The following is a 71,812-nucleotide window of genomic DNA, read 5'->3' as shown; positions in this document are numbered from 1 at the left end:
TAGAGATGGTTAAATACACTCCTAGCTGCTGAGACTACCTGAGCCTCCAGCTACAAAGACAGATCCGGAAGCACCAGAAACCTTCCCTGTTGTTCAAAGGGGGCTCCTCACTCTGTTGAAATTAGGCTTGTAAGAAATATTGTTACATGCCACCCCCAATCTCTGCTGAGCAGTGACAAGATAATAATAATAATAATAATAATAATAATAATAATAATAATAATAATATAATATATCTGGCTGGGTTTCCCCAAGCACTCTGGGCTTACCTTGTGTTTCCTTTTGGACAACTAGACATAGCAGTGTCTTTGTGAAATATGATTTATTTACGCATATAGCCTGCACTTAGATGGAGACAGTTCCTGGCATCCACATCATAAAAGAGCCCTTTGGTGTTCTAAGAGCAGCAAGTCTGAATCTACAAGCAGAGGAATGAACCATGCTCCCCACATCTCATTGCTATGGCTTGTTCTCCTCAGTTCCCCACCCCCATGGTGTTCTCTCCACTTCCTCCTCCTCTTCCTCCTTCTTCCCAGAACCACTTGCAGAAACCACTCCTTCTCCTTCCACTGCATTGTCCACTGCGCCTTACCCTCGGCGCTGGGCAGAGACTTATGTTTTGTGGCTACATTACCATTATCAAACAAACCAAGCCATTACCAGCCTTCTGTATCTTCAACGACTCACCTGCAGTGAGCCATCACTAGCTAGCTGGTGTTATTCCTAGACCTTGCTAAATTCATAAATTTGCTCAAATTTGAACCATTTTCTGAATCTAGAGGTCTTGCCCCCCCCCCTAAACTTATAACAATACTTAGCTGCCTTGTATTGAGCCATACTTTTGACTCAACTTGCACACTATTGTTTACTCCAAGGGTAACCGGTGAGATGGTCTCTAGATATTGTGAGACTAGAATTCCCATCTTCTCCTGCTAGCATGAAGAATGGATAGAATCATAGAATCATAGAGTTGGAAGAGACCACGAGGGCCATCCAGTCCAACCCCCGGGGGTTATGGGACACACCATCTTGATCATTTTTGGTCTTTATTATTTGGCAGTGGCTTGCAAGGGTTGCCAAATTTCAAAAAGTGAAAATATGGACACATGAGGGTTTTGTTTTGTTTTTTTCTGGCAAAATTTGAGCTATTTTAAGGGAATTTGCTTTCATCTACACTACCAACATGGCTTGACATACATCCAGATTTGCCCATATGTTCCAGCAATTCCCGACAGCAGAAACCTAGCTATGTCTCGGAAATTCTGGATGTATGGAAACCCTAGCAGTAGCTCACCAGTGTTTCAACTAGGAGTCTTTTCTCAGTCCTACCTGGAGATGCCTGTGGTTGAAAAGGGGACCTTTTGCATGTAAAACATGCTCTACCACTGACCTGAAGCCCTTCCCTGTGCCTAAAAAGTTGGGTAAGCTCACCATGGCAAAATAATATATATGCTGGCAATTCGATACATGATTTGCCAAGGCAGAATGGGCCTAGCTGAGAAAGGTCAAAGCCCCAGACAGACATGCCACAAAGAGGTAAGATTGGTTTGACGCTAATTAGCACACAACCTATTATTTGGATGCCTGATGTGTGTGACCTGAGGCTAGCCAAGGCTGTCAGAGCAAGAGCACCTGCTGTTTTTCATTTAACTTCAGCTCTAATGAGTGATGTGTCCATAAATCTGATAACTTTTTCTCCTTCATTCCTTTTTCAAAATTGCATGTGGCTACCGTCTCATATGAAGGAGATCAAAGCAACTGTTCACACGACGAAGCAGCTCAGACAGCTTATGCATACACATTTGAATTTAATTCTATGCCTCCATCAAATCAAAGGGAGGTGAGGTGAGGTGCTAAATAAGGTCCAGTCATACACCAGGCAGTGATCCTTGATCATAGCTGGCTTTGAGAATGAGCTTAAAGGTGGGGGAGATCACACTTCCCCTGTTGCATTTAATTATGTTAATTTATTTTTCCATGGCATTTTGTTTTAAAACTTGTTTCAAGCTCCCATCATGATCTGTCTGCATCTACCATGTTTCCACTTTTTAAAGACACCGTCTTATTACCCTTTTCCCCTCAAAAAACCACAGGGTGGCTTATTTTCGGTGGGATGTCTTATTTTTTTATTGCGGTTTTTACGCTACCTTATGGTCTCTTTGGTTGGGCCAGGCCGCTGGCTCGGGGCACTGCTGGGTGCTGCCGTGGTGCTGCTGGACACTTTGAGGTGCTGGGCACTCTGCACGCTTCAGCACCTGTTTCCAGCACCTGCTTCCGAGGCCGCTGGCTCTGGCACTCAGCCCGGCACTGCTGGGTGCTCCAAGCTGCTGGGTGCTCCGCGCTCCAGCACGACAGCAGGTTAAAAATCCTGCCATGGCTTACTTTATGACTACGCCTTAAAAAGGGGAAAACATTTCTACTTATTACATAAATAGATCTAGAGCATCATCATAGTACAGCGGTACCTCAGTTTTCGAACGTCTCCGTTGACGAACATTTTGGTTTCCAAATGCCGTAAACCCGGAAGCAAATGCTTTGGTTTTTTGAACATGCTTCAGAAGTCAAACATGCCATGCTGCTTTGGATGAGTGCAAGATCCAGAGGCCTAGCTGTTGGCTGTTGAGTCCCCGTTTTTGAACGTTTTGAACTCGGATGGTCTTCCGGAATGGATTACGTTCGAAAACCGAGGTACCACTGAACCAAGAGATTGTGTGATGCACTTGTTAGTGTGCTGGGCTAGGGCCCAGGAGATGAAACTTCAAACCCACACTCTGCCATGAAACTTGCTGGGGAACCATCCAAAACCAGCACGACCAAGTATTCCAGAAAGACTGGAGTAAATTCATATGATATCTGAAAGATCACTGTAAGCAATTAACATCACTAGCAGGGTTGTCTGAAGACTTGTAATGAGGAATTTTCTACCTTTCTATCTTTATTTAAATTTTGAGGTATTTTGCAATGAGGGTAATTAGAATTGGAAAATGTATAAATTGCAATGACATAAAGGTTAATTTTGAAAGCCATGAGGTGGGAGGGAAGGAAGTTGACAGGATCTAAGAGCCAAGGCAGTGTAATGGAGAAAGATGATGGGGATGTATGATATTAAATGGAAAATAAATAAAAATTATATTAATAAAATAAAATCAATGAAGACCAAGAAAGAAAGAAAGAAAGAAAGAAAGAAAGAAAGAAAGAAAGAAAGAAAGAAAGAAAGAAAGAAAGAAAGAAAGAAAGAAAGAAAGAAAGAAACTTGCTGGGGGACCTGGGCTAATCAACATCCCACACTCCAATCAAGTTGCAGGGGTGTTGTGATGATGAAATAAATGAGGTGTGGAAAAAAGTATACCCCACCTTCTGCTCATTGGGAGGGCAAAATACAGGTAAAAATATTCAAAGAAGTATCAAGTACTGGATAACGCAAGAAGATACAAAGTATGGGGAAAGACTTGGAGAAATGTATAGACCTGCCTGTTTTCAATCTAGCATGTGCTCCTTTCATCCTGGCTTCCCATTAATCTGTGATCAGTTGATTTTATTTTATTTTTTAAAAAATTAGAGTCCAAAATAACACATTTCTTAAAAGCATTTTATCACAAAATAACACATTAGAAGCAGTTCTGAACATATTGAGCCCAGACCGCCGACCGGGTAGCTGACACAAGATGGGACACACATGAGGATGCAGCAGGGCTGAGAGGATGATACGTACCCACTGGAAATCTGGGAGGGATGGAGCCAGGTCTGAAAACTTTTATAAACTCATTTATAAAGACGTTGGACATCAGCAGGCCCAGGATAGAACCCAGCAGCACCCCTCTTGCCCCTTGAGTTGAATTTGGTAGACTTGGTTTAAAGCAAACATCTGTAGGAATTTTAAGGGAAGTTTAAAAGGACTTCTGTAAAACAAAGGAAACTGTCCCAGAATGGGACACCTCTAGGATACAATTCACAGCCTTGGCATCTGTATGAAAAGGAGGAAAATAACAATTTTTTAAAGTGCACTAAATCACAGGTATTAACAGCTAGATGATGAAAGAAGATTGGCAGTGTACAATATGAAAATAATAAACCCAGGTCAGGTAAGGAAAGGCTGGATAAAAGCAGGTTAGATTAATTAGTAGGCACCTTGGAAGGCAGAACACCTGTGGACATTTTAGGTTTCAAGGGAGGGACTTGTACTCCTTAAACCGTATAAAAGGACCTTTGACTCATGATTCCTCCAACAGCTCCTCTCATCTCCACCTGAATATTTCACTGAGAACTTGGTAAGTGAGAGAATTTCACATATTTTATTGCCTCTTCCATATGACCTGCATGCTCTCCATCTCTTTCCTTGAACCTAGACCTGCTTCTGCTTTCAGATAATGGTTGACATCTTGCAGTCAACTTTAGAGAGTTAGAGTCTGAGGAAGATTCCTTTTCCATTGGGTCAAGTTCACAATTGTCTACTCCATGGCTGGGGGACATCTTTGGTTCTTCAGGAGTTGCTGGTCCACAACTCCCATCATCCTAGGCCCTTGGCCATGCCGTCCAGAGATGATGGGAGTTCATCAGCATCTGGAAGGTCTCGGATGTTCCTTCATTCCTGGTTGTCACAGTCCGGGTTACCGACAGTCGGAATCCTGGCTTGATACATCGGGATAGAGGTCAGGAAGCAGGAATCAGCAGTCCAGGGTCAGCAGTCCAGGGGTCAGGAAGCCAAGAGTCCGAGAGTCTGGAAACCAGGAGTCAGGAAGCTAAGGGTCCAAGAGTCAGGAAGCCAAAGCACAGCTAGGTGGGTAGCGTGCTGCCATGGCGAAGAGCCAGAGGGAAATGCTGGCCTTATTTACGCCTCCTGGCCCTTGCCCCCGGGTGCTATGAGTCTTCTGTCAAGCCTCACCTTGACACCCCAGTCCTACGAGGCCCTACAAGTCACAGGGCCCAGCTCCTGCACACACTCCTGACACTGGTCTACACAGACTGGTTGTAGCTCTCCAGGGTTTTGAGAGGCCAAGGAAGGAACCAAGGGTCTTTAAGTAGAAAGGCATGTGATCTACTCATTCTTTCTATGTTTCTCAGAGTTGTGTGCTTGCAACAACCATGTAAGTTAGGTGAGTGTCATCATCTCAATATTGTACATTGGCAGCAGTAGTTGTGAGGGAGGGCTAATGCTGAAGAGAGAGAAGACCCAGAAATGTAGATAAAGTCTAAAAAACAATCACATGCAGCCAAGTAATACTTTCTGGGCTGTCTGGAACAGATTTCTCAGACACCAAATGCCTGGGTAGACAGGAATGGTTTTAGTTCCTTCCTCAACGTTAATAATAAGGGAGGCAGACCCAGCTCTGTGGGGCTGGCATTCCAGAAATGGAAGCAGCCCCTCAAAGTCACGTCATTTGTCACCCCAGTGACACCACTACTAAGGAGGGCGCCCCTATTGCTGGTTTGGTTTCATAGTCAATAGAGTGTTTTTTCATTGAATGGCTTATTATGTTTTAATATTTTCTGTTCTCCACTGTATATCACCCAGACCAGGCACCCACAAACTTCGTCCCTCCAGGTATTTTGGATTACAATTCCCATCATCCCTGACCACTGGTCCTGTTAGCTAGGGATCATGGGAGTTGTAGGCCAAAACGTCTGGAGGGCCGCAGTTTGGGGATGCCTGACCCAGACACTGCTGGTGTTGGTGATAATTATTTACTTGTTATTCTTAAAATAAATGATAAACTGCAGATTGCAAGCGGGTTGGGGGGACGACTGAAAGAGTTTTACAAAGCAGATGTTGCAGTTGCTGATACTATTTCTCATAACTGAATGAATGAATCATGAATGAAGAGGGTGGATGTTTTGCTCATCCTCAAAACCGCAACCTGTCTTTTCAGAGCCAGCTCCATCCCTCCAAGATGTCTTGTGGCTACCTCTCATCCTGCCAGCCCTGCTGTGCCCCATCCTGCGTCAGCTACCCAGTCGGGGGTCTGGGCTCCCTGTGTTCCCCTTGCGGTGGTGGCATCTCGGGGGGCTTGGCCTCCTATGGTGGCGGAGTGTCCTCTAGTAGCCTCGGCCTGACCTCTGGGGGCAGCGTTGGCTGCGTCAATCAGCTGCCACCAAGTGAAATAGTTGTCCAGCCAGCTCCCTGTACGGTGATAATCCCAGGACCAATCCTTGCCGCCAGCTGTGAGCCAGTTCGAGTGGGAGGATACACTGCCTGTGGGGGAGGATCCTCTCTTGGGGGAGGGCTAGGAAGTGGCCGCTCTAAATACTCTTGTTGCTATTAAGAGGAGAGCCCAGACCGGGCGCTGCTTCCTTTCATTAAAGCTTAGCTTCAGCATGGAACCTGTTCTCTGTGAGTTTCTTTTGTGCTCCCCCCCCCCACTTCAACACCACCACCCACATTTCAGTTTGTAGCAGGAATCAAGACCCCTGAAACGTTTAACACCTTTATTTGCAGGGGGGATGAGATCAACCTGTGGCCTTAAAAATGTGCCCATTCACCACATGCTCCCTTGGGTATCCAGCCTCTCAAACTAGACCCATCCCAAAAGCAGTTCTGAAGGGCTGGGCTGACTGAGATTAAAATAGACCTTTAAAGGTTAAAATACAGTTAAATATATTAGGTGTTAGAAAAGATCAGGAGTGGATGCATGAGCCCCATTCAAGGGGAGCAAAAGAGAGAGCAGGTTGCACAAAACCGATGGCCATGGCATGGGAGTTAGCAAACAGGGACAATTACAGGGGGGAAATGGATGCTTAAAATAAGAACAGAACTTATGGAGATGGAGGGGCAGAGGGAAATGGTGGCTTTAGAGAACATCAGGGTTCAGACCCTATTTTCCATGGATATCCCTGGTTTAGAGGAGCTGTTCTGGTTTCTGATTTGATCCCAGAATGTCCCATTTTTCTTCAGGACATCCCTGTTTTCATTGGAGAAATGTTGGAGACTATGAAGTTATCTGACACTCGAGCCGTCTGAAGGCAATCCTATATAGGGAAGGGCTTTTTTTAGTGTTCTATTATGTTATTATCTATGTTGGAAGCTGCCCAGAGAGGATGGGGCAACCCATCAAGATGTGTGGGGTATAAATAATAAAATTATCATTATGGAATGAGACATCCCTATTTTCATTGGAGAAATGTTGGAGTTTTGGATAAAGCATGGATGGAGGGTCATAGAGTAGTCGCACATGATATGAAGGGTATTAACATGGGGGAAGGGTTTAGCAACTGGAGTGAGCAGAAGCACAACCCCTATTCATGGCATAAATTTTGTTGACTACCCCCCCCCCCCAAAAAAAACACCCTTCTGAGCAGATGACATTTCACAACTCTCAGTGGTCTGCAAACATTGTGTGTGTGTGTCAAACTTTGTAAAAGAAAATCAAATACTTTGAGCCTGTGCATTTAGCATATTAGAAGACCCTGTCTTTTATCATTTTGACTGTGTCCAAGGCAGCCGTCTACAAGCTCCATCTGGTACGCAGGCTGAGACCCTACCTGCCCGCAGACTGTCTTGCCAGAGTGGTGCATGATCTGGTTATCTCCCGCTTGGACTAATGCAATGTGCTCTACTTTTGAATGTGATGTGGAAACTGCAACTAATCCAGAATGCAGCAGCTAGACTGGTGACTGGGAGCAGCCCCCAGGAACATATAACACCAATCCTTAAGGATCTTTAATGGCTCCCAGTACATTTCTGAACACAGTCCAAAGTGTTGGTGCTGACGTTTAAAGCCCTAAACGGACTCTGCCCAGTATACCTGAAGGAGCATCTCCACCCCCATCATTCAGCCCAGACACTGAAGTCCAGCGCCGAGGGCCTTCTAGCAGTTCCCTCACTGTGAGAAGTGAGGTTACAGGGAACCAGGCAGAGGGCCTTCTCAGCAGTGGCACTCTCCCTGTGGAATACCCTCCCATCAGATGTCAAGGAAATAAACAACTCTCTGTCGTTTACAAGACATTTGAAGGCAGCCCTGTATCAAGAGACTTTTAGTGTTTGAAAACAAAATTAAATGGTGCCCATTGCAACTGGTGGGGTGGAAGTCAGGGCAGCCAAACAGTAGATGGCACAGGAGTCAATGACAAGCAGAACCATTTAATTCTAGTTTTGTCCCCATCCTCCTGCTGCCCGTTGAGTTCTATGAAGGCAACTTTGATACAAAGGAAGAGGAAACTTACAGCCAGTTCCAACCCCTACACTTGTTGTAAGTAAAGAGGTAGGCAGGTGTGGGGTGGCTGAGGGCAGGCAGAGGTTGGTGTAGCAATGACGCACTTCCCCTAATTGACCATCCTCCATTAGAACCCTTTTGCCAGATGTTTCAGAATGCGAACTTCTATCAGCACCAGCCAGAAATGTCAGTAGTCAGGGATGATGGAAGCTCTAATTCATAACATGTAGGGGGCACCACTCTGATGGAAACTGCTCTTACGGCACAGAGAAGGAGGCATGGTAATTGATGGGCTTAGAAATGTAATAGTGGAGTAAATTTGTCTTATTGACAAATAAACTGTGTTCTATGCCAGCAAAACAGAATTAATTCATAGGCTATTAATCCATCTAATGACTACATTTACTTTTTCCTCCTTTCTTCAAGCTTCTAGTTGCTAGGTTCTCCTGTCTTGCACTTATATTGAACTCCCCATGATAGTGACCTGGAATTGTTGCTGCCTGATTTTGCCACTAGATTTGTTTGGACTGAGAGTGATCCTCCATGCTTGACCTTGGCTTGTTTGTACTGGGCTGCATCTGTAACCCTGTCTTCATTGTGAAAGACTTGTGTGTTCTTTACCTGGGACCCTAACCCTTCAGGGCATCCCCTGGAGTACATCCAGTGGGGCCAAAGACCACCACAAATTGTGTGGCAGACTTGGCAGAGGGAAGCTTTATGCTCTTTCGACATGGCAGTGATCCCTGCAAGTAGAATGGCAGACCTGCCAACTGTCCCATTTTTAGTGGGACACCCTTGATCACAGAAGCCAATCCCAGAATGTCCCATATTTTTTGGGGGGGTCCGGTGCTCTGGTGAGAGTATTGGAGCAAAAGATGCTCATTCTGGCAATCAGCAGCAGCATCACACCAAAGAGCCTTCCCATCCAGAACGCTGACACAACTCTTCTGGTCACCAGAGTGATGGGAGAGTGAAGAGCGATGGGAGAGTGAAGAGGAGTGGCACAAACTGGCAGTGAGGGTGGGGAGGGTGAGTGGTCAGAGCGGTGAGGAGGGAAAGCAGAAAGAGCGGGGGGGGGTGGCATGGGGGGAGACATGGGGGGGATGTTGTCCCAGATTTTGTTTAGAAAAAGTTGGAGCGTATGGAATGGGTTTCACTGTGCAAGCATACTGTACTGCAGGCAATCAAGAGGTCCACTTTTTGGCCAGGCCAAAGCAGTCAAGGAGGACCAAATATAGAGATCTGGAAGGTCACATTTGGCCCCAGGGCCTAAAAATCTCCATGTCACAGTCTGGTCGGCGTGAGGTAGTAGGCCCGCCTGAGGACGTCAGGACCGGGGGCAAGATGGTGGTGTGGAAGCAGGAATGGGGTCCGGATGGTGCAGGGCTGAGGGTCCAGCAGCAGGCAGTCACAGGGTCAAGGAACCGAAGGTTGGGAAGCAGGGCGTCACGGAGGCGAGGGCCCGAGGGTCAAGGAGCAAGGCGGAGGTGAAGGTCTGGGAGTCGAGGAGCAAGGCATCAGCAAGGTGAAGGTCCAAGGAACAGGAGGCCAAATGCAACAAGGCAGGGATCGCGTTGCTGTGGCAAAGAGCTGAAGGGAAATGCTGAGCTTTTATCCCTCCCAGCTCTTGCCACCAGCTGCAGTGAGTTATCAAGTGGCCTCACCTGAGTGGCCACTCCTTGCTTCTCCAGCACAAGCTGAGGCAGGCCCCAATCCTGTAAAGCACTACAGGCCCCAGAGCCTGACTCCTGCCCATACTCCTGACACTCCATCCCCATGCTTAAGCAGGAGGAGGTGGACAGAGGGTGGAAAAGACCTGTGAGTGGAGGAGGCTCCTTTGCCATACTTTGGACCCCCTGGGGAGCTCAACAAACTTGCTGTAACCTGCCCAGAATGGCTGGGTAAACCCAGATGGGCGGGGTACATAGCTGCCAAGTTTTCCCTTTTCTCGCGAGGAAGCCTATTCAGCATAAGAGAAAATCCCTTTAAAAAAGGGATAACTTGGCAGCTATGGCGGGGTATAAATATTATTAATTATTATTATTATTATTTAGGTGTAGGGCAGGGGTGCCAACTTGAATAAAACATTGTGGGGCCCCAGGTAAGCATAATCAATTACATGGCGCAGTGCACACACACCACTTGAATGGGAATGCCTATCAACTTTGTTGGGGTCCAGACCCCTCAAATGTTTTATTGTAGGGGCCGGAGCCCCCATGGCCCCTAGGAGTTGGCTTCTATGGTGTGGAGAGTGCAGCTGAATGGGACACAGCCGCCAGGAAGGCGGGCAAGTACCACCCACCTTGGGTCTGCCCATAAAAGCAAGTCTGGAACTCTTCTCATGGTGTGACTTTTGTGGATGAGCTGAGAGTTTGTTTGAGCCCTGGGTGAGAACCTGGAAGCTGTGAGGGAGGATGTTTCAGAAGGAAAATGAATTGATTTATACATATCAGTAACATTGTATTAGTGTGTTATTTTTCTATGTAACTGTGTGTTGTTGTAATCTTTTGTTTAAAGTAGTCTGTTGTTTCTTCAGTTTTCTGTACACCACTCAGAGATATTTTTAATAGCGCGGAACAGGAATTAAATAATCAGTCAGTCTGCAACTGCTTTCGATCCTTCGCCACCTGCCACCTCAGGTAAGCTTTATTCCTCTTGTATCACAATCAAGAAGATTTCCAGATAGAGGTTTAGCAATATGAAAACACAGCTGCCTTTAATGGTTGAATGAAGCAATTAACTGACTAGAAGCTAAAGGATTAAGTAAAGCACCTCTGATCCTTGGCTGATTCATAACCATAATATCATCTGCCCTTGAGCTGTGGAAAAAGTGTGGGAGAGAGATTTCTTCATAAGTGCCTTGTCCCAATTCAATTGTGCTTAGAATAAGCACAACCTAGTGAACAACAAGAACTCTGCAATGGTTACCATTGTGAAAAAGTATATTTGTGAATGGTTCAAGCGTATCAGAGACCATCAAAAATTCACATGCCATTAATGCCCCAAGATAGAAGGCTTCTGGGAAATGATTTATAATGAAATGAAAAAGATATATAAAAAAACGTTTCTGAAAAAACCAGAGGCCTTTTTACTTGGAATAGTGGGGGAAGAAATTCCCAAAAAAGATGTCAACTTGTTTATGTATGCCACCACAGCTGCGAGGATTTTAATTGCAAAATATTGGAAAAAAGAGGAATTGCCCTCTTTACAGGAATGGCAAATGAAAATGCTGGACTTTATGGAACTGGCAGAGCTGACAGGAAGACTTCGAGATCAAGCAGGGGAAAGAGTGGAGGAAGATTGGAGAAAGTTTAAAATATATATAGGGAACTACTTTTGAAAGTTGAAAGTCTGAACATCTAGGGAAATACAGAAGTTAAGGCAATAGGGAGATAAGAGGAGTCTATAAGGTTGAAAAATTGATATGCAAATATAAAGATGAGATTAAGAGGAATTAAGGAGATTATAGTATGAAGGAAGTAAAAGAGATGAAATAGAAACTGCTACAGTGATATTCAAAATGAAAATCAGATAGTGGGGAGTTGGGGAAGCCAAAAAGACAATGATTCAAAAAGTTGATTAAAGATGATCTGTTTATGTTTTTGTTTGTATTGATGTTTTTTGTATTTTTGTATTGATGTTTTTTGTATTTTTGGTATTTTTTGTATTTTTTTTGTATGTTTTTATGTTATAAAATGCTTAATAAAAAAAATATTATAAAAGAAAAGAAAAAGAAATTCACATGCCATTAAATTTCTGAAGTTGTCCAAATAGGGTAACGTTTCAGGAGTGAATTCAGTTTGGCTTGCATATAAAGATGATTCTATCAAATCAATCTGCACTTTGCTGTCAGATGCTAAAAGAAGACTCAGGAAGCAAACCTTAGAGGAAGATTATATTCATTGAAATATCACAACTTTGAGGATTTGCAAGAACGAGTAAGCTGCCGAGACCATATAACACCGGTCTTGAAAGACCTACATTGGCTCCTGGTACGTTTCCGATCACAATTCAAAGTGTTGGTGCTGACTTTTAAAGCCCTAAACAGAGCGTCTCCACCCCCATCGTTCAGCCCAGACATTGAGGTCCAGCTCCGAGGGCCTCCTGGCGGTTCCCTCCCTGCGAGAAGTGAGGTTACAGATAACCAGGCAGAGGGCCTTCTCGGTAGTGGCTCCCACCCTGTGGAATGCCCTCCCATCAGATGTCAAGGAAATAAACAACTACCAGACTTTTAGAAGACATCAGAAGGCAGCCCTGTTTAGGGAAGTTTTTAATGACTGATGTTTTAATGTGTTTTTAATCTTTTGTTGGAAGCCGCCCAGAGTGGCTGGGGAAACTCAGCCAGATGGGTGGGGTATGAATAAATAAATAAATAAATAAATAAATAAGACTAATTTACCAATTCTGTCTACCAAAATATAATCTGGGCATGGAAGCTCCCGAAGGTGGAGGGTTCAATTCCCTGCCTACTCATGGACATTGGCTGTGGCCTCAGAGAAAGGGATTGGAAGGAACCCTTTCTCTTTTTTAAAAATATATATATATTTATTGAGGTTTTTTACAATAAAGAATAAAGCGCAAAAATACGAAAACCTAAAAATAGAAAAGAGAAAAAAAGAAAAAAGAAGAAAAAAGAGGAATCTCTAACAATATCTTGTCCCCGACTTCCCCATCCCTCCCCTCCTGGGTCAATTCCAAATCAAACTTCACAACTTTCTTTTTTATACCCCACACAATAATTTCTATTAAATTTTAAACTATATTATTTTTAACTATTTCTAATAATTTCCCTTAGCCTATAATTTCCCCCTAAAAATCTGAATCTTTTCCTGATCCAGATTCTATCCATGGAAGGAACCCTTTCTCCTTGGCTGCTCTGAGCACCTTCAGTTTATCAACTCAGCAGCGGCGGAGCTTCATGCTCCGCCACCGGGGACGGAGAGCAGGCGCGCTGCCCCCAGTGATGTGGTGCATGTTCTAGGGGCAGGGCACGGCATGCGTTTTGGGGGCAGGGCGCGGTGTGTGCAGTGACAAGGCACATGCTTTGGGGGCGGGGCGGCAGGGTGTGTGTTTTGGGGTGGGGGGCGCGTGTGCAGTGACATGGTGCGCCGTGCGCAGGGGCAGGGCATGCGTTTTGGGGGTGGGGCGGGTAGTGGCGATGGCGCCCCTGGGATTGCGTCGCTCAGGGAGCACCACCCCTATCTTCCTACGCCCCTGCAACTCAGTCAGTCCCCTGTGGCTCTGCTGGCTCAGCATTCAACCCAATGTGCATGCCAAATGAAAGGGCAGCCCCAATAACCAAGCAGGGTGACAAAGAGCACCCTTAAAACAATACTGCCTCCTTTGATTAACCCACCACTCTTAACCTGTCCCTTCCTTCCCAGACGAGCTGCCAATTAAACCAAGCAAAACCAAACCCTTCCAAACCCAGTCCTTCCAGCAGCACGAAGCAGACTCTAGTTGGCCCTACCTATTGCTGCCCCGCCCCCCCCCGAATGTGACAGCAATTCCATGTTGCCTCTAAAGCAAGAAATAAGTAATAAAGATGCAGGCCACCATAGGTTGTGGTTCCATCTAGCGATCAACCTGATGTTTCACATGGTACAGCGACAGAATGTTCACACATTCTGAAATCTGAAAGATCTAGGGATTCCTATCTCTCTGTGTTAAGAGGGAAGATCTGCTCATGACTTTTGTCGCTGGTGGTCTTCTTGGAATTTGGAAAAAAAATACATACAAGTCCCCTGCTTTTTAAAAACAAAAACCAGTCTAAGCAAGCAGACTTAACTGTCCTCCTGACACTTTCGTTGTTTAGCATTTAGCTTAGCATAGCAAAATTGCTCCCATGCCCCGTGCAAAAAAAAAAAGAGGTGTTATGCATTTTAAGGGCCTCGATTAGTGCTAGAAACTGAAATGTGGGTGGTGGTGTTGAAGTGGGGGGGGGGAGCACAAAAGAAACTCACAGAGAACAGGTTCCATGCTGAAGCTAAGCTTTAATGAAAGGAAGCGGCGCCCGGTCTGGGCTCTCCTCTTAATAGCAACAAGAGTATTTAGAGCGGCCACTTCCTAGCCCTCCCCCAAGAGAGGATCCTCCCCCACAGGCAGTGTATCCTCCCACTCGAACTGGCTCACAGCTGGCGGCAAGGATTGGTCCTGGGATTATCACCGTACAGGGAGCTGGCTGGACAACTATTTCACTTGGTGGCAGCTGATTGACGCAGCCAACGCTGCCCCCAGAGGTCAGGCCGAGGCTACTAGAGGACACTCCGCCACCATAGGAGGCCAAGCCCCCCGAGATGCCACCACCGCAAGGGGAACACAGGGAGCCCAGACCCCCGACTGGGTAGCTGACGCAGGATGGGGCACAGCAGGGCTGGCAGGATGAGAGGTAGCCACAAGACATCTTGGAGGGATGGAGCTGGCTCTGAAAAGACAGGTTGCGGTTTTGAGGATGAGCAAAACATCCACCCTCTTCATTCATGATTCATTCCTTCAGCTATGAGAAATAGTATCAGCAATTGCAACATCTGCTTTGTAAAACTCTTTCAGTCGTCCCCCCAACCTGCTTGCAATCTGCAGTTTATCTTTTATTTTAAGAATAACAAGTAAATAATTATCACCAACACCAGCAGTGTCTGGGTCAGGCATCCCCCAAACTGCGGCCCTCCAGATGTTTTGGCCTACAACTCCCATGATCCCTAGCTAACATGACCAGAGATCTGGGATGATGGGAATTGTAGTCCAAAATATCTGGAGGGCCGAAGTTTGGGGGTGCCTGGTCTGGGTGATATACAGTGTAAAACAGAAAATATTAAAATATAATAAGCCATTCAATGAAAAAAAAACCTCTATTGACTATGAAACCAAACCAGCAATAGGGGTGCCCTCCTTAGTAGTGGTGTCACTGTGGTGACAAATGACGTGACTTTGAGGGGCTGCTTCCATTTCTGGAATGCCAGCCCCACAGAGCTGGGTCTGCCTCCCTTATTATTAACGTTGAGGAAGGAACTAAAACCATTCCTGTCTACCCAGGCATTTGGTGTCTGAGAAATCTGTTCCAGACAGCCCTGAAAGTATTACTTGGCTGCATGTGATTGTTTTTTAGACTTTATCTACATTTCTGGGTCTTCTCTCTCTTCAGCATTAGCCCTCCCTCACAACTACTGCTGCCAATGTACAATATTGAGATGATGACACTCACCTAACTTACATGGTTGTTGCAAGCACACAACTCTGAGAAACATAGAAAGAATGAGTAGATCACATGCCTTTCTACTTAAAGGCCCCTGGTTCCTTCCTTGGCCTCTCAAAACCCTGCAGAGCTACAACCAGTCTGTGTAGACCAGTGTCAGGAGTGTGTACAGGAGCCGGCACTGTGACTTGTAGGGCCTCGCAGGACTGGGGCCTTCCTGAGTTTGGTGTCAAGGTGAGGCTTGACAGAAGACTCATAGCACCCGGTGGCAAGGGCCGGGAGGCGTAAATAAGGCCAGCAATTTCCCTCTGGCTCTTCGCCATGGCAACACGCTACCCACCTAGCTGTGCTTTGGCTTCCTGACCTCTGGTATCCTGACTCTTGGACCCTTAGTTTTCTGACTCTCGGACTCTTGGCTTCCTGACCCCTGGACTGCTGACCCTGGACTGCTGATTCCTGCTTCCTGACCTCTACCCCGATGTACCAAGCCGGGACTCCGACTGTCGGTAACCTGGACTGTGACAACCAGGAATGAAGGAACATCCGAGACCTTCCAGATGCTGATGAACTCCCACAGCCATCATCTCTGGACGGCATGGCCAAGGGCCTAGGATGATGGGAGTTGTGGACCAGCAACTCCTGAAGAACCAAAGATGTCCCCCAGCCATGGAGTAGACAATTGTGAACTTGACCCAATGGAAAAGGAATCTTCCTCAGACTCTAACTCTCTAAAGTTGACTGCAAGATGTCAACCATTATCTGAAAGCAGAAGCAGGTCTAGGTTCAAGGAAAGAGATGGAGAGCATGCAGGTCATATGGAAGAGGCAATAAAAGATGTGAAATTCTTTCACTTACCTAGTTCTCAGTGAAATATTCAGGTGGAGATGAGAGGAGCTGTTGGAGGAATCATGAGTCAAAGGTCCTTTTATACGGTTTAAGGAGTACAAGTCCCTCCCTTGAAACCTAAAATGTCCACAGGTGTTCTGCCTTCCAAGGTGCCTACTAATTAATCTAACCTGCTTTTATCCAGCCTTTCCTTACCTGACCTGGGTTTATTATTTTCATATTGTACACTGCCAATCCTCTTTCATCATCTAGCTGTTAATACCTGTGATTATTTAGTGCACTTTAAAAAATTGTTATTTTCCTCCTTTTCATAGACACGGGTTTTTTTTCCATCTGGAATCTGCCAGAACTCATTGCCAATATAAGAAAACCCGGGAGGCATTTGTGATGAGTTCCAGCACCACTTTTTCCTAGAAAAATACCACCTGTCAAGGTTGCAAGCCCCCTTCAACTGCATCCTTGAGATATTTGTACACTCAATTTTCTTATTCTGGGACAGTTTCCTTTGTTTTACAGAATTCCATTTAAACTTTCTTTAAAGTTGCTACAGATGTTCACTTTAAACAATGCCTTCCAAATTCAATTCAAGGGACAAGTGTGGTGGTGCAGGGTTCTATCCTGGGCCCATTGTTGTTCAACTTCTTTATAAATGACTTGGATGATGGAATTTGCAGGTGACACCAAACTGGGAGGGAAACTAATGCTTCAGAAGACAGAATTGAGATTCAAGATGACTTCAACAGATTAAAGAACTTGGTGGATCACAAGCTTAACACAATGGGTCGGCAAACTAAGGCCTGGGGGCGGGATCCGGCCCAATCGCCTTCTAAATCTGGCCCGCAGTTCAGAAATCAGCGTGTTTTTACATGAGCAGAATGTGTCCATTTATTTCAAATGCATATCTGGATTATTTGTGGGGCATAGTAATTCATTCATTTCCCTCCAAAATATAGTCCAGCCTCCCACAAGGTCTGAGGGAGAGTGGACTGGCCCCCTGCTAGAAAAAAGTTTGCTGACCTCTGCACACGAATCGACGGTGTTATACATCAACAAAAACAGCTAATGCTATCAACAGAAGTATAGTGTGCAGATCAAGGGAAATAATAGTACACTTCTGTACTGCCTTGGTTAGACCCGACCTGGAATACTGTGTCCAGTTCTGGGTGCCATGATTTAAGAAGGATATTGACAAGCTGGAAGGTGTGCAGAGGAGGGTGACCAAGATGGTCAAGGTCTGGAAACTAAGCCTTATGAGGAATGGTTGAGGGAGTTGGGTATGTTTAGCCTGGAAAATAGACAAAGAATATATATGGTAAAGGTACCCCTGACCATTAGGTCCAGTCGCAGATGACTCTAGGGTTGCAGCGCTCATCTCGCTTTACTGGCTGAGGGAGCCAGTGTTTGTCCACAGATAGCTTCCGGGTCATGTGGCCGGCATGACTAAGCCACTTCTGGCGAACCAGAGCAGCGCATGGAAATGCTGTTTACGTTCCCGCCAGAGTGGTACCTATTTATCTACTTGCACTTTGACATGCTCTTGAACTGCTAGGTTGGCAGGAGCTGGGACCAAGCAACGGAAGCTCACCCTGTCGCAGGGATTCGAACCGCCGACCTTCCAATTGGCAAGCCCAAGGCTCAGTGGTTTAGACCACAGCGCCACCAGGTGATATGGTCGCCATCTTCAGATATCTCGAGGGCTGTCACATGGAAGGTGGAGCAAGCTTGTCTTCTCCTGTTCCAGATGGTAGGGCTTGAATTAATGGCTTCAAGTTACAAGTAAGGAGATTCAGACTGAACATCAGGAAGATCTTTCTGATGGAAAGTGCTGTTCAACTGTGGAACGGTCTCCCTTGGGAGGTTGTAGGCTGCCCTTTCTTGGAGGTTTTTAAGCAGAGCTTGGATGTCCATCTGTCCTGGGTGCTTCAGCTGAGATTCCTGCATCACAAGGGATTGGACCACATGACCTTTAGGGGTCCCTTCCAATTCTAGGATTCTTCGATTCTAGGATTTATGGTCCTGGAAGCTTGCAGCAACTTTTAAATCAAAATGTCACAGAAAAAGAAAATAACAGGGGAAGAGTGATTCTGCCAAACTTTAGATTCATTCTCTAAATCAATGGTGATGAAGGCCTGGAGCGTGAATGAAGATTCTTTAGCACCTCCCCTCTCTTTGAAGCCGTAGAATTAAATCTAAAAGCTCAGACATGAGCCATGTGAGTTGCTAAAATGTCCAGGCACTAGTATTTTGCTTTCTTTAATATTAAAGGGTTGGAGTATCCTATTCTGGGATAAGATGCTCAGATCTTTATAGCTTCTATTAGATCCGGGCTCCCATGGGAGTCATTAAAGCTGAAGTTATTAAATGAAAAACAGCAGGTGTTCTTATTCGGACAGCCTCAGGCAGCACCTTTTGGTTTTAACACCACAACACACTTGCAAATAATAGTCAGGTTGGGTGCTAATTTGTGTCAAACCAACACTACCACTTTGTGATTTAAGAATATGTTTGTGTAGGGTTTTGATGAGGACTGGGTGGTCTTTCACAAGCCATTTACAGATCTCCTAGCATATGCATTACAGTGGTACCTTGGTTCTCAAACTTAATCCGTTCCGGAAGTCCGTTCCAAAACCAAAGCATTCCAAAACCAAGGCACGCTTTCCCATAGAATGTAATGCAAAATAGATTAATCCCTTCCAGACTTTTATAAACAACCCCTAAAAGAGGAACACAACAAGAAATTTGCTATCTAACAAGACTACTGATCCATAAAATGAAAGCAATAATCAATGTACTGTACTATAAAATAAGACAGTATTTTATGATAAAAATTAAAATTACTTCCCCCCCCTACCTGCACTGAAGATAGTCATTGTTTGGATAGGGGTCGGTGGCTTTTATCCATTTCCGCAGTCACACAATCAATCAGTAGCGGAACTGGGTTCCACACAGTCACAAAAACAAATTAACTGAAAAAGCCTCAAAAACGAAAAATAAATAGCAAAAGCAAAAGTGCCAAACTTAATCCATTCCAGAAGTCCGTTTGACTTCTGACATGTTCAAAAACCAAGGCACAGCTTCTGATTGGTGCAGGTACTCCAGAAACAATAGCCAACAACCACATCAGACGTTTGGCTTCTGAAAACCGTTAAAAAACTGGAACACTTTATTCCGGGTTTTCGGCGTTTGAGAACCAAGGTACCACTGTATTTTGCCCTTGTGAGGTTTACCAACTTTTTAGACTGGGGGAAAATTCACAAACTGGGGAAACCATCATGGGTATCACAAATGCTGCAACCACATTTGCATCACAACTTACTCTATTGCTTAAAGTTGTGGGTCTGTCACCACTTTCATTTATCCAGTGCTTTCTTGCGATTTACATCAGATCAGCAATACTTGTCCAAAATCTTCATATTCATTCATATCCTGGCACAGAAATGTGAAAAATAGCTTTTTACCGCTGTATGGGAACAAACAAAAAACTCCTTAAAACCGTAATAGAAATTTGTTCTTGTCAGGGGACCACCAGGGGTCAGTGGAGAGTCCAGGAAGTAGGGACAAGGGCTCTCCAATGGCAGTGCGGCGGTGCTGACCCTCAGGAAGCAGTGCAGAGCCTTGAGGATGCTGAGGAGGGAAGGTCCTCAGAGGGAAGCGTTGGAGGGTTGGACCAGAGCGCTCAGGAAGGGGAGGTGCCAGAGGAGACAGCACCAGCCCCCCAGCTGGGCAGTTCCAGTGGGGAGGGTTCTCCAGCAAGCCCCATCACCCCAACAGGGAGGGGTGAAAAGAGGCGCACAGAGAGGAGGAGATTCCGAACGCCCAGCGTGTTCTGTTGGCGGAAGTCCCGAAGGGCGGTGCTTCCGGATTCTGATTCAAGATAGAACAGTCATGCTTTTTGTTGCTCTGTCTTGTACATATGTATATAATAAAACTCTAAAAACCAGCCACAGAGTTTGGAGCGGATTACTCATGAGGAAGCAACCAGCACCATTACAGTTCTGCTTTGGAGTTGATCCTTTTTCCAGCTCTTGAATAGAAAAAAACCCCACACTTTCTCTTGTGGTACTTTTTGTTCCTCTTTCACCTCTTCACATCCAGCCCTTCTGTCTCTGCCCATACCTTGAGTAGAATTTGCCAGTTGCCTCTGGAGCCAGTTGCTGGGCACTTTTGGTTCTCTACCCCACACTAATATTTTTTAAAATGCTCTCTCTTTTTGCACTCATAAAGGCATTGTGATCAAGTGCATATATTGAACAAAGGCAGTTTCCCTTTCCAGTGCCAATGTGTGTTGGGTGTGCGACCCCAGTGTAAAAGTTGGTAATGACTGGGGAATGTACACCATTCAAATTGCCCCCACTTCCTTGGCTGTTAGGGAGGTTAGGGCCTTGTGCCACCGCCAACACAAATGCTCTACATTATGGGCTTTGTGGGTGACATTCCCTCAATGTCAGTTAAAGTAAGGCCAATTTTTCAACTTGTGCTTGTTGGACTCTCTGTTGAGGATTCTGGAGAAGCAACAAAAGATATTGTGTGCTTGTGCGAAGAAACACAGATCCTCCAAGTGTCCAGCGATGTCCCTGAGTTAGAGAAACTGTACCAGCTTCTGATTTGATCCCGGAATGTCCCACTTTTCCTTAGCCTGTCCCTATTTTCATAGGAGAAATGTTGGAGGGTATGAAGTTATTTGACCCTCAAGCCATCTGAAGGCAATCACTCTTTAGCGGGAGAACTGCATCACAAAATTCAGATAAGCATACATTTAAAAGAATGGCTAAGTTTCAATTTTTGTATTGTTTTGGAAAGTGTAATGTTGGAAATGTAAGAATGTGGAAGGAACCTTTTACCATATGTGGTGGACATGTCCCCAAGTAAAGAGCTTCTGGGATAAGATCTATAATGAATTGAAGAAAGTGTTGAAAAACACATTTGTTAAGAAACCGGAAGCTTTTTTACTTGGGATAATTAGAGAGGAATTACCCAAGAAAGATATTACTTTTTTTTTTTGTATGTCACAACAGCAGCTAGAATTGTATTAGCAAGGAAATGGAAAACTGAAGACATACCTACAGTGGACAATTGGCAGATGAAACTGATAGAATTCATGGAACTGTCCGAGCTGAATGGGAGACTCCAGGACCAGGGGGAAGAATCAGTGGAAGAAGATTGGAAGAAATTTAAAGTTTATTTAGAGAAGAATTGTAAGATTATCAGTATTTAGCTACAGATGTGGAAGTAAAAGGAGGTTGTAGATGAGTGTTAGTTAGGTGTATTGTGTATTAAGATTTAGTTAAGTGTTATTATGGTATTGAATTTTTAAGATTTAATTAGAATAGATTTATAGTTTAAGATAAGTATAAGAGATTTATTGTATTGATAAGGTATTAAGAGTATTAACAGGTTTAAATAATTATTTAAAAGATTGGAATCAAGATCTGGAAAGTATTAAGGAAGTGATATATAGAAACGTAGTTGGGAGGGAATGGAGGAAGTTGACAAAGATATGTGATATAAGATTGATTGGAAATATTTTTATTTTTGTTGTAATGTTGATATTTTGTTATGTTGTGTATGTATTGTGTTTTTCTTGTTCTGTTTTTTATGTTGTATTGTTGAAAAAAATCAATAAATATATATATTTATTTTAAAAAGTGTAGATTTGATAGATTCAGCTTTAAATGCATACCAAATCAATTTTCTCCTGCATCCTTAGTAAGAAACTAAGCCCCAGAAATCTGAAAGACAAGACACAGAAGCCATACTGTTGACCTTGTTGCCCAAAATGGTCCTGAAGAAAATAGCTATTGTGACCTACCTTTAAAATTAATGGTCTGCTTCAAGGTAACTAACTGCTATGTGGTGCTTAGACTTGTAATATTCTTCAATGAAAGGAGAAATTAGGGTGGAATAAGCACACCCAAACTTCCAGGATTAAGAAGGGGCAAGTGATCACAAACCAAAGCAGGCCTGTGATTGGAGCACCTTGACTTATGAGGAATACAGTAAATGATAGTCCTTGTGAACAAATATGCCTCCTGGCTTCTATGAAACCTGTATAAAAGCTCTCCGCATTGCTTGACACATCCAACAGCTTCTATCGCCTCCTCTTGACTTCTCCTCTTCATCAGCTGTCACCGGTAGGTTGGATTTAACTCAACTTTCTTTACAGCTTGTAGGATGTGAGGTGCTTCTTTGAGGTGGTGTTTGTAAAACAAATTTACTTGCTCTTACACTTCTCAAAATGACTGTCAATTTATGAGGTCCCTCAAAAATGATCAACACCTGTAGCTTAATGGGCTAATGAAGCACCAGCTCTTGGGCCCAATTTGTGCTAGGACAATATCACAGCTTATTCTGTAGATGTTCTTGCCTGTCTTCCAAGTTGGAGATCTGGGACTGCAACCAACTAAGTCCTGCTCAACATGGACCTATTGAAATGAATGGACTTAAGTTCAATATGGCCCTTGGTTCCAAGGGCTCAACTCTGAGTAAATCTCGCATGCATAGGCGTATTCATTTTTGTTCTGCACATCTTGTTCCAGGCTAACCTTCAACTTCTCCAACATGGTGTCCTGTTGTCTCCCATCTTGTGCCGTCTCATGTGGACCCATCTACCCAGTGAGCTCCTGCCAGCCTTGCTGTTCCCCATCCTGCGCCATTCCTTGTGGACCCATCTACCCAGTTAGCAGCTGCCAGCCTTGCTGTTCTCCATCCTGCGCCATTCCTTGTGGACCCATCTACCCAGTTAGCAGCTGCCATCAATCCTGCTTCCCATCTTGTTCCATTCCATGTGGACCCATCGCTCCACTGTGTGTCCAGCCTTCCTGTTCTCCATCCTGTGCCATTCCTTGTGGTCCCATTTATCCAGTTAGCAGCTGCCAGCCTTCCTGCATCTCATCGTGTCTGCCATCCTGTGTCGTTCCAAGTGGGCCCATCTATCCAGCTAGTGGCTGCCATTCCTCCTGCATCCCAATCAGTATCTGCAATCCCTGCTGCTCTCCTTGCTAAACACCAAGGGGCAACCCTCTCCCTGGTACACAATCATGTTGGGAATTGAAAAAATATATGGTACGGATTCATGGCTAAGCTTATGGGTATAGGGTACAGGTGCCCAAAATGCTGAGCTTTCACAGTTCTAGCTGAGGTTGGTTCTGTGTCTGCCCAGCATCTTTGAGACTCAGTCCCTGCAATGATGTTCTTTCACCCTTTATTTTCTGGGGGGAAAACCCCTTTGCTAGCTTTAAAGTTGGCTCTCTTTAACCAGGGAAGTGTGACACATTGTGGTCGGTTTTCCCTGCCAAAGGAGTTATGCCTGCATTCCCATTGCAAATAGTAGATTCAGTTCACCCACTGCCCCCGTCTCTTCATTGTTTTCTATGTGGTATCTTCTTGAAAACTGCAAATGGTCTTGATCTGTTCACTTCATGCTTGTTTCTCAATAAAGTCTACTCTATGCAAGGAAATATTTGTCTCCTGGTGTCTTTTAATTCCTTTGTTATAAAACTCAGCACCAACAGAGTCCACCAAGTCTGAGGAATAGATTAATGCAGAGGTTTTTCTGTACCACAGTTGCCATCACCTCTGACTATTGACCATGCTGCCAGGGGCTGATGGGAGATGGAGCCCAGCAATATGAGAATAGAGATAATGTGTGTGCACCATGTCATGTCATCAATTAAACAAATCTATGATGTTGGATCTTACGATATATGTGGAAATGGTTCAATTTGGTTGTGTGCTTCTTGACACCTTGTTTATTGCTTGTGACTACTTTTGTTACAAAGACCCTTGGAAAAGGCCTTGATGTTGGGAAAGATGGAGGGCACTAGGAGAAGGGGACGACAGAGGACGAGATGGTTGGACAGTGTTCTCGAAGCTACGAACATGAGTTTGACCAAACTGCGGGAGGCAGTGCAAGACAGGAGTGCCTGGCGTGCTATGGTCCATGGGGTCACGAAGAGGCGGACATGACTAAACGACTAAACAACACAACTTTTGTTATGTTTGTAGCTATGTGATTTTATATATATATAAGCCACCATAGTTTTAGCTTTGGAAAGGCGGCATGCAAATAAAATGATTGATTGATTGAGTCTGCCTCCTAGACCACACCTTGGGTGGCTCTAAACACAATATAAAAGCGCTATGAATAAGTTAGAAATTTAGATCGTTTTAACAAAAGAAAAAAATAGAACGAGAAATCGTGTTTTAATTCCAGCTTTAATTCCAGCTCTCTGTCGCCATCTGATGTTGCATGTTTAAAACGCATTCCATGCACAGTTTCTTTCCTAATGTAGTGGAGTCCCTGGAGCCATGCGTCCGGTTCTGGCCACCACAGTATAAGGAGGATATTGTCAAGCTGGAAGCTGTGACAAAGAGGGTGACCAAGATGATGAAATGCCTGGAAACCAAGCTTTATGAGGAATGGTTGAGGGAGTTGGGTATGTTTAGCCTGGACAGAGATGGGATGTTATAAGAATTGCACCCACATAAATCATCTTCTTCTTTGGAGATCCCTCATAGCCAAGTAAGATTGTCTTCCATAAACATGGTTTTAACAGTGAGTCCGTAAGTGACTGTGGAGGCCAATGCTGGATCCACATGTCCTTCTCCAGGGGGGCACAATGGTTTCTGGCTGGGAGTTGATCACAGTGTGGATTTGCCAAGCGTGCCTTCCTCTTAGCACGTTTCTCCCTTGCGTCCTGAGTTCGAGTGTCTTTCAAAGCCCATGACACCTTTGGTGAAGGCTGTTCTCCAACTGGAGCGCTCACAGGCTAGTGTTTCCCAGTTGTCAGTGTTTATACTACATTTTTTTTTAGATTTGCCTTTAAACCTCTTGTTATAAATTCATATTGGGGGGGGGGTTGCAGGACACCATTATTAATGAACAGAGAGGGGTGACAGAATTTGACAGCTGCAATACCCAGAATCCTGTTCAATGCCATCTTCCCTGTCTCCCCACCCCTCCCGCTACGACGTGACCCTGCCTGAAGGAAGGCTTAAGGATCTGCATATGCACAACAGTTAGCATAAACTCACACATTTCCCCTCTCCACCTCCCCTCCGCCCAGAACAAAACAATGTTTCCAGAAGAGGGGGGGGGGGAACCGCCCAAATCCAAAGTGACACTTTTCTACTCAAGTTAATAATACAGCCTATTATATGTTCTCTTACCATGAAATCTCTATCCGCTGCCTCTGTATTAGAATTGCTGTTTTATATCTTAGAACTGTATATGTCAGGACTGCTACCTTTTAATTAGAAATCCCTGTATTAGGTATGTTTTCCAGGTATATTTTCTGTATGAACCCTGTATGATCCCAACCCACCTGAACCTTGCCCTACTACCACCCTATACCCATTCAAGGACACACGGACAATAGAGGGATTAGCTGGAACAACTTTATTCAAATAAATTGCCATCCTCAACGTAGCCCACCCTTCCATGGCCTGGAGGAAAACACCTGCCGGGCGGACTTCCACCCCACGGAAATCGCCAGGAACTGCCCCACCTCTGCACCCATCTCGACTGATTGCCCTTCCTGCCAAACAACAGGGAGCACCATCAGCGACAGGAGAAGAGCAATTGACATCTCTCCATCTGAAAGGAAAAGTCATCTCCGCACCCAGCTAATCCGATCCCCCACCCGTCGCCCTTGTCTCCCCCTCCCTCCCAGTCCAGAGATTTCCACGCAGGGACAGGAGGGCATAAAAAGGGACTTTACCATTTCCCGGGGTTCCTTCCTTCTTTCCAGAGGCAGGGACCCTACAGCTGTAGCTTTGCATTCTGCAATAAAGGGATCAGTTTGTTTTTCCTGACAGCATCGTGTGGTCTCTGTCATTTTCCCGGCGGAGCTGAACTTAGTGCAAATTTTGGAGCTTCCGACCCGCGTCTGTCCTTCTTAAAAGGCAACGCATTTTGGGGTACATTTTTCATAACACTCTTTTGTTGACCACCAGCATTACGCTTTCCATTTTTTAAGTTTGGAATAGAGTACGAAGTTGATGTTGAAGAATCATTACTTCAACACTGGAGATCTTTGCTCCTGTCTTACCCTGTCTTACATTTCAACAAATAATCTGCTTCTCTTGTTGCAGGTTGCTTCATAAAGCTGTGGAACACCTGTTAAGGAAGGAAGCTTTCTATATACTGTACACAGTTTCTAAAGGACAAACACACACTCACTTGCTCAAAAGCCGTTCAAAAAAGATTTTATTTTCACTTGCCCAGACAGGAAAGACCACAGCTTCTGAATACACCCCTGGGAGATACTGGGAACATTCCTCCTTGCACGTAATCCAGGGAACTCTCTCAATAAACTGGAAATGTCTAATGTAATTCTTCCTTTCCACTCTGAAAGAAAATAAATATATGTATGTATCTGTGCAAATGTGGAATTATATCAATGAATAAATCTTGCTCAACATGCCAAAAGGGTTGTTCTGAATTCAATTAACTTGTCTTGTCTTGTCACTAGAAAGTGTTTGACACCAGGAATGTACCGATAAGAACCATGCCTTGTAAATGACCCTACCTGGTTGTTTCACCCTGTGATGACACATATCGGACATTTTTGGGAGGACACCCTAACCAGGGAACTGCTGCAAATCTGAAGGTATATAAAAACACTACGCAGGCCCCACAAATAACCCAGAGATGCATTTTAAATAAAAGGACGCATTCTACTAATGTAAAAACACACTGATTGCATGGATAGGCGGAGTCCCCCAACCCCCCCCCCCCCGGCGACCCGCTGAGCGGAATAAAGACGCATAACAATGTGCTATGGGCTTCAAATTGGCCACAACTTTATTAAAATTCAGATGTAGGGAGACCTTGGCTCAGGCATTGGGCGTTATCCTTCCCAGTACCTAGCCGGGGTTCTGGGAGGCTTCGGGGTCATCCACATGTATGGGGGTTGGGGCTGGCTCTGGAGAACATATGTTCAAGCAGAGAGAGCCCGCCCCCTGTTCGCCACCGCTGGTAGGGGGAAGCGATGACACCTGTTGGCATGGTCAAGGCTGTTATGTTTTCTCTAATGAGTAATTAGTTAGCTCATTAGAGGCTTTGCCAAACAACACAGCAGTCCAGATTGCGCTTCCTTATCTGCGCACTCTCGGCAAAGAATCGCAGAGTGTAAATCCTCTTCTGTCTCTCTTCTTGCACAGCTAGAAGTCTGCATGTGAGCTTGCAGAAAGCAGCAAACAATAAATCACAAAGATAGTGTCTGTCTTCTAAACTAAAAGCTTTATTTACACAGCAATAAACAACTGCCCTGGTGAGCAAGACGGCATGACTGCTCTCGCTTCCAAGGCAAAAATGAAACTGACTTTTTACACACAGAGAACAAAAGAAACATTCCGGGATGTAGGAACTCCTCCCTCCTTCTCTTCACCCCAGTGACCAGACGTCACAGCTGCAGGCTGCTTTTTAACTCTTGCCAGCCTGATATTCCTCACAAAGGCTTCCCCCCAATACCCCACTCTTGTTGCTGCAAAGGGGGTGAGGTCTCCGCCTCACGCCCCTCCCTCTAGGAAAATCGCCAAAGAATTCCGCCCAAGGTCTGACACCGCCAAAGTTGTGACGTATTGCTACGGGAAAGGCGAAACCTGCCAATGCAGGGAAATTCCTTTCCGACCCTTCAACAGCGGCCTTGACGTAGCAGCACCTGAGAACCTGTAGAGAAAAGGTTAACCTGCAAAAGAACATGAATGAAGGGTGTGGAGGGTGGGAGAAGCTCTGGAACCAACTGGTGCTTGGAGGTAAGATTCAAATGCTATTGTCCGAGCTGGTTTGTCCCTCCCCTTACCTGGCCATCCCCTGGCAACACCTCCCCAGGCAGGATTGGATGCCAGGCTTGGGTAGGCGGAGACCCCTGGCATCCTACCTGGGAAGGCAGTGCCAGACCTGAACTTCCAGGGAGCGCCCTCTGGGATCAGGGGGCTGCGCGCGTCCACACAAAAAGTGACCCCCATTGATGTGTAGAGCGGTCATTCCCGGACCGTCTGCGGGCCAGATTTAGAAGGCGATTGGGCAGCATCTGGTTCCTGGGCCTTAGTTTGCCTACCCATGCACTACAGCCAACCAAAGACAACCAACCAAACCCTAGGCCACTCCCAACTTCTCTCACCACCAAGGAAATATAGCAAGTGAACAGAAAGAGAACCCACACAAGTGACGCTGAAACAAAACCCCACACATGCACGAAGTCGAAGAATAGAAGCATTGCCAGCTGACCTCACCCCACTCACCATTCCCCTCCCCCTCTTTTCTTCTCAACCTTATAAAACTGCATGCAACGCTAATGTCTCGCAACAAATGAAACTGATCTGCAGAAAACACAACTTGAAAAGGAGACAATGCAAGTCTTTTTGTAAGCTAAGACATCTTTAATAAAAATATTTTAAAATAAATAAATAGTTTGTGGTACTACGGTGCCCTGTTGATTATGCATTAGTCATCTTTTGCCCCCTTTGCAGTTTGGGGATGCCTGGTCTAAACCATGCTTTGGTGGTTTTATAGAAAGACTAAATTTCCAAAATGATGAAGCAGCATGTAAGGAATGAGCAGAGGATAAGAAGCTGCTATTAGCTGCCTACAAATGACAACGGAATGAATGAATCTGTTAATTTCAGTTCCTCTCCGTTTCTCATTCAATTCTCCACATTTCCAAACCGGTTTGCAAATTATTTTATTTAAAAGTCCTTATGAAAATAAAACACAAAAACAAAACAAAACCAAAAAACAGTGGTATGATAGCCACAGGGCTGTCTTAAGCATATCTGGCGCTGTGGTGCAAAGGTCCCTCCGGTGCCCCCCCTGCAACTCCAAAACAAGGGAGGGGGTAGTGGAAAATGTCCTCTGCCACCCCCACCACCCAGATCCCTGGCGTGGTGGCGGCGATGATGCAGGAAAACGTGCTGGTGGACATGCTCTCCTGAGTCAGGCCCCCGGGAAGGCTGTGCGCCACCTTTTGCCGGGGAGCAGGAGGAGGACAACGACCGGGAGCAGGGCCATCTTTAGCAGATGCAGAGGCTTGGGGGGGGGAGCTGTGTGCAGCTTCCATCCTAAGCCTCTGCGGAAAGGAAGCTGCATGCCCGCCAGCCATATAGTTGGCGGGGTACAGCTGGTGGGCCTGCAGGGGAAGGGGAGGCTGCTGGTAAAGCTGCACAACTCTCCCACTCACTAGGGCGTCCCTGAGAGGCTGTCGCCCTGGCACAACGAACCAATGGGAAAGACGGCTCTGGATAGACATCTTTTTCTGAATGGCTGTCACTTGAAAGATAGAGCAAAAGTCTATTCTGCTGTTCTGGAGTGTAGGGCCTGAACCGATGGATTCAAGTTACAAGAAAGGAGATTCTAACTAAACATTAGTAAGAACTTTCAGATGGCAAGTGATGTTCATCAGTAGAACAGACTACCATGGAAGGTAGTGGACTCTCCTTTACTGGATGTTTTCAAACAGAGGTTGGATGACCATCTGTCTTTAGCTTTGTTTCCTACATTGCAAGGAATTGGACAAGGTGACCCTTTGGGTCCCTTCCAACTCTACAATTCCACGATTCAATGACTACATGATATGAGTTAAAAGACTGGGTAGGCAACCTCTCTGCCCAATGTAATTATCTAATTCAGTGACCTGGCTCACACTACCAGCTGAGGACGTCGAACTCAGGTTTCGGTTTCTGCCAAATTCTTTAACGCATAAATATGAGCAGTGCCCAAGCAAGGTCAGGATTAAAGACCCTGCAGGTGAATTGGATGGCAAAAAGAGAGCTGAGATGTTGACTCACCAAGCTCCACTCTGCCTACCTCTACCTAAGGAAGGGAGGGGCAGCCACAAGCCTTAGCATGGCAAGCAACAGGCATTTCTACTCTGCGCAAGCAAACCAGGACTTCTGTGAGTGCCCTGGGCCTGTAAGGCTTGTTCATGCCCGTGCCTCTGTATCCTTGGCAATGGAACTGCTGGCTCAGTATGACTTAGACTCTCAGGTATCTCGCCTGGAGGAGACTCCTTAATTGCAGGAGGGCTTGCCGAGGCCGCTCTTTAGGAGCCGCCTGACAAGAGGTGTCTGATACGACAAGGGCATGACATGTTTCTTCTGACTCTTTTGATCACTGGCCTCTTCCATCAGTTCCGACTTAAAAACCTTTTGGATCATACCAATGGCCCATCTAGTCCAGCATCTCACAATGTTCCGCCACCTGCCAGATGCCCCAATGTTGTGAAAGTCTCATTTTAAGAAAGATGCCTAGTAGTGGAATCAGTAGGTCTGTATATGGCAAATAGGAATAGTTACTCATTTAATTATAAATTCGAGTTACTCATTTTCCTGCCCCATAGGGCAATGAGCAATGAAGGTGGAACTCTTGAACCGAGGACTCTCTTATGAGTGATTTGGGATGAAAGAAAAGCTGTCCGGGGGCGGGGACTCAATTATAAGAACATAAGAAGAGTCACCTAGATAGTTCACTTGGTTTCAGCATGGAACTGGTGAGTTGCAGGTTCGATCCCCTTATGGGACAGCTGCATATTCCTGCTTTGCAGGGGGCTGGGCTAGATGATCCTCAGGGTCCCTTCCAACTCTACAGTTCTTTGATTTTATGAATCCATACAGCCTCCAATGGATGCAGATCATCGTAATCATGCCTATTAGCCATCTAATCTTCTTTTAAAGCCATCCAGGTTGGTGGCCATCAATGCTATTCATGGGGTTGAATTTCCTAGTTTAACTATCATTATTAACCCCTTCTGTTTTCAGTTTTCAGTGGGTGAGTGCCACACCTCATGCAAAGTTGTTTAGCACCACCCACATGCAAGAGGGAAGTGGAACAAGGCTTGTGGGTAGGGAAGGTCTGTACTGCCTTTTCTTGTCCTGTTTCAGTTTTACTGGGGCTCCAATTATTGGTCCAGTTTTTCCTGTGGAGTTTTTGAAAGAATGTACAGAAGCTCCACACTTAAAAAGCATCCCTGGGGTACCCACCTTTTACATAACATAAACATCTCCAAATCTTTTCATTATACTTCATATGGTAAAATGCCTACTTTCCTTCCATATTTACTGCAAAATATATGCAATTTGTGAGCACTTTCTGTGTTGCAGAATTCAAAGGATGTGCCCACTGACTAGGAGTTGCATTCTGATCTGCAAGCAGGTTTGGACACATCAGATTGGGTCAGTCAATAGTATTTGTGCTTCTCTACCTTCTGTTTGGTCACTGCTTTGGGACACTTCTATTCTGATATCCCAATTTGTGGACCAGACACCTGACTTTCTTTCTTTCTCTTCTATTCTTCCCTCTACTCCCTGTTGTTTTTTTCTGGAGTGGAGGGAACCATTAATTTTAAAAGGGGGAAAAAACCATACAGGAGTGATTATTATGATGCTGCAAAAGCTTTAATAGTAAATGGGGAAATCAAAAGGATACATGTTCCAACAGTAATTTATACAACAAGAACAAGAACAGTGATCAAGTAGAAGGAGAAATAAAATGATGTGCTGGGCTTTGATCCTCTGGCTCTAGCGAGTGCAAGCAAGTTGTACAAACATATTCTAGCAGGGGTGGCAGACACCCATTCAAGGACTAGCTATAGCCCCTGTCCCCAGGATTCCACCAATTTTGGTGGTGACAGCAAACACAAACATGTTTTAAAGGAGAATGAATGCTGGAGGTAGGTCCCTCTGTGTGCCCCATGTTTGTGTGTCCTGTGTGTGTTTGTATCCTGTGTGTGTCCATAAATGTATCTGTATGTGAGCAGGGGTGTTGCCACAAACCCCACGGGCATGCAGCCCTCCCACCCTAAGGGGGGGGGGGTTGGACAAGGGTGAATGCAGCCCCCACATTGAAAGAAGAAGAAAGGTTAGCCACCCCTGTGTTACAGGATGAAACGGCAGAGAGCAAGAGACAGATATCTGGGCTTGGTTCTCACAGGTGAAGAACACCTTGAACTTCAGCCAGAATTCCAGGTATGCACAACACCTGAAACGCTATGGATTCAGGCATGGATTCTTCTTTGTTTTGACAGTTCGTGGTTGTTCAGATCATCGTGGCTGAGCTTTGGTTTAGCAGGGGTATCTGCAGATGCTTTGTCTACGTCTCGGTGAACAGATGCCCCCAATTCCACTTCCAAGGCGTCCATAGCCTCCTCCGTAACCTCCATAACCTCCGGAAGCACATGGGCTGTAGCCTCCCACGGCTAAGGGTTCACAGCTGGCAGACAGGATGGGCCCAGGGATGGTCACAACATATTGAGGTGGCTGGATCACCACTTCGGACGGTGGGATCTGGGTGGTGCATCCAATCTGGGCACCAGGATAGATGCCGAGGCTGCTTGATGACACAGCACCACCTCCGATGATTCCGCCACCAACGAGACCCCCACCGATGCCAGAGGTGGGCCCGCACGGTCCAAGGCCAACTACTGGAGTGGAGGCGCAGGATGGGACGGCACAAGAAGGTCCACAAGATGGGATGCAACAAGACATGTTGAGTTCTGGGGATGAATCTAGGGAGAAAGATGCAAACTTTAGGGAAGGGTTAGGCTAATTTGAAAGGGGAAAACACTAGGGGTTCTGCCCCTGTTGTGCCACTCTCCAGCCAAACTCCCACCTCTACGCAGACCCTGATGACTTGTTACATTGTGTATCTGAAGAAGTGTGCATGCACACGAAAGCTCATACCAATGACAAACTTAGTTGGTCTCTAAGGTGCTGCTGGAAGGATTTTTTAAAATTTGTTACATTCTTATGTGTATAGGGAGAAATACCAATGTTTCAGTGATGCCACCCCCAAAACAGAAGCACTCCTTCCCACCAGGTGGGGCTGTTGGGCTCTGCAAAATTGTTGAATGAAACAGATGAAGGACCAATATCCTTAAACACCCACTTTCTCATGAATGGACTGCCTTGTTGCTTAAGATCATATACAAAGACTCTTCCTTGCATCCCTGATTGTTTGGACCCTCTTCCGTAGCAACATCTGGACCCTAAGCCTAGAGAAGTCCAGCATGTCTGTTTCTCAGCGGCTGCTGTCCTGACTAAGCTTTATTTGGGGTAGTCCCTTAAATAAATAAAAGTCAAGAGAGGGGGCAGTCAGTGCATAGTAAAGAGTGACAATCTTTCCCAATGTTTCTTGGCTGCATCTCCTATCATCCCTGACAATTGACCTGCTGGCTGGGGGCTGATAGGAGGTGCAGGTTGCCCACAACTGCCTTAACTCGGGCATGGCCAAACTTGGCCCTCCAGATGTTTTGGGACTACAACTCCCATCATCCCTAGCTAACAGGACCAGTGGTCTGGGATGATGGGAATTGTAGTCCCAAAACATCTGGGGGGGGGCAAGTTTAGCCATGCCTGCCTTAAGTCCTCACTTAAAACAAAACAAAAAACAAAACCCGGTGTTTTCACATTCTTGCAAGTTTAATTAGAGTTTTGCCTATATACCACTTAAGGGGGAAGCTTTAAAAAAATCTTGCCTATGATAAGTTTGCAAGTTTATAAGTGGAGCTTGCCCTTTTAATATTTCTGCCAGGCCAGAATTCAAAAGGTGAAGCGGCAAGAGCTGAGAGAAATTTCTAGCTACTATGCAGGTGTTAAAATCGGAGGAGCTTGGTGGTGGTGGTGGGTTTATCGCAATCATCATCATCATCTATTTATTAATAGGACATATAAATATAATATAAACAATTGTCTGAGCATTTACTACTTTTGTTGGATGCTATTGTTATTTTTTTAAGATGTTATTTTTTCTGGAAATACTTTTTTCTAATTGTAAGAGTTTTCCCCCCCAATTACTTTCTAATGTTGCATTTAAAATTGTTGTAAAACACCATGGATTATAGGGTGAAGGGCAAGTAATAAAGTAAAGCAATACTACTACTACTACTACTAATAATAATAATAATCACCTTCTAAACCATTGTCTCAATGCAATTTATGTATAAAATAATGAAAAGTGTTAAAATGCTATTAAAAAAACAACAAGAATACAGATTGAAACTCTGAAATCTTGGCAAACAGAAGTTTTCTTTTTCCTTAGAAAGGGAATGTGAGTTTATCTAGGGAAAACCTTCACACAGTTTGAGGGGCAACAGTTGCTGTGCATTGTACCAGGAGTGCAATATAGCTGTGCAATCTCCAGCTGTTACTGGAGTCCAGCTCCCCTTGCTCCCAACCAGTAGGGCCAATAGCCAAGGGTGATGGTGGAAGCTGTAGCCAATGGACTGCAGGAAGGTCCATCAGCTTCCCCCAACAGTGCTGTCTATGGAGACAAGACCTATGTTCCACCACTGGGCTTCACAAAACAGCATCTGCAACAGGGATGAGGAACTGGTGGCCCTCTTTAGAAATTGTTGGGCCACTGGTTTACAGTAAACCCCAGCTGAGCCTGACAAGCAGCTTTCATGAAATGGAAAAGCTGCAGAGCACAGACCCCCACAGAGAGGTCATTTGTAGAATGCAAGAAAGTACACTCACCCTTTGACTACCTTGAAATTAAGGAGGTGCAACAACAAAAAAAGTCTTTCCCATGCTTTAGAATTTTACCTCCCCCTGCCCATCATGATAAATTTTGAAAACCTTTTTTTCTTGTTAATTGATGGAGAATGGTCCAGGGGGCTGGGAATGCAGAGGGATTTTTTTTTCTTTTTTTGCTGCACCACTGGTAAGAAACCCAGTTGGGCCAGACGTGCCCTGGGCCAATTTGAACTGGGCTTGACTTGAAAGTTGTGGGTCTACACCCTATGCTCTTTTGCTCCCCAACCTTCTCTTGTATAAGAAAGGACTATCTAATGTAGCTCTTGGTTGGAGATGTAATATGGACAATGCTTCTTTGAAACATATGCTTTTACTGTGTCCCACACTTACTAAGTTCTGGGAGAACGTGCTAGACTATACAAACAAGCCACTAAGAGAAAATTTAAGATTTTCAGAGGTGAATATGCTCTTGAACTACATACCCATTGTATGGAAATTGACAACAGGACAGAAAAAATGGGTTCTACGTAACCTAATGGTGGTGAGAGACTGATACTGATGAATTGGAAGAGTAGAGCTATGATTCTCCTTAATCAATGGCTTGAGAAGATGGCAGCATTGGCAACATATAAATGTACAGTTATGGACTCAGACTTTCTTTGGATAAATACAATGATATTTGGAATGAGCTTACACAGAAAATATTAGGTTATTGACAGTTATATGCGTATTAGGATAACAAGAATATACACAACTGTATGGTAATGTAAACAGAATTTTATCTTTTCATTCTCAAACACTTTTCCCCTTCATTTTTTCTCACTCTATTTTTATATAAATGAAATTCTCTTAATAAAATATTAATATGACCCAACCCTCTCTGCCAGTATCTGCCGCACATTTACTGAGCAAGAAGAATTATGCCAGGGAATATGGGTGGCAAGTAAAGAATCCCAAGGAAAGCATATTACCAGCAGAGGAAAAGACCCACAAAGGTTTCTGTTTAGCTGGAAATGAGGCACCAGGATTGGGCGACCAGTGGCCATCCTAGTGTTGCTGTGCTCCCATCTTCCCAGCCAGCCCGGCCAAATGTCATGGGAACAAATGTCCAGAAACAACTGGAGGGCTACAGGATCCTCACTGCTGTCCTAGACATACGTCCAAACCAATCATGGACCACATATTAAATGTGCTTACATCCTGTGGACCTCCAGAACAATTACCAGACCTTTAGAAGGCATCTCAAGGCAGCCCTGTTTAGGGAAGCTTTTAATGTCTGATGGATTTCTGTATTTTAGAATTTCTGTTTTTTTGGAAGCCGCCCAGAGTGGCTGGGGGAACCCGGCCAGATGGGCGGGGTATAAATAATAAATTATTATTATTATTATTATTATTATTATTATTATTATTATTATTATTATTATTATTATTGGGCTCCAGCTCCCATCCCCCCTGCTAGTGCGGTCAACAATTTGAGGGCCAATGTTTCCCAGAAACCCATGTCCCCACTGTGGAAGGATGTGTGGATCCAGAATTGGCCTCTACAGTCATTACGGACTCATTGTTAAAACCGTATTTATGGAAGACCATCTGACTTGGCGAAGAAGAAGAAGAAGAAGAAGAAGAAGAAGAAGAAGAAGAAGAAGAAGAAGAAGAAGAAGAAGAAGAAGAAGAAGAAGAAGAAAAAGAAGAGTAGTAGTTTGGATTTGATACCCCACTTTATCACTACCCTAAGGAGTCTCAAAGCGGCTAACATTCTCCTTTCCCTTCCTCCCCACAACAAACACTCTGTGAGGTGAGTGAGGTTGAGAGACTTCAGAGAAGTGTGACTAGCCCAAGGTCACCCAGCAGCTGCATGTGGAGGAGTGGGGAAGCGAACTCGGTTCACCAGATTACGAGTCCGCCACTCTTAACCACTACTCCACGCTGGCTCCCAGGGATAGAAGAAGACGAAGACGAAGACGAAGAAGACGAAGAAGACGAAGAAGACGAAGAAGACGAAGAAGACGAAGAAGACGAAGAAGACGAAGAAGAAGAAGAAGAAGAAGAAGAAGAAGAAGAAGACTTCTGCTATAAATGCAAACACACCAAGCTTAAGATAGAATGAGAGTGAGCAAAAAAAGGGACTTACCTAGTCGACCGAAGAGAAGGTATCAGTGTCTTGTGGCGAGCTGTTGCTGAAGAAATGGAAAAAGATGGAGTGCTTTTATAACCGTTCTGTGACAGGTTAATGATAGGTGACAACATTTCTGCCCAAGGATTTAATTACTTTTTGGCTTGTTTTGCTATCTGCATCTTGATTCCCCCCCCATGCTAATTGAATAATTTTCTGCTATTAGTTGTTCATCAGGTTCACATATTTTAAACTTCCTTTAATTTCATGTTCTATTGTCCCCTTTCCCATAGTTTAAATCATGTCGTAAACAGGAAGCGCACATGGGTGAAACTATCTATTCAGCAAATACAACGTGAGCCAGAAGCAAAGCTGGTGTTCAAACCAGAGTTTTGCATTCAATGCATTTATCAAACGTTCAAAAATAAGATTTTAATTTAGACCTCTCTTCATTTATTTATTGCCTTTCTATACCACCTTTCCTCCAAGAAGCTCAAGGCGGCATGTGTGGCTCTCCCCCTCCTCATTCAGTCCCCACAACAACCCTGCGAAGTAGGTTAGGCTGAGAGGCAATGACTGGCCCAATATCACCCAGTGAGTGAGGATTTGAACCTTTGTCTCTCCTAGGTCCAACACTCTAGTTACTACATCACATGCTAGGAGTTTGTACAGATGGAATGAATATTCACAAAGATTCAGAATTTGCAGGAATGAGATGAATCCGATATTGAGGTGTACATTCATTTTTTAAAATTTTGCATGTAGCGATTTTGACCTTGAAATCAGAGTGGTTTAAACCTAAAGGGATCTGTTGATCATTTGGGCAGGTATTCAATACCTCATCTAATGTTATCATGGTTGGACCTGCAAAACCCAGGGTTTACCTGGATCCAATTCTACCCTACACCAGAACATCTGTTACTATATAGCAGTGTTGAGCAATCTGTAGACCCCCAGATGTTTTTGGGTCCCAACTCCCACCAGTCCCAGACAGCATAGCCAATTGTTTTGTAGGAGGAGAGATTGGGTCTTGCAACACCTAGAGGACCATGGGTTGTCAACCCTGGGCTAAAACTAATACATGCAACTGCTGAATAAGTACGGTTTCATCAAGGCCTAGATGAAAGTTCAGCTGGGAACTTTTAGCACCTTTCAAAGACCAGGAGGGCTGTCACATTCTCTGCTGCCATGGAGGGCACAGTTAGATCCAATGGGTTGTATCCAACATTAGTGATACCCGTAACAGACCCATTGGGTGGGAGGCAGTAAAGCTTCTGAATATCAGTTATCCGAAGCCATCGGAGGAGAGAGTTCTGCTTGACAATTTCCCAGAGGCATTTGGGTGGCCACTGTGAGAACAGGATGCTGGATTAGATGGGTCATTGGCCTCATCCAGCATTTATAATCTTAAATTAAGAGGCATCACTAACAAATCCATCAATGTCAGTGAGTCAACTGTGAGTGGAATTAAGCTAACTACAACCCCAGTTGCACATGGCTTCCTGTGAAGAATCCTGGCAGTGTGTTAAGTGCACAGTGAGGACGGGGTGTAGCTCAGACAGCTTGAACCTGGTTTGCATGTAGAAAGTCCCAGGATAAATCTCTAGCATCTTCAGGTAAGGCTGGACCACGGAGGAGCCACAACCAGTCAGTGTTGGTTAATACTGAGCTAAATGGAGCAATGGTCTGGCTCAATATAAGGCTCCTTCCTATGTTCCCAAATGAAGAAGGTACCTGAAACAATCCAGGAAAGGAAACAGGAGGATATTCACTCTTGCTATTTGTTAGCAGTCAAGCTTAACAGAATGGATTGGATTGTGGATCAGAATCATAGAATGGTAGAGTTGGAACTAGGAACCCAATGTGTCAGCATCTAATTCAACCCCACTCATAGCAGGAATCATAGCTAAAGAATCCCTGGCAGATTATTGTAGCGAACTAAGTTTCATTCATTCAAGGGACGTGGGTTGCACTGTGGGTTAAACCACAGAACCTAGGGCTTGCCGATAAGAAGGTTGGCAGTTCGAATCCCCATGATGGGGTGAGCTCCTGTTGTTCGGTCCCTGCTCCTGCCAACCTAGCAGTTCAAAAGCACCTCAAAGTGCAAGTAGATAAATAGGTACCGCTCCGGTGGGAAGGTGAACGGCGTTTCCGTGCGCTGCTCTGGTTCGCCAGAAGTGGTTTAGTCATGCTGGCCACATGACCCGGAAGCTGTACGCCGGCTCCCTCAGCCAATAATTCGAGATGAGAGCCACAACCCCAGAGTCATCCGCGACTGGACCTAATGGTCAGGGGTCCCTTTGCCTTTTGTTGTTGTTTAGTCGTTTAGTCGTGTCCGACTCTTCGTGACCCCATGGACCATAGCACGCCAGGCACTCCTGTCTTCCACTGCCTCCCGCAGTTTGCTCAAACTCATGTTCGTAGCTTCGAGAACACTGTCCAACCATCTTGTCCTCTGTCGTCCCCTTCTCCTTGTGCCCTCAATCTTTCCCAACATCAGGGTCTTTTCCAAGGATTCTTCTCTTCTCATGAGGTGGCCAAAGTATCGGAGCCTCAGCTTCACGATCTGTCCTTCCAGGGAGCACTCAGGGCTGATTTCCTTAAGAATGGATAGGTTTGATCTTCTTGCAGTCCATGGGACTCTCAAGAGTCTCCTCCAGCACCATAATTCAAAAGCATCAATTCTTCGGCGATCAGCCTTCTTTATGGTCCAGCTCTCACTTCCATACATCGCTACTGGGAAAACCATAGCTTTAACTATACGGACCTTTGTCGGCAAGGTGATGTCTCTGCTTTTTAAGATGCTGTCTAGGTTTGTCATTGCTTTTCTCCCAAGAAGCAGGCGTCTTTTAATTTCGTGACTGCTGTCACCATCTGCAGTGATCATGGAGCCCAAGAAAGTAAAATCTCTCACTGCCTCCATTTCTTTTCCTTCTATTTGCCAGGAGGTGATGGGACCAGTGGCCATGATCTTGGTTTTTTTGATGTTGAGCTTCAGACCATATTTTGTGCTCTCCTCTTTCACCCTCATTAAAAGGTTCTTTAATTCCTCCTCGCTTTCTGCCATCAAGGTTGTGTCATCTGCATATCTGAGGTTGTTGATATTTCTTCCGGCAATCTTAATTCCGGCTTGGGATTCATCTAGTCCAGCCTTTCGCATGATGAATTCTGCATATAAGTTAAATAAGCAGGGAGACAATATACAACCTTGTCGTACTCCTTTCCCAATTTTGAACCAATCAGTTGTTCCATATCCAGTTCTAACTGTAGCTTCTTGTCCCACATAGAGATTTCTCAGGAGACAGATGAGGTGATCAGGCACTCCCATTTCTTTAAGAACTTGCCAAAGTTTGCTGTGGTCAACACAGTCAAAGGCTTTTGCATAGTCAATGAAGCAGAAGTAGACGTTTTTCTGGAACTCTCTAGCTTTCTCCATAATCCAGCGCATGTTTGCTATTTGGTCTCTGGTTCCTCTGCCCTTTCGAAATCCAGCTCGCACTTCTGGGAGTTCTCGGTCCACATACTGCCTAAGCCTGCCTTGTAGAATTTTAAGCATAACCTTGCTAGAGTGTGAAATGAGCGCAATTGTGCGGTAGTTGGAGCATTCTTTGGCACTGCCCTTCTTTGGAATTGGGATGTAGACTGATCTTCTCCAATCCTCTAGCCATTGCTGAGTTTTCCAAACTTGCTGGCATATTGGGTGTAGCACCTTAACAGCATCATCTTTTAAAATTTTAAATAGTTCAGCTGGAATATCATCACTTCCACTGGCCTTGTTATTAGCAGTGCTTTCTAAGGCCCATTTGACTTCACTCTCCAAGATGTCTGGCTCAAGGTCAGCAACCACACTACCTGGGGTGTACGAGACCTCCATATCTTTCTGGTATAATTCCTCTGTGTATTCCTGCCACCTCTTCTTGATGTCTTCTGCTTCTGTTAGGTCCTTACCACTTTTGTCCTTGATTATGGTAATCTTTGTACGAAATGTTCCTTTCCCTTTGCCTTTCCCTTAAGTTTCATTCAGCCAAGTTCTACTCCAAGTTAGGGATGCATACAAAGTTCACGTTTTATGAAATCGCTTAGGAACTATTGCATGATTCGCTGTTTCATGCCCTCTGTGAAGCAGTTGAACATTGAATCATTTCTCAGTTTTTCCTCTTTGGGGACCAGATCATATTTCCTTTATTCGGCTTTTTAGCCCTAACCTTATTGTTGGAAAGTGAAACATACCCAGTGATTAAACACAAGAACATTGTGTTCTTCTTGTTGACAGCAGTGTGATTGGCTGTGGTTCATCCCTGAAAAGCTGAATCAGAGCCACTAATGGAGACCTACTACATACACCTCTGCCTGCCCTGATTAAATGGGGACATCCCATTTGGGGGGCCCATGTCCTTGGCAACACAGCGCCCCAAAACATTCAAGTCATTCAATTGTCTCCCTCAGGAGGTTGTGGACTCTTCTTCCTTGGAGGTTTTTAAGTAGAGGTTGGGTGGCCATCTGGCATGAATGCTTTAGTTGAGTTTCCTGCATTGCAGGGGGTTGGACTAGATGGCCCTTGGGGTCCCTTCCAACTCTACAAGTCTGTGATTCTATGATGTAAATGGGATCAGAAGTCATAATGATAGAAACCAGCAGGGCCATCTAATGAAGATGAACGTTGGAAGATTCAGAGAAAACACAAGAAACACAGCTCATAGGGAATTTGGTTCCACAGGAGGCAGCGATGGCCACCAACCTGGATTGCTTTAAAAGAGGTTCGACAAATCCATGGAAGCTAAGGCTATCAAGCTAAGATTCTACCTCCACTGTTGGAGGCAGTATGCCCCTGAATGCCAGTTTCTGGGGTTCACAAGTGGGGAGAACACTGTTGCTTGTGGGCTTTCCATGGACATATGGTTGGTCACTGTGAGAAACAGGATGTTGGACAATCTAGGCGTTTGATCTGATTCAGCAGAGCTCCATTATGAATTCCCAGAAAAAAAATGTTTGTCTTGAGTTTCACATAACAGAAAACCCATTTGTGCTGTCGTGCAAAAAATTTATGCACACTCCAATCCAGGATGTGGACAATGGCTTTGGTTCCCAGAAGATGTGGGCTGCATAGCCAGTTTGACTTGTAACCTTTGCCAAAGGCCAGGATGGATGCTACACTTTTATGGGAACATCCAAACCTTGATCATTTAAAAACAAAGAGATAAGCATGTTATAATAGAGGGAAAGAAATAGGTTAGGGTGGAACTAAAATGAGCAAAGGTGGCAAAAACAAAAATCCCCACCGCATAATAATTTGTAACGTACCATTATTTAATGCATAGGGGTTTAAGATTAAACATGCAGATAACATTTTAAGGAAACGACTAGTTGTGAAATAATTAAATCCTCAGGCACATATCATGTATCACACCCATTAGAATTCCTCTGGAAGGATATAAAAGGCACCATTCCTCATGGCATGTTCAACAACATCCCTGAGCTCTCCACCACTTCTCTTCATTTCAGCACTCTCAAGATTCGGGTAAGTCCCACTCCAGTCACATTCTTTCTATCAATGGCTGTGATACACTCCAGAAGCCTGAAGTTCTTTGTTCTATGAACTGAGTTCTGTTCTCTGAAGGTCTTAGCATTTCATCCAGGGCTGGGCAAATATGCGGCTCTCCGAATGTTAGGGACATATGAAGCTGCCTTATACTGAGTGAGACAATCTATTTTGATATCATCTGCACTGTCAGTGCCTATCCAGGATTTTATGCAAGGGTCTTTTTGTGGGGCAAATCCAGCTTCATCTAACCAACATGCTCAACTCTAATTAATGCATGAAGGAGTTAAGACCATAGAGTAAGCTGTCCTGCCAGGCTTAGCTAGGTCACACCCCCTCATCTTGGAAGGAATGAGGTCTCTTTGTTCTGGGCACAAAGCTCAGACGGTGTGCCTTTAGCAAGTCATTTTTGTGTTTCTATTCAAATAATTTAGAAACTCTTACCATTTTTGAAACTAAGTTGCACTGCCTGCGTTTTTTTTTTTGCTGCTGTATGGAAAAGCACAACTCTGACCTTTGGAAGAGTTTGTAAGTAAATCATTTTAAACTTACAAAACATGTGGTCTCTTTCTATATTAAGGGAAGTGAGAAATTTTTGGAAAGAACTTAGGTATTTTAAAGGTCTAACAGCCTTTATTTCCATGCTTTACTTTGCAGCATGTTTTTTGATTTTAAATTTCTGCTGGGGCTCTCAAATAGTAAAGGTAAAGGTAAAGGGACCCCTGACCATTAGGTCAAGTCACGGATGATTCTGGGGTTGCGCGCTCATCTCACTCTATAGGCCAAGGGAGCCAGTGTTTGTCCGCAGACAGTTTTTCTGGGTCATGTGGCCAGCATGACTAAGTCGTTTCTGGTGAACCAGAGCAGCACACGGAAAGGCCGTTTACCTTCCCGCTGTAGTGGTACCTATTTATCTACTTGCACTTTGATGTGCTTTCGAACTGCTAGGTTGGCAGGAGCAGGGACCGAGCAACGGGAGCTCACTCCGTCGCGGGGATTCGAAGCCCTAGGCTCAGTGGTTTAACCCACAGCGCCACCCGCATCCTTTCACCAAATAGTACCTGTCCCCAATCATGGATCTAGGCATCCAAGGAATTCTCATTTTATTCTTTACCCAAATTTACTGCTTTTATTATATATTTGTTGTTATTTTCTGTGCTGTTTTAAACTGTTTTTAGCTTATCTATTATATTGCGAGCATTGCCTTGTGACATATATGTGGAAGGTAATGTTGTTGTTGCGGTTTAATTTAATACATGCATTTGCCCCCTGCCCCCCAATTATTGTCTATTTCATTGTACGTTAGATCTACTGGGTTGTTGCCAACGTTAATTCCACTCAGAGTAGTCCGACTGAAATTAATGAACATATTAGGAGTATGTAGAGCTGAAGAAAAGAAATTAATCAACACGACTAACTTAGATGTAGTAATTTCAATGGCTCTGCTCTGAGTAGAATTTAGTTGGATACAGACTATTGCAGATCATATTGGGAGCTTTGTTTAGGGGGTTAAAACAATTACCACACATACACACACAAAAATGGGGTGACTTGATCCACCATCAGCCTCAAGCATTTTTTCTCCTCTCCCCCAAGGAAAAGCACCCATAACCACCAAATTTGGTGACAGAGGCAAAAATAAAACCAATTCCAAGCAGAAACAGGCTTGGTGTTGGACAAAACCAAATGCCCTGATGAGGATACAGTCCTCAGATCAATTATTTGATGAGGAACAAGGGATGGTTAATGTCGTCCTTGGGGAAAGAAGGAAGGCGTGTGCGTGCAGAAACTAGCTGTTGAAGAAAACAAGACATCGGCCTCAATTGAGGGATAAAAATCTGCCAATACCACTTTATTTCAAAGCAATATTGCTAAGGAGAGATATAAACCACCCAAGAGCGCTCCCACAGCACTCTGCCCTAGGCAGATTTCAAACAAGCATAGCTTGCACTCTGCATTCCAAGAGCTTATTGCTAGATAAAGAATTAGCCAGTGGCATTTCCTAGAGAGAGAAAACAAGTTAGCTGTCAGCAACACTGCAGCTTCAAGGGTTACAGGTTTATCAGAACTTCTTATTCTTCTTGTCGTGTACACATTTAACCATCTCCCTCTCATAGTTACTTGTATTTCAAGTTAGATTTGAGGTCTTGAAGGCTTCAGCTTCTATGCTAGCCTCCTGTAAAAAAATGTAAGGATTGCAATTTCAATTCAATACAAGAAAGTACTTATTCAAGGAGCACATAGTTAAACTATGGAACTCACTCCCACAAGAGGCAGTGATGACCACTAACCTAGATAGCATTAAAAGAGGATTAGATAAATCCTCTTTTACAGCTTTTTGATGATTACATGCCATGATAGCTGTGCTCTCCCTCCAATGTTGGAGGGAGCAAAGTTTCTGAATGCCAGCTGCTGGAAACCACAGGAGGGGAGAGAGCTCTTCCTTGCTGGTTTCCTATAGAGGCATTTGAGTGGGGAAAGTGAGGGCAGGATGCTGGACTAAATGGGCCATTGGCCTAATCCAGCAGGCTCTTCTTATGTTCTTATAACTGAGCCCCCACCACCAAACAGCTTTTCTTTCAACCCAAATCACTGATAAGAGATCCGTCAGTTCAAGAATCCCAGAACCATACAATCCATCTTCATAGTTTACCACCTTGGGTGGCAGGAAGGTGAGTAACTCAGTTTTATAATTAAATGAGTAAATATCCATGTTTGCCATTTGTAGACTTAGTCTAAATTATGTCTTAATCTGGGCCTTTCTCAACGTGTCCTTTCAGATTCACCTCCCGTGCCAAAACATGTCTTGCTACATCCCATCTTGTGGCCCATCCTGCGCCATCCCATCTTGCGCCTCAAAACCTGTCATTGGTCTTGGACGGTGTGGTGCCGGCTCAGGCTTCGGGGGCATCGGCTATGGCAGCTTTGGAGGGGGTAGCGCAGTCTCAGCCAGCAGCCTCGGGGTGCTGTCTGGAGTCCACCCCTCGTGCGTCAACCAAATCCCACCATCTGAAGTGGTGATCCAACCACCTCAGGTCGTGCTGACCATCCCTGGACCCATCCTGTCTGCCAGCTGTGAACCCTTAGCCGTGGGAGGCTACAGCCCATGTGCTTCCGGAGGTTATGGAGGTTACGGAGGAGGCTATGGACGCCTTGGAAGTGGAATTGGGGGCATCTGTTCACCGAGACGTAGACAAAGCATCTGCAGATACCCCTGCTAAACCAAAGCTCAGCCACGATGATCTGAACAACCACGAACTGTCAAAACAAAGAAGAATCCATGCCTGAATCCATAGCGTTTCAGGTGTTGTGCATACCTGGAATTCTGGCTGAAGTTCAAGGTGTTCTTTACCTGTGAGAACCAAGCCCAGGTATCTGTCTCTTGCTCTCTGCTGTTTCATCCTGTCACACAGGAGTGGCTAACCTTGCTTCTTCTTTCAATGTGAGGGCTGCATTCATCCTTGTCCAACCCCCCCCCCCCTTAGGGTGGGAGGGCTGCATGCCTGTGGGGTTTGTGGCAACACCCCTGCTCACATACAGATACATTTATGGACACACACAGGATACAAACACACAAACATGGGGTACACAGAGGGACCTACCTCCAGCATTCATTCTCCGTTAAAACATGTTTGTGTTTGCTGTCACCACCAAAATTGGTGGAATCCTGGGGACAGGGGCTATAGCTAGTCCTTGAACGGGTGTCTGCTAGAATATGTTTGTACAACCTGCTTGCACTCGCTAGAGCCAGAGGATCAAAGCCCAGCACATCATTTTATTTCTCCTTCTACTTGATCACTGTTCTTGTTCTTGTTGTATAAATTACTGTTGGAACATGTATCCTTTTGATTTCCCCATTTACTATTAAAGCTTTTGCAGCATCATGATAATCACTCCTGTATCTGTTTTTTTTCCTTTTAAAAAATAATGGTTCCCTCCACTCCAAAACAACAACAACAGGGAGTAGAGGGAAGAATAGGAGAGAAACAAAGAAAGTCAGGTGTCTGGTCCATAAATTGGGATTTCAAAATAGAAGTGTCCCAGAGCAGTGGCCAAACAGAAGGTAGAGAACCACAAATACTATTGACTGACCCAATCTGATGCTTCCAAACCTGCTTGCAGATCAGAATGCAACTCCTAGTCAGTGGGCACATCCTTTGGATTCTGCAACACAGAAAGTGCTCACAAATTGCATATATTTTGCAGTAAATATGGAAGGAAAGTAGGCATTTTACCATATGAAGTATAGTGAAAAGATTTGGAGATGTTTATGTTCTGTAAAAGGTGGGTACCCCAGGGATGCTTTTTAAGTGTGGAGCTTCTGTACATTCTTTCAAAAACTCTGCAGGAAAAACTGGACCAATAATTGGAGCCCCAGTAAAACTGAAACAGGACAAGAAAAGGCAGTACAGACCTTCCCTACCCACAAGCCTTGTTCCACTTCCCTCTTGCATGTGGGTGGTGGTAAACATCTTTGCATGAGGCGTGGCACTCACCCACTGAAAACTGAAAACAGAAGGGATTATAATGATAGTTAAACTAGGAAACCCAACCCCATGAATTGCTTTGATGGCCACCAACCTGGATGGCTTTAAAAGAAGATTAGATGGCTAATAGGCATGATCACGATGATCTGCATCCATTGGAGGCTTGTATGGATTCACAGAATCAAAGAACTGTAGAGTTGAAAGGCGCCCTGCGGATCATCTAGCCCAGCCCCCTGCAAAGCAGGAATATGCAGCTGTCCCATAAGGGGATCGAACCTGCAACTCAGCAGCTCCATGCTCATGCCAACTGAGCTATCCGAGTTGTCAGCAATTGTGAGTGAGGAGAGTGCTGTTGAGCTCAGATCTTGTTTGCAGCTCTCTCACTGAGGTATCTGGTTAGCTTCTGTGATATGCTAGACTAGGTGGGCCACTGGTTTGATCCAGCAGGCTCTTCTTAAGCTGATTTATTTGCTATGTACTACCTCTATTGTTGGAAGCAGTATCTCTCGGAAGAGCAATTTCTGGGGAACATGGAAAGAAAGATTTGCTTGTGCATCCAGGTCCTACTTGTGGGCTCTGCATTGGCATCTGAAAACAGGAAACTGGGCTAGAAGGGCCATTGGCCCAATGCAGCGACAGAGCATTTCCTATGTTCCTATTATAGTTCAACTGTCACTCTCAGAAGCAGTGGCCAATCAGAGTTGGCAGTACTGGACTGGATGGACCAATCACCAGTCAAAGGCAGCTTCCTATATTCTTTTTTCAAGAGCTCACAGCTTAGGAGCCGAACACGTGTTTGTTTGTTTGTTTGTTTTTTTGCATGTAGGAGATCCCTGGTCCAACCCCTGGGATCTCTAGTTCAAAAGAAAAAAAGGGGGGAGGATTTTAGGTAACAGGAAATCTCACTAGGCCAGACCCAGTCCAATTAAGCAGAACTGGACTAGAATGGATCAGACCTGGAATTATTAAATTCTAGTTCTGAATTCTAGAAGCAGAAGCAGAGACAGTTAAGATGAAAGGCTTGTTCACGTTACATTGAACACAGATACAAGCTGCCTCTCCACGTGTACAATAGTCTGCGTGAAAGAGTGTAACTTGTTGAACAGCTCAATTAATTGTGTATGCAGAGACTGTGCCCCCATTGCACATTGCAAGTGAATAACCTAGGAATGTACAGCTCGTCTTGGTGCATACAGAGGTACACAAATTGTACACTTGTTGAAGGTTACATGTGAGTAACATAGAAGGGTGAAGCTCAACTAGCAGTGTACAGAGGTCACTAGTTGAACGCAACCAGCATTGTTTATCTTTCTATAAGCCAGTTTGAGGTTGCAATCAAACGTTTTATTCAATAAAATAATAAATAAGATAATAGCAGACAGGTGTGCAGCTCACCCAGTTGGGTACACAGGTGCACAGCCCTCGTTGAAAGTAAAGTGTAACTACTAAGATGTAAAACCTGTACTCAAGTATCGTAAGTGTTCCTCAAGTTGAATGTGCACCTTCTGCTTCAGGTGAGATGACTCTGTTGTTCCAGGGAAGCAGCCGAGCAAGTTAAAAGATGTGTGGGCTGTGGAGAATAGCTTGTGTGGGCTGGAGGAACACTGTGTTTAACTTGAGTGAATTAAAAAGAGAGAGAGAACTGTCTTTCTTGAAAATCTGCTGAAGGATTAAATGATCCGGAAAGATAATGTGTAACATGCTCAGGGATTAGGACGTGGGAAGAGGAGAAGGGCAGAAATGGAATCCAGAGTCGTCTTCAGGCAACTGTGAGGATAGGAATGTGGAACGTGGGCCTTTTCATTGGCTAACGGTAGAGGCATGCAGTACTGGATTGGCCAGGGTTGGTGTAAGCAAATATTAGGAGTCTCTCTTTCTCCCTTGCCTGATCTAGAAGGCAGAAACTCCAGCCCTTGGTTGCAGTGACCTTTTAAGCAGATTCAGTCAAATGTAGGAGTATTGTGCTGGCTGCCAATCCTAGGGGTTGCTGTTGAGCATCACCCCAATGCTTGTAGAGCCAAGAGAGTCTTCAGGAGGCTCAGCTTCTAACACCATTCTTCCCTTACACCGGCAGCTCGTTCCCCCAAGGGCTTGACTGCTGCAATTCATTCTAAGTGGGGGCAACCCTTGGAGGCTACATGGAACTTTAAAATTACAGTACTTACACCCCCTCCCACCACAGGAAAGAGAAAAGCATTTCAGGACAACAAGGACTGTGCTGCAACAAAAGCTTTAATCGAGCAGGGGGGAAAGCGATATTGGGGGGGGGGAGATGTTTGTATTACAACAGCATAGAATATAGTTTTACATGACACAACCAGCATGTGGTGAAGTACATTCTGTCCCGCCTTCCTTTAGGGAAGGTTTCCTGCATCTAACACAAAAAGCAAGCAGAGGGGGTGGATAATAAATACCAGAGACAATGCAATGTCTTTCAGTAAAAGTGCAAAGTGTGAATGTCATGGTACAGATTTCAGAGGCACAGAGCAAATCACAGCTTCTGCTTGAAACTGCCGCAGCTCAGCACTTGTGAAAGCTCAGGTCCTTAAATTCAGTTGCCGATTTCAGTCACGATTGTCAGGTTCCCAGGTTGTCCCAGATCCCGATGGATAATCTATTTGAGCTTAGCAGGGATGCCCGCAGATGCTTTGCCTGCGCTTTGACCCATAGCTGGATCTGCCCAGGTACCCACCTACAGAGCCCCCCAGTCCATAGCGGGAAGAACCGTAGCCATAGCCTCCAGAGCCTCCATACCCATAGCCACCTCCATAGCCACCTCCATAGCCACTAGCACATGGGGAATAGCCTCCAACGGCCAAAGGCTCACAGCTGGCAGACAGGATGGGTCCTGGGATGGTCAATGTAATTGGAGCTGGCTGGATCGTCACTTCGGATGGTGGGATCTGGCTGATACAGGACTGGGGGACACCGGGGACGACACCAAGGCTGCTGGATGACACAGCGCCGCCACCACCGCCATAGCTGACGATCCCACCCCCGATCCCACCCCCAATGCTACCCCCAATGCCACCCCCCATGCCACCGCCGATGCCACCGCCGAAGCCACCGCCGATGCCACAATGTCCAATGCCATGGGAAGGCCTGCTGCACGGGATGGAGCAGGATGGGACACAAGACTGAGAGAAGAAAGACATGTCTGAAGGACGGAGGTGAGCCTGGGGAACAACAACAAGGAGAAAAGCTATTCATTAGTTTGGAAGGAGGTGCAGAAAGGCAATGTAGTGTGGAGGAGGGCAGGTTGAATCCACCACTTTTAAGTTTCTCACTTTTCCAATATAAATTCTAGTCCTCCCCAATTATGCTGAAAGTTGCAGGCTATTTCTTCATACAGATATGCCTGTGCATTTTTTTAAATCTACATTTCTCCTGATATACACATCCTACAAAAATTTATTAGAAGAGGTAGATGGGAAATTAATTAAGGGAATATGATGCAGTTAAATCTTACATGAATAGTTGGTTGCAATTCTTTCAAATACTGGTAAATCAAAGAATCCAAAAAGATTTTTTAAAAATGGCTTTAATAAAGAAATTTCTGAATTAGATAAAATATTAATAAGGGGTAAGGATAAATATATAAAACATCTCTACGATTTATTATTGGAATGGGAAACTAAAGATGAATTAACAAAAGCAACAATGATAAGATGGGGACAAGATCTAGGGAAAACGACCATGTTAGAAAAACTATGATTTAAAAGAAAACCCATTGAAGATGCAATATGTGGCATTTAACACCTATAATAATGCATTTTGGAGGGTTTACTGATTTGTTCTGTTCAGACTATTGCTCACTGTTTGACTTTTGGACTGCAGTCCTCTTCTCAGCCTGGCCTACATGCATGAATGTAGAAATGGTTACAAGGTTACCATCTCCTGCTTCCTAGAAGGCACCTAAGTATCTTTCTATCCCCAGTGAGAAACAGAATGCTTGGTTTAGACAAGTAGGGTGCTGCTTCACACAAAATGTGTTCCTGCATGCATGTAGAGAGCTAGCTTGTCAGGCACCGGCTAGCTACTGTATCTCCTAGAATGCCAGGGCAAATCTTTAGCCTGACCCAACAAGGCAATCATTATGTTATCCACTCTTCTAGTATGGAAATTACGTCCTACATTAACTATGACAATTTATCTCTACACAGTGATGTTATCTCTGAAAATAAACAAGGCATTAAAAATATATTATTATAATCATCAAAGCAACGATCTTTGGTTTCAAAAGCTTAGGAGGTGAGCCAGAATAGTTAATGAGTAAGCACACACAATCTTAATTGTGAGACCTCAAGGGCAAAATTCTTAACTGATGTAAAACAACAGGCTGGTATGGAACATCTATTCACCGACACCAGGCGTGGCTTTGAGGTTCTTTGTCAAGAGATGGTAACACAGGAGCAAATTAACTCTCTCTCACACAGAGAGAGGGGGGGGGGGGAGAGAGATCGTTCAAGTTCAATCTCACTAGGCCAGATTTAATTTTTGAATTAAGTTTTGTTGTTGTTCATCTCCAAAACCATAAGAAGTCTACTAACCTCCTGATAAAAAAAGCAACAGCAGCCAAATTGCAACCACCTGTTGTTGTTGTTTTAAAAAATTGAAACAATTTGGGATTCTTGTAGAGGGGACAAGGAATGAGTCATGCCCATTGAGTCTCCTCTGAATAGTATTAATGTTGTACAGTATACAGCCCGTTGGGTCTATCTTAGCATGGTTTCTTCTGGTTGATTGACTGACTATGTTCCAAGGGCTCAGCTTCTGTCATCTGAGATCCCTTTGAACTGGGGGGGGGGGAGTGAGTAGATTTCCTCTGGGACCTTCAACAGGCTCTATTGCTCGACTAAAAGCTATCCCTTAACTTTTTACTGGGCTGCAGGCATGGAGAACTTGTAGCTCTCCATATGTTGCTCTCTGACTCCCATCCTCCCTGTCAATTGTCCATTTGCTGGCTGCGGGTTGTTTGGAGTTGTAGTCTAACAATATCTGGAGGGCTACAGGTTCCTCATCCCTGGCATACAGAGACTCTCTCTCTCTCTCTCTCTCTCTCTCTCTCTCTCTCTCTCTCTCTCTCTCTCTCTCTCTCCTCTCTCTTCTGAACTAAGCAAAGCTATCTTTCCCTCTCTCATAATTTTTTGCAGGTTCTCACCCCGTCAGGAACCTTCTAATCCCTCTCAGAACTTCACTTCAAGCAACATTCAGTGGCAGCTAAAGAACCTAAGAAGAACTCTGCTGTTGGATCAGGCCAAAGGCCCGTCTAGTCCAGCTTCCTGTCCTCACATTGACAGCCCAGAAGGCAACCGCCCTCTCCCCACTCGCTGTCCCCAGAAATTGCTTTTCAGAGGCATATTGCCACCAGCAGTAGAGGTAGAACATTGCCGTCATGGCTGGTAGCTGCTGATAGATAGATTCTCCATGGATTTACCTAATGGTGGATTAGGCCAAAAGTGGCCCACCTGCTCTCACAGTGGCCCACCAAGGTCCCAGGGAGAGGTCCACAAGCAGCACCTGTGTGCAAGAGCAGTTCTGCCCACTTGCCATTCCCAGCACTCAGAGGCTTGCTTCCTCCGAGGCAGAACTTGAGAGAGACACAGAGAGAGAGAGCCAGGGAGACTCTCAAGAATGTTCCTCTTACCTGGTTCTCTTGAGTGCAGAAATGAAGAGATGCGCTTGAGAGTTGCTGGTGAAGAGGGTGTGAAGTCTGGCCTTTTATATCCTTTTTCCAAGGCGCAGGCCACAGGATGCGAGGCGTACCGCCTTCCACTTTGAGATTTAATTATTTCTCAACTAGCATTTGATCTATTATCTCTATCTTTGCCCCAATTAATTGGACATATTTATTTTTTGCTTATTATGAAGTATGAGTCGTTCGCCTTCCTGGTATATCATAATCTCTCTCACTCACTCTTCTTAAACTCCACCCTACATTTTATTTGTCATTTGCCCTTGGTAAAATTCCCATGGCTTAAAAAAAACAAAAAAACAAAACCCTAGTAAATAATGCAGCCGTGTATCCCCACCCATGTTGAGAGAGAGACAAGTTGAATCAACTTGGTGGCATCTATCTGAACTGGATCTAAAACACATGTCCAAGCGGGAATGTCAACACCAGATTATGTCTTAGGCAACCATTTCTTCATTGGGCTAACTTCACATTCAGCAGGAAAGTGATGGGCAATAAGAGTCCCCCCACCTTCCAGACCCATCACTGGCAGAGGAGAGATGGGGAAGAAATTAGATTCATCTCTCAGTTAATGGTAAACCAACCTAATCCACACTTTCCAAAAACAGATTATGAACCAAAACACAGGTGTCCTTTGAAACAGTAACTGACTGTTAATAATGAATATTTTATTCCATTAGAAACTTGCATTTCTTTAAGTTTTGCAATGCAAGTCCACAGCCAAGTAATGTGTACCAAAATGCATATATTTGCGGAAAGCGTGAAAATAGGATGCATATATCAGTGAAATGAACATACAAAAATGCACTATGGCTGAGAAATTCGCTTTGCAAATAATTTATACATATTAGGGGAAAGTGTGTCCAATCAATGAGAAATGTGCAGAAAAAAATATTGCTGATGAACTTCCACGAGAACTTTTAAAAGGGAAAAAATTAATTGCAAACCAATGCAGAAATGTGGAGAATTGAACTTAAGGCTAGGAAAGATGAAAAATGAAGAGAAAGCAAAATTGACAGCCTTGCCCATCCCTAAAGGAGCTCCTTGGGCAGAGCAGCTGTTACTAGCAACAAAACTGCCAACAAAGTTAGGGTGCAATCTTAAGTATGGAAAGCCAATTTAATTTACATACACTGGTTTAAGCTGAGCTGCTACAAAGTATGCCAGATACAAACTCCATTTAGGAAAGGGGATATTGCTGACTGAGCTGGCCTAAACCTGGCAGAGGGGAAGCAAGCCTCCGAAATAGAGTATGGCTCACACCACTATTTTTGCCATGTATATGGGACTTTGAGTCCAGCAACAGTTGTTAAGATACAGTACTCTTCATACCACATGGGTTACAGGCCCAGACAAAAGTATTATCAAAGCACTTCTGATGCCCATACTGCAGATTGCTCACCTATATTTTAGGACAGTCTTCCCTAATCTGGATTTTAGATGTTGTTGAACTCCCAGTGCCCATAAACCTCCACTGGCATGGCCAATGGTGATGGAAAGGTGTGGTCAGTAACATTTGAAGGACCACAGTTTCCCCATCCCTAACATGGTCAATATGGAGGAAAACAGGCCAGTGTTCTGGTGTGGTATAAGACACCTTCTTTTGCTTAAGAATAGGGAGATATATAAATCCAATAAATGAAAATGAAATGAGATAGCTAAGTGGTAGAGAAACAGCTTTGTACTCAGTCGTTCTTGATTTCAATCCCCAGCACCTCTGGGTAGGTGCTGGAATGACCCATTCCCAAAACCTTGGAGACCCTCTGCCAGTCAGTGTATACAGTGGTACCTTAATTCGTTCTCGAGGTCCGTTCTTAACCTGAAACTGTTCTTAACCTGAAGCACCACTTTAGCTAATGGGGCCTCCCACTGCCACCGCGCCGCTGCCACACAATTTCTGTTCTCATCCTGAAGCAAAGTTCTTAACCTGAGATACTATTTCTGGGTTAGTGGAGTCTGTAACCTGAAGTGTATGTAACCTGAAGCGTCTGTAACCCGAGGTACCACTGTACTAAGGTAGATCTGACTTGTTATTAGGCAGACTCTTCTGTTTCTGTTGAAACCAGCTCTAGTTAAGCAGGAGAACAGCCATAGCTCAGCAACACAGCCAATATCATCAGTGGTCAAGGAGAGTGTGAGTTGTAGACTGCGGAAGGCATCAAGCTGGGGAAGGCCAGTCTAGAGCGGGAAGCCTTTGACCCTCCAGATGTTTTTGGAGTCCACCATCCTTGACAATTGGCCATGCTGACAATTGGCCATGACAATTGGCCATGCTGAGCCTGACAGAGTCTAACAACACCTGGAAGGCCATGAGGACCGGAATCTTTCTTCAGCAGGGGAACAACCATCACTCAGCGACAGAACACCTCTTTGGCATGCAGAATGTCCCAAGTTCAACCACCAGCATCTCCAGCTAGGGCAAAGGTAAACTCCCTTCCTGAAACCTTAGAGAGTCACTGCGTATCCGTGTGGACATTGCTGAGCAAGATAGAGCAATGATGGACTATTGGGCCTTTGGTCAATGATCAGGGACAGTAGGACTCTAACAGCACTGAAAGGGCACCAAGGTGGCAACCACTGATCTATTTACTTTTCTTCTTTTTTTAGAATATGAGAAGGGAAACTGAGCAAGGGCACTGTCAAATAACCGGATCATTGTAAAAGCCTTGCCAAGGCTTCAACTATCCATGACAAAGTCAAGAATACTTTGATGGTGTTTCCTGCTTGGCAGGGGGTTGGACTGGATGGCCCTTGTGGTCTCTTCCAACTCTATGATTCTATGATTCTATGATTCCCCATAGATAAGCATGATTGGCTGGAGGTCTCACACTGACATGTTGTGTGTTTACATAGTTGAAATATGGGAGCTATACCTTGTCAAAACAATCATGTTTAAGTTGTCTGCTAACAACCCTTCTGTGTTGGTTTAAATCAGGCATAGGCAAACTCGGCCCTCCTGATGTTTTGGGGCTACAATTCCCACCATCCCTGACCACTGGTCCTGTTATCTAGGGATGGTGGGAGTTGTAGTCCCAAAACATCTGGAGGGCCGAGTTCACCTATGCCTGGTTTAAATGCATGGAATGAGCCAGATCCCAAATGTTCTTTTGGTCACCCATGAAACTCACCATAAAACCCAATGGGCTGGTCATGCCTGCTCAGCCTCTGCTCCACATCACTGTATGCAGGTCAGTTGTGTCAGAAGTTATGGAGGTGAGGAAACCGTCACGGAGCTGTTTTCAAAAACAGGAGCCCTTAATTCACGGAGCTCTTCGTTCCACCCAACACCATGTGGGAAAAAGTCATTATCAGCCCACAAAAACCACTGGACTATGACCTGTTTCAGGCCGCTTCTACAAAAGTTTCTAGAAGTGTTTCCTAACTCTCTTTGAATTTAATTCAAATCTCTTTGGATTCCACCGCAGTGAATTATTTGCTGTGTCGTAAGATAGATCTGGAATGTCTTAAGTAGGCATCCCCCCCATCAAAGAAATTTTTATTGCCATTCATTAGTGGGGTGTTGAATTTAAAATCATTCCATTAGAAGTAATCATAATATTGCACGCATGGAAAGAAGAAAAGAAGTGCCATCTGACTAATTAAAGGGTTCACAAAGCTGTCTAAAATCCTTTCTGTAAAAGGAGGCTCAAAAATCGCAGCCTCCGCCCCACCCCTGGCTGTTGTTCCCATTTCTATCTCGGAATCATCCAAGGCTCAGCAAGATGAAGTCATAAAGGGAGTTTGCTGGCAGGAGGGGGGGGGGAAATATTGTGAAACCTTGTGCAGTGAACCCAGAAATGAGACATTGCAACATTGAGATATTCATTTTTGAGGAAGTTGAGGGCTTCTAGCCCTCATTTGCTCATTACTACCCACCAGGTAAGCAAGAAGCATTATCAGAATGCCAGGGAAAGGCACTCAGGGAAGGTATGAAGCGGGGCTGCTGCTGAAGGGTGTGGCCCGGAGAGAGTTCTAAGGGCCAGATAGAGAAGCCTAGGTCACCCTCCTGTCACCAAATTGGCCAATGGCAGCAGGAATCAGAGGGCATTCCCATGGGCGCAGGGCCAACTGACCAATAGCGTCACTTGGCCCCATGCCCAGGGCAAGGATAAATTCCCAGCCTGTGGGGCCTTTTAGCCTCTCTCTCACACCATGCTGGCTCCTCCACCCACCCTCCATCAGATTAGGCTTTTTGCAGATGGTATGACCTTGCCATGGACTATGTCGGTTGCCAGATTTAGGGTCTCCCATGTGGCAAATTGGCTTCGCTATTTGGGTTTTCGCCTAACTCACAGCAATCGTCACAACTTTGTAAGGTGGATAGGCACTGAGTAAGCCCAGTCTTGGTTGGAGGCGAGGTTGTATCCTCTGCCTGCCTCTGCACGGATAAGGGTATCCTGTTAAAAGGATGTGGCTCCTGTCTGATGCCCGGACCAGTTGGGGGATGCTCCGATTTGACGTAGGTCATAGGGGGCCATCAACCCCCCCCCACTGGCTGATTACAGGGCCCCCAAACACAAGAGAAGTCTGGAGAGCCACATTTGCACACACCCTTCTCCTGAGGTTCCCTGTCCTGGCTTGCAGAAAAGCCCAGCTAAAAAATGCCTCAGGGTTTTCAATCACCCTGTTTCCTAAGGTGCAAGTAACTAGACAACACACGGCATATTGGTTCGGGATCAAATAAGGCCACAACTTTATTGGTTACAGGTGTGAAGGCTTGTCCATAGGCATTGTGGTGTGCAACTGTGTATGACACTCCTGCCCGTCCACTGGGAGTGTTACTAAGGGTGAAGCCAGTTCTTAAGAATGATATTATTATTTTTATTGTTTTATCACTGACTGCTTGACACCCTGGGCTCCTTTGGATGGAAGGGCAGGATATAAATTTAACAGATGAAGATTGAATGAATAGCTAAAATCATATCACTGGTGATCTGCACTTTACAACCTTTCTGGATTGAAAAACCTGAGGCATTTTTTAGCTGGGCTTTTCTGCAAGCCAGGACAGGCTTCTCTTGTGTTTGGGGGCTGTAAAGTGCAATAAAAAAAATACATCTTATTCATAGCATGGAGAAAGTGGGTAGAGAAAAAAAATGTCTCAATTTCTCATAACACTAGAACTTGGGAAGCTGAATGTTAGATGAGGTAGGACAGGCAAAAGGGAGCACTTCTTCAAATGGCACTTAGTTATACTATGGAACTCACATCTGCTGGAGGCAGCAATGGTCTTCAAAAGAACATTGGAACCATTCGTGATGGGCAAGGCAATGGTTTGCTACTAGCCTTGATGGCTAGAGTTTGCCTCCATGGTCAAAGGCATTAATGCTTCCGAATATGAGTTGCTGGAAACAACATCCCAGCCACTCTGGGCAGCTCCCAACAGAATATTTACAACATAATAAAACATCAAACAATAAACCCCTCCCTGAACAGGGCTGCCTTCAAATGTCTTCTAAAAGGCAGATAGTTGTTTATTTCCTTGACATCTGATGGAAGGGTGTTCCATAGGGTGGGTGCCACTACCGAGAAGGCCCTCTGCCTGGTTCCCTGTAACTTCACTTCTCACAGTGAGGGAACTGTTGGAAGACCCTCAGAGGTAGACCTCAGTCTCTGGGCTGAACGATGGGGGTGGAGACGCTCCTTCAGGTATATTGGACTGAGTCTGAGTGTGTTCTTATGCTCAAATCCTGCTTGCAGGTTTCCCATAGAGGCATATGGTGGCCACTCTAAGAACAAGATGCCGGACCAGATGGGTCACTGGCCTGATCCAGGAAGTTCTTCTTAAGAATGATATTAATATAGATGCAGACCGGGAAACACCTCTGCTTCTTGTTGGAAGAGGAAGGTCTTCAGCAGGTGACAAAAATAACAACATGGAAGACAACTGTCTAATATTCAAGGGAAAGGACAGCCAAAGGGTAGCTGCCAACACGAGGAAGGCCCTGTTTTTACATTGTGTGTAACAGACCTCCTGATAAGAGAGACTACTGAAATCAAAAGAGAGAGAAATCTAATTCCAGTGACAGATTCTTGAGTTAGCCTCTGTGGGCTTGATAGGAGAGCTGAAAATAATGCCAATATATTTCACATCTGGTGCTGTGGCGCTGTGGGTTACACCACAGAGCCTAGGGCTTGCTGCTCAGAAGGTCAACAGTTCGAATCCCTGCAACGGGGTGAGCTCCCGTTGCTCGGTCCCAACTCCTGCCAACCTAGCAGTTCGAAAGCACATCAAAGTGCAAGTAGATAAATAGGTACCGCTACAGCAGGAAGGTAAACGGCATTTCCGTGCACTGCTCTGGTTCACCAGAAGCGGCTTTGTCATGCTGGTCACATGACCCGGAAGCTGTACGCCGGCTCCCTCGGCCAATAATGCGAGATGAGCGTCGCAATCCCAGAGTTGATCATGACTGGACCTAATGGTCAGGGGTCCCTTTACCTTTACCTTTATTTCACATCTGGCAACCCAGGCGTATACTTAATTCTGACCAAACTAAGCCCCATAGAGCACAATATACAACAGGAGGCTTTAGTTTGGTCAGAATTGAATATACACCTCCAGAGGTAACAGAAAATACATTACTTCTGGTAAATGAGACACCATAGCTGCTGGAGGGCTGTGAAAATCTGGGTCTTGGACTTTTTAGGCTTGTCTACCCATGAACTATCTGAAACCCAAGGGGTAGTTGGGTTGCCAGGTGTAATTCCCCCCCCCCCCCACACACAGCTCTCTTACCCCACTATGGGTATTTGTTCCTATGGGGAACTACTAGGCTTTGGAAAAGATTCACAAGAGCCTTGCTGGAACACAAACATGTGGAACACCAATCCGTGGCAGTGCTGACTTTTATTGGTTTGCCTTCAGCCTAACAAACATAGGAAATGGAGAGGTCCCTGGTTCAGAAATTATCCAGAAATTATCAAGATTATTTCCCTCAGTAGTATCACACAACTGGCGGAGTGGAGAGTTCAGCTCTCCTTACAGAACCAACATTAAAAAATACTACAGCAACCATCAACGTGCACATTCCAGCTTGCCAGACAGAATATCCTCCCTCACCTCCTCCTCAGAGCCAATTTTGGGGCTGCAGGGGGAGAAAAATGGGGGAACCCCATTGCGCTAGCTGACGTCCTTGTGTGGGCTTCCACTAGTGGGACTCATTCATTGCATCCATCCCATGGGTTGCAACCCTCATTTCCCTTCCCACTGACTTCTGAGCCATGCCTTTAATTGCCATTAATTGGCTTATCATGTGCTTAACATTTTTATTATGACTATAGTTGCTTTCGGATCCAAGATTGGTTTCAGAGCCTAGCCTCCTACACGGCTTCCTTAGAGTCTTTAGAACAACAGGGTGGGAGGAGGGGTGAGAGCATGGGCAGTAATGGGGATGCATGGCACTGAAGACTGGGGGCAAGGAATGAGGATATTCCCTCCCCAAGATTCCCCCTTATGAAAGAGGTTACAACATTTGAAGCTGTATATGTATATGTATATGCAAGTAAGTAGGACATAAATTACGGGTGGTGCAGAGAAAGCGAATAGAGATAAGTTCTTTTTTTCCTCTCCCATGTATGAGGCCATCCAATGAAGCTAAATGTTGGAAGATTCAGAACATATAAAATAACACAGCACAGAGTTGAATCTATGGAACTTGATTGCACCACAATATACTGATTATGGCCACCAACCTAAGAATCATAGAATCATAGAGTTGGAAGAGACCACAAGGGCCATCCAGTCCAACCCCCTGCCAAGCAAGAAACACCATCAAAGCATTCCTGACAGATGGCTGTCAAGCCTCTGCTTAAAGACCTCCAAAGAAGGAGACTCCACCACACTCCCTGGCATCAAATTCCACTGCCGAACACCTCTTACTATCAGGAAGTTCTTCCTAATGTTTAGGTGGAATCTTCTTTCTTGTAGCTTGAATCCATTGCTCCATGTCCGCTTCTCTGGATGGTTTCCAAAGAGGATTAGAGAAATTCATGGAGGGCAAGAAGCTTATGAGTAGTTATAGTGGCTAAGCTCTACCTCCACTGTTGCAGAATGCCAGTTGCAGAAAATAGGTGGGGAGATTGCTTTAGTGCTCAGGTTGTGGGCTTCCTAAGGCCATCAGGTTGGCCATTGTGAGAGCAGGATGCTGTACTAGATGAACTTTATCAAGTGGGGCTCCTCATATGTTCTTATGGGTACCAATGAGGGAGGGGTCTGGTGTCCATGCCCTGCCTGTGGGTTTCCTGGAGGAATCTGATTGGCCAATGTGAGAATAGGTTGATGGACTGTGGTGCCCTATGGTCTATGTCATCAGAACCAGATGGGCCTTTGGTTTCATCCAACAGGACTCTTCTAATGTTCTTGAATTCCCTGATTGTTGAGGCCTCAATGAGAACCTACATCTTCTACTTTCTGTTGCCACAATGTACCAATTTCCTTATTTCCTGTTCCATTTTTGGTTGCAAGAGACGTTCTGAGTTGCACATTATTTGACAAGAGAGGGCATCATGGCTCAGAGGTAGCACACACACGGTTTCAAACGTTGGGTCTCATGAATGCATCCCAGGTTTCAGTGTCAAGGAAGACCCCTCAGTCCAAGACTAAGGTGCTTCCTGTTAGGCAAAGCAGACAATTACTGGGCTGATGGACCATTGACCTGACTCAGTGGAAGGCAATTAACCTCTGCAATTTTCTTGGGGAGGTTAATGCTGACTGTCTGGTTAAAAAAGAAGAGAGAGAAGGAAGCGCTACATCTAAATGACAGGGCTGTGGGTAATCATTGGTGGAACCTCAATTAAATCCTAAGCAATTTCACAAAAGATGAGACAGATAAATTCAAAGGTGGAATGTGTGGTTTGCAGATGGCTGATGGAGACTTGGAATCCAGAACACAACAAAGCAATTTGGATTTCTGGCTCTCAACTGCTCATATCAGCCCAGGATTAATTAAGTCCCCAGGCAAAAATGGGTGTCTCTCTTTCCAGTTCAGGGCCCAAACATGAAACTGTATAAAAAGGACAGGGGAGCCCCGGACTTTTCAGATCGCTCCTTTCCTCTCTACATCCAAACAAAGCTTCTTTTAACCAGGTAAGACTGATAATCCATTCATTGTTTTTGTTTATTATACTTATGTCTGAGAGATTGACTCCCAACGTAGGAATCGGCCATATACCAAGTTGGACCGTTGGTCCACCTGGCTCAGTATTGTCTACACTGACTGGCAGTGACTCTCCAGTGTTACTGGCAGGGAAGCTACACCAGCCCTTCCTGGAGATGCCGGGGATTGAACCCGGGTCCTTCTGCGTGCAGAGCAGATGCTCTACCCACTGAACTATGGCCCTTCCTCTGCTGCTTCCAAATTGTAACAGGCGGGCATGGTGCAATATATTTAGGGATGTTTGGGTGTGTGTATAGCAGTCTCCTTCGGCTCTGGCTGTTGATAATACAGTACAGTTCTTGACTCATCCTTTCGAAAAGGTGTGGTGGCCGAAGGAGCTTCGGTTGGACTCATGGCCTGGTTGAGAGTCAATATCTTAATGCACCAAAGTGACTCTTCCATTTGTCTTGACAAGGAACTCTTTATTATTTGCCTGCTTAGTTTTTATAACCCCAGCAATCTCCATGGAAATGGAGTTTCCGGTCTAAATTTTAACACAAGAGATTGCAATGATCACCAACATGCATACCTTTAACAAGGGACTAGAGAAATTCATGGAGGATGAGACTACCATTGGTTACAAGCCATGAGGGCTGTGTTCTACCTCCATTTTAGGAGGCAGTATGCCTCTGAAGAGCAAAGGATTCTGGGAATCACAAGTGGGGAGGGTTGCCATTGAGCACTTGTCCTGCTGGGGGCTTCCCATTGTGGTATCTGGTTGGCCACTGGGAGAACAGGATGCTAAACTGGATGAGCCCTTTTGCGCTTGATCTGGCAGGACTCTTCTTACATTCATTGGGGGGGGGGGAGGTTCCCAGAGCTTTTCACAACAATCAGAAATAGAACACCCTTGCTTTCAAACTTACAATCTCAAAGACAAGGCACAAGGCAGAAGGGGGATGAGGAAGGCAGAGGGAAAAAGCAAAGCCACTGTTTCTTAGGTAAAGGATCTTCACTTTGGTTGAAAGAAGGGAAGCACCATGACAGTTCCTTCTTTGGCTAATGGACAGGGCCAAGCCGGTCTTCCCTTGCTGTGATACTATTGCTGGGAGGCCCTTCAGCTCTGTCTCCTAGAACAACTGCCACTTTGAGATGAGGAGCCTTTCTGGGGAAACCAGCTCTTGACCCTTTCTTCTTCAACTTCAGATAAGCCTAGCTGGATCAGGCCAAAGGCCCACCTAGTCCAACATCCTCTTCTCACAGTAGGAAACCTGCAAGCAGGACCCAAACACAAGAACAACTCTACCCTGTACTTTCCAGTAACTGGCATTCAGAAGTATTGCTGCCTCTGACCATGGAGGGCAGAGGGCAGCCACTGTGACTAGTAGATATTGATAGCCTCATCCTTCATGAATTTGGCCAACCCACTTTTAATGTCATCCAAGATAGTAGCCATCACAGCCTTCTGTGGGAGCAAGTTCCATAGTTCAACTCTGTGCTGTGCGAAGGACTTTCTTTTATCTGGCCTGAATCTTCCAACATTCAGATTCATTAGATGTCCACAAGTGCTAGTGTTAGGAGAAAACATGTTCCTTATGCCCCCACCCCACAAATCCATAATTTATTCAAGACCAAATTTTCTAACCCATTAATATGTGTCCTTCCTGTTGTTCCACAGCCAACTTCCAAAACACAGCCATGCATTCTAAAACTCAATCCTGCGCTGTCCCATGCTCCACCCCTTCAATTGGTCTTGGACATGGTGGGTACGGCGGTGGATACAGTGGTGGATACGGCGGTGGATATGGCATCGGAGGTGGCATCATCGGAGGTGGTAGCATTGGAGGTGGTAGCATCGGAGGTGGTGCCGTATCATCCAGCAGCCTTGGCATAGTCCCCGGGGCCAATGTCTCCTGCGTCAGCCAAATTCCATCATCAGAAGTGGTGATCCGGCCACCTCCATTTGTGGTGACCATCCCAGGACCCATCCTCACTTCAAGCCAGCCAATGGCTGTCGGAGGTTACAGTCCATGTGCTTCCGGTTATGGCTACGGGTCTTCTGGTTATGGCTACGGGTCTTCTGGTTATGGCTACGGGTCTTCTGGTTATGGCTCTGGGTCTTCTGGTTATGGCTATGGCTGTGGGGTGGGTTCCTCTTCTGGAGGTTACCTCGGCGGTGGCTACCAAGGTGTCCAGTCATCAAAGGGTTACCCCTGCTAAGCCATTGTGAGAAGACCAGGACTATCCAGAAATCGCCAACCCACCAGTACGGACTCTGTAGCCAAGTTTATGGGTCTGGGCTTCAAGTAATGTTGAGCTCCAGACTTATGAATGGTTCTCCATATACGTGAAAGATCAAAGCCCTGTTATGTGTCCTTTTCTCCCAACTATTTACTTTCTATAAGTGTATATTCCCTTTCCCACATTGCTCTCCAGCTGCATAAGGACCAGAAGTCCTTCCTACATCTACACATCTCATTTCTGAGAGATTATTCTCTTATTACAAACTTGGTTGTATGTCTTCTTGATACTCTTCTTTTTCTAATAAAGCTTCCCTTGCATCATAGACCTGTTTCTTGCTGTTCTTGTTTGGTAGTAGTAGTAGTAGTAGTAATAATAATAATTTTCATATTTATACCCTGCCCATCTGGCTGGGTTTCCCCAATCACTCTGGGCGGCTCCCAACATAATAATAATAATAATAATAATAATAATAATAATAATAATAATAATAATAATGTGATAAAATATCAAGCATTAAAAGCTTCCCTAAACAGGGCTGCCTTCAGATGTCTTCTAAAAGTCAGATACAGTAGTTGTTTATTTCCTTCACATCTGATGGGAGGGTGTTCTACAGGGTGGGCACCACTACTACCGAGGAGGTCAGTGATTCTAAACCAGGAATGGTTAATATTTCCCAGCCCAGGGGCCACATTCCATTGTGGGCCACATTCCGGGGTCCACATGCCATGGGTGGGCAGAGCCAGAGCTATCAGTAGCCTGAGGAATGAATTGGGTCCTCCTGGATCAGTGGCCCCCTCCTCGCTCAGAACAGAAGCAAAAAGGGTTGGAGTAGATTCATCAGCTCAACATCAGGTAGGGAGCCCCTTGTTTATGGGGACTGATGCTACGGTACAAGGGGTGGAAGCAGGAATCAACTTACAAGTCCCTAAAGGAACACGCATTCAGGGCAAAAGAATGAGGGAGAGTTAAATGAGGCAATTGTTCAAAATGCTGATGCCTTTGGAGAGTTTCCTTTATGGCGGAGAAAGTTAAGAGATAACAAGATCAAGATAGCAAAGGAGGCAGGTGTGGTGACAGGGGAGCTTTGAAGTGGTTTTTGAACTGATCCTACTGCGAGAAACTGCAGTCCCTCTAGGGATGGGGGGGGAATTAAAAAAAAAACCTGTAGCGTTGGAAGGGACTCAAATGGTCATTTAATCCAACCCCCTGAAATGCAGGAATCACAGCTAAAGAACCCCTGATTTGATCTAGTTGCCATTTAAAGGCAAATCTATCAAGTCTGTGCTTTGTGAACCAGAACAGACCTCTATCAATTTTTTACAGATCTCCAACCAATTATTTTTTTAAAACAAAAATGCAGAGCTGTCCTGCCCATGACTTCCCCACCCCTGCCTGGCAGTGCGGTGAGGATATGTACCGTCAGTGCAAAGCCTTGCTGCTGCACGGGAGAGGGGGATCTGGAAAGGATCCCCCCATTGGGTGGGGGAGACGCTGGATCTTGTGAAGAAGCCCTACAGTTTGCCCCACCCATCATGGGGGCGGCAGTGAGGCGTTTTGCCTCAGGTGCTGAAATGCCTCCAGCAGGGCCGGATTTAGGTTTGATGAGGCTCTAAGCTACTGAAGGGAATGGGGCCCTTTCTGTGTCCAGCTGTCCTTTGTCAACAACAAATTGTCGCTGTTTCTGTGTGTTGAATATATGCTATATGCTGGGCCCATGACTTACATGATAGGAGCCTGCACAACACAAAACCATAGCTGCCAAGTATCCCTTTATCGCCGGGAAACCCCCTTTTTTCCTACCGTTTCCTGGCGGTCTCCCGTATAGGTTTTTATCCCATTATTCTCCCTTAAATCCGCTTCTGCCGGCGACTATTTTTCTGGTGCCGCTTTGCTCTTCTATGAGCACCAGAAAATGGCGGCACCGGAAGTCGCTTTTACGCGTTTCTGGTCATGCGTAGAAGTGACTTCCGGCGCTGGCGCCGCCATTTCTGGTGCCCATAGAAGGGCAAAGCACCACTGGAAGTTGTGTCTACGGTGTCACGGGCTGCCGATCCCAGATTTTTCCATCCAGGACTTGGCAGGTATGCACAAAACACTGTTGCTGCATGTAGGTTTTATCTTACTTCTATGTTTTTTATCTTATATTTTGAAAATGTACATCCAGTTTTTTTCCTTCAATTTTTTGGGGGTCCCCCTCGAGAGTGGGGCCCTAAGCTATAGCTTGTTTAGCTTATACGTAAATCCGGCTCTGGCCTCCGGCCACCCTTGCAAAAATGCATCGAATAGAGGAAAGGAGCATGTTAAATATATCAGAAATGAGACCTGCTTCCTAGCTCTCCCACTGAGGGAATCTGATGGAATCGCTGCCCTCAAATAACAGCTGATGGGAGGGGAGGGGAGGCGAGCTGGATCTGGTCTTCCACAGCAGAGAAAGTAGGAGGCTCATTCCACCAGTTTCACCGAAAACTGAGCTCCATCAGGGACTTCCTACCCCTGAATTATGCTACCTGGTCATTATAAGAACTACTCTTTCATATCCTCCAACATTTCCCCGATGAAAATAGGGACATCCCATTCCATAATGATTTCCCTATACAGAATTGCCTTCAAATGGCTTGAGCGGTGGGGGCGGGGTTGGATATCCTAAGGAAAAGTGGGACATTCCGGGATCAAATCAGAAACCGGGATGGCTTCTCTAAATCAGGGTCATCCCTGGGATATTTGGAGGGTCTGCTCTTTCATAATCAGTGCCCAGATTTGTATTTTCCACACTCTCCCAGCAACTTTGGGAACCTTTTTGCCTGGAGAGCCAGATACTAATGCTCTAACTAAGTAAATAATTTGGATACAACCCTTTGTAAAATAAAAATTAAAAAAATTGTGGTTTTTGGTTTGTTTGTTTGTTTTAAAAAGACTTAATAGGGTTTTTGTTGAACCTATTAAAGTTGAACCACTTTAAACTTCTTTTAAAGTGCAGCGAGGTTAAGCAGCTCCTTCACAGCACTTGCCCAGCCAGGCCAGTTCTGCAGCAAATTATAATTGCTATAAACTGCTCCCAGTTGAAACACCTTCATGAATAATGCTTCACTCTCAAGAAACCGCAAGTTTTTCTTGTATCTGCCTCATTATTTTGCCATAATGCACCAATTAAGCCTGAAATTGCACCCTATTGAAAAGCACTCTGGTTCTCCTTAGATAAAAATCATTGCCGAAGTTCTTTCCCCCCCCCTCTTGCCAACACAGAGACGCCAAGATTAGAAAAGATTTCTAACCTTTGTCCTGAAACTTTTAGAGCAGGCTTGAGGAATCAGTAGGGATGGGATAGAAATCCAGTTCAGCTTGCATTCACAGGCAAACATGCTTCATTTGCACTTTCCGAAACAATTCACAATCCAAAGCTCAACCGTCCTTCGAAATTCACACTTCTACAAAGTTTACAATGCAGTTCTCCAGCCAAGAGAAGATGGGATGATTCCCTGTGAAGAGGGTTCTATGTTAAACCATGGTTTGGCAAGCTAAGGCCCGTGGGCCGGATCAGGCCCAACTGCCTTCTAGATCCGGCCTGCAGATGGTCTGGGAATCACCGTGTGGATTGCCAGCACACATGTTCTTTCCCTCTCCCTCACACAGTGGCACCAGGGCCGGCTCTAGGTAGAGTCCCGGTGGCGCGGGGCGCCAGGGCGCCAGGCCGGTAGGCAGGGCGCTGCACGGTGAAGCCGCACGGAAGCCATGCTGCACCCTGCGAGGGTGGGGGCGCCAGAGCGATCTCCGCCCCTCAGCGCCAGGGCGCGCGACCTGCTCGAGACTGCCCTGAGTGGCACTTTTCTTCTCAGGGATGGAGCAATCTTGGCTCGCCCGCCTGCACATCCAGGGCGGCACTGTGAAGGGGGCGTGTGACGCTGGCTGTCGGCTGCAGCTGCGTTTTCCTCCTGCTCTTCCTCCCTCTCCCTCAGTCCGCCCTTCCTTCCTTCTCTGTGCCCCTTTTCCACACCGCTTCCTCGCACGCTTTCTTCGTCGCCGCTTCCATCCCTCCTTCATTCCTCCCATGGCATTCAGGCGGGTTGTTGCAGCGGCCATAGCCGCCGCTTGCGGGTTGGCGGGCAGCTCTGTCTTCTTCTCCGTGGAGCCTCTCAGGAAGCAGCAGCAGCAGCAGCAGCAGGTGGTGGGTAAAAGCTCTGGCCATGCCCCAGTTCCCCTACCTCCACCTGCGGCTCCTCTGCTGGGGCTACTGCTTCTGTCTCCGCCAGCCAACGCAGCCTCCTACCCCGCCACGGCGCCTGGCTGGCTGGAGAAGCCCAACTGCGGCTATTGGGACAACAACTGGGGCAGGTAAAGTGAAGCATCTTCAGGCGTCTTTGTGGGCAGGTGAGAATCGTTTAATTCCCCCCTTCCCCCAAAAAAATATAGTCCGGCCCCCCACAAGGTCTGAGGGACAGTGGACCCCTGTGTTAAACCACTCTGGGAATTGTAGCTCCAGGCGGGGGATAGGGGTCTCCTAACCACTCTCATTAATAAATGACAGCTCCCATAATTCCTTGGGAAAGTCTGTTGCATACCCTCCAACATTTCTCTAATGAAAATTGGGGCATCCTATTTAATAATAATAATAATAATAATAATAATAATAATAATAATAATAATAATAATTTTATTGTTTATATCCCACCCATCTGTCTGGGATACTCCAGCCACTCTGGGTGGCTTCCAACATATATGAAAACATAATACAGTGGTACCTCTGGTTAAGAACTTAATTCGTTCCGGAGGTCCGTTCTTAACCTGAAACTGTTCTTAACCTAAAGCACCACTTTAGCTAATGGGGCCTCCTGCTGCCATCGCACCGCTGGAGCACGATTTCTGTTCTCATCCTGAAGCAAAGTTCTTAACCTGAGCTCCTATTTCTGGGCTAGCGGAGTTTGTATACCTGAAGCGTTTGTAACCCGAGGTACTACTGTAAAACATTAGACATTAGAAACCTTCCCTATCCAGGGCTGTCTTCAGATGTCTTCAGTTGTCTAGTTACTGGTCTCATTGGGTTGGGGATCGCATAACTTCATACCCTCCAACATTTCTCCAATGAAAATAAGAACGTTCTAGGAAAAGTGGAACATTCTGGGATCAAATAAGAACTGGGGGCAGCTTCTGTAAATCCAGGACTGTTTCTAGAAATTAGAGGCACTTGAAGGGTCTGCATCACAGCACTTTATGGTGTGAATGTGCCCTTTGATTCTGGAGGTTATGGTCTGGAGTGAGGGGGGAAGCACTTTAGGTCGGGTGGAGAACCTGCAATCCCCTCAGATGCTACTATATCAGGAAGTTTTTAATGTTTGACCTTTTATTTTTATATGTGCCGGAAGCCACCCCGTGTGACTGGGGAAACCCAGCCAAATGGGTGGGGTATAAATAACAAAATTATTATTATTAAAATTACTGCTGTAGGACTCCAACGTCCCAGCCAGTATGGCCAATGATAAGGATTTTAACCCTGCAAAATAGGAAGGGCCACAGATTCCCCTATCACTGTTCTTCAGGGAAACATGGGCCTTGAGTATAAGCATGCCTTTTTATTTTTAGCCTGCACACATGATGACACATGGCAGTGGAATAAAAACAAGCAACAAGTGGTTCTGATGCTTTAAGAGTTGAGTTTTATTGTAAACAGGGACTCAAACAGTTACAGGATACAAAGCCAGGAGGGGAAAATGTCACAGACTCACCCCGGAGCTCAGATGTCAGTAGCAGATTTGAAATTAAATGTTGGCTATTTAATTATCTCTGTGGCAGAGCTGGGATTCCAATCCTCCACCATGTTTTCCTTGGTTCTGCCTTTGGCTTATGCTGGGATGTGAGGAAGCTGAGCAAGAGACCACACTCAACTTGACCTGTCCATTCTTCTTGTCTCTGGAATGCCAGAACCCAACTTTGGCAGATGGTCTGTGCCTTCTGAAGAAGCTAAAGTCCCACGGTTCTGCTGAGGTGATGACCTTCAACATGAGCTTCATAGGGTAAGGAGGGATAAAAGCAGAGATGGTTCAAGAGAGAGAATTTGCCCTTTTGCCCATAGAAGATCTTTTTGCGTCGCAAAAAACAAAACAAGAAACAGAACCATGTGACCCCTTGTTTCCTGCGTGTGTTAACAAGCACCAGAGCCACCCCTGAGCAGTTGGGATGTTTGTTGACGACATTCCATTGCCGCGGAGAACATGGCTTCATTTCAAACGAAACCGAATCAAGGGCTAGCACACAACTTTGGAGGGTTCAGAGAGCTTGCAGTACCGCTTCCTGGCCCCAAGGTGGCGAGCTTGCAGCACCCAAATGATCCAAAAGGAAACAGGAAAGAAGTGCAAAATGAATTTGGCCATCAGAAATGGGGAACAGAAATTGGACCCATAGAAAAACCCAGAAAAGCTGGGGTGGGGGTGGGGCATTAAAGCAAATCCCTCCACCAAAAAAGAGGGAGATGTTAAACAGAAATCAGAATTGCAGCTGGATTGCCCGTTCAAGGATCTCAAATTCCTGCTAGCCTGAAGAGTTGCAGCTGCTTCGTATTTCGCCACAGGAACTCCCTTGCCCACATGCCCAGCTTCTCACTTAATAGCAGCCTCTGTAGCCGCTACGTGAGTACGGGTATGAGCACACAGAGCTGGAACCCCACTTCCTGGAGCCGTACCCATAGCCACCCCATCCACCGTAGCAGGGTTCATAGCAGCTGCCGGTGGCGCACGGCGTGTTTCCTGCCACAGCAACTGGTTCGGGGCTGGCAGACATGACTGGTCCTGGGATTGTGATGTGGAAAGCCGGGGGTTGGATGACCACTTCTGATGGGGGGACTTGGGAGACGCAGGATGTGTTGATACCACACAGAGAGTTGTAGCTGTAGTTGCAGAGGGCCATGTTGATGCAAGCAGGAGGTGGACCTGAAAGCACACATGCACAGATTAAACGGTCAGGGCAAACCAGGACTTCTCTGACACCAGGACCCCACTTCATTTCCCAGCCTGAGCTCCATGTAATCACAAGAACAGAAGCAGAGCCTGCTGGATCAGGCCAATGGGGGGGGGACCATCTAGTCCAGCCCTTGAACAGTTCACAGATGAAAATAGGGACACCAGGAAGCTTCTCCTGTGTTTGATCTCCTGAGCATATAGACATCATATATACATCTACATCAGTCACCTTGAGCCAATTGCGACCTCTCAGCCTTTTTTCTTTTGTAAAGAAAAAAATGAGTGAGGCAAGGGATCGTGTACAACACCTTCAACAAATGAATGGAATGAAATAAAGTTTTATCTCTAAGCTGCCTTGAGTCCCTGTCAGAGACAAAGGCCTAGTATTAATAGTAATAATAATAGAAACTGTGAGAATGATCACTAACATACCAGAGAGTAAATCTTGTTGAGCTCAGCGAGACATTGTTCTGAGTAAGAATGCTTAGGATTCTAGTGTAAGGCTGCACAGTTTTTACCCAGTTACCTGGGAGTAAGCTCCATTGGCTAGAGCAGGACTTATTTCTGAGTAGACATGTAAAGGCTTGCAGTGTGAGTCTCAATTTGAAATAAAGGAATAAACATGCCGTGCATTTCATTAAAAAAAATGCTGGCTGCTGAAGTATTGCAATTAAAGAATTTAAAGTGGGTTGGTTACATTTTCCTTCAAAATTATGGGAAGGGCTTCATATGCCAGCTTCAGCGTTTCCATCATTTGGGGCAGGTATTGGGGATCTGATTCCTCCACCACTTTTAATTGTTCTCCGAGACATGGAAGGGAGAACAAAGTAAAACTGGGACATTCCAGGATCAAATCAGAAACCAGGATGGCTTCTGTAATTCTGGGACTGTCCCTGGAAAATTGGGACACTTGGACAGTATGGCATCGTGTTCTCACAGTGACCAGCCAGATACACGTAGGAAATCCACAAGCAGGATTCAAGCACAAGAGCTCTCTCTCTCTCTCTCTCTCTCTCTCTCTCTCTCTCTCTCTCTCTCT

The 71,812-nt window shown here is 45.3% G+C and overlaps 3 protein-coding genes across 3 annotated transcripts; 1 reads left to right on the top strand and 2 right to left on the bottom strand.

Moving 5' to 3' along the window:
* Nucleotides 1-32,244: 32,244 nt before the first annotated feature.
* On the bottom strand, nt 32,245-32,667 carry LOC132591381 (feather keratin-like). Its single transcript, XM_060269855.1, has one exon. It carries the CDS (start codon nt 32,665-32,667, stop codon nt 32,245-32,247), a length of 423 nt encoding a protein of 140 aa, XP_060125838.1.
* Nucleotides 32,668-45,109: 12,442 nt separating this feature from the next.
* Nucleotides 45,110-45,529, top strand: LOC118077797 (feather keratin). Its single transcript, XM_035101523.1, has one exon. It carries the CDS (start codon nt 45,110-45,112, stop codon nt 45,527-45,529), a length of 420 nt encoding a protein of 139 aa, XP_034957414.1.
* A 3,890-nt stretch (nt 45,530-49,419) lies between these two features.
* On the bottom strand, nt 49,420-70,720 carry LOC118077796 (uncharacterized). The gene is made up of 3 exons (XM_060269377.1): nt 70,497-70,720; nt 59,548-59,572; nt 49,420-49,971 (listed from the first exon to the last, which is right to left on the bottom strand). The coding sequence occupies exons 1-3, from the start codon at nt 70,718-70,720 to the stop codon at nt 49,420-49,422; spliced, it is 801 nt and encodes a 266-aa protein (XP_060125360.1).
* Between the last annotated feature and the right edge of the window lie 1,092 nt (nt 70,721-71,812).

This window comes from Zootoca vivipara, chromosome 17 (assembly GCF_963506605.1).
Source record: "Zootoca vivipara chromosome 17, rZooViv1.1, whole genome shotgun sequence".
NCBI classification, from domain to species: Eukaryota; Metazoa; Chordata; class Lepidosauria; order Squamata; family Lacertidae; genus Zootoca; species Zootoca vivipara.
This window is presented reverse-complemented; position numbering and strand designations above follow the sequence as displayed.

Excerpts from the sequence above, each read along its gene's own strand:
- LOC132591381 (XM_060269855.1), bottom strand. The coding sequence starts at position 32,667 with ATGTCTTGTTGCATCCCATCTTGTGGACCTTCTTGTGCCGTCCCATCC.
- LOC118077797 (XM_035101523.1), top strand. The coding sequence starts at position 45,110 with ATGTCTTGCTACATCCCATCTTGTGGCCCATCCTGCGCCATCCCATCT.
- LOC118077796 (XM_060269377.1), bottom strand. The coding sequence starts at position 70,720 with ATGGCCCTCTGCAACTACAGCTACAACTCTCTGTGTGGTATCAACACA. Across the intron at positions 59,573-70,496 it reads GGTGGATGGGGTGGCTATGG|CCCCAAAATTGGCTCTGAGG; the intron begins GTACGGCTCCAG and ends CTCCCCCTGCAG. Across the intron at positions 49,972-59,547 it reads AAATTGGCTCTGAGGAGGAG|GCTCACCTCCGTCCTTCAGA; the intron begins GTGAGGGAGGAT and ends GTTGTTCCCCAG.